This window comes from Clytia hemisphaerica, unplaced genomic scaffold, assembly GCF_902728285.1.
Source record: "Clytia hemisphaerica strain Z4C2 unplaced genomic scaffold, Clytia hemisphaerica genome assembly, whole genome shotgun sequence".
Classification (NCBI taxonomy): Eukaryota; Metazoa; Cnidaria; class Hydrozoa; order Leptothecata; family Clytiidae; genus Clytia; species Clytia hemisphaerica.
The window spans coordinates 1711337-1776480 of record NW_027104057.1 but is presented as its reverse complement, the minus strand read 5'-3'; the positions used below and the strand labels follow the sequence as shown (position 1 = coordinate 1776480).

At 35.5% G+C, this 65144-nt stretch overlaps 3 protein-coding genes across 5 annotated transcripts; 1 reads left to right on the top strand and 2 right to left on the bottom strand.

The window, feature by feature from the left end:
* The first annotated feature begins 2603 nt into the window (after positions 1 to 2603).
* LOC136812302 (ATP synthase subunit beta, mitochondrial-like) lies at positions 2604 to 7086 on the top strand. Its single transcript, XM_067068799.1, has 6 exons — positions 2604 to 2899; positions 4628 to 4924; positions 5101 to 5444; positions 5618 to 5953; positions 6162 to 6329; positions 6806 to 7086. Exons 1-6 carry the CDS (start codon positions 2638 to 2640, stop codon positions 6935 to 6937), a joined length of 1539 nt encoding a protein of 512 aa, XP_066924900.1. The 5' UTR covers positions 2604 to 2637; the 3' UTR covers positions 6938 to 7086.
* Positions 7087 to 19310: 12224 nt separating this feature from the next.
* LOC136812300 (uncharacterized) lies at positions 19311 to 26937 on the bottom strand. Of its 2 annotated transcripts, none has more exons than XM_067068795.1 (9): positions 26727 to 26937; positions 24856 to 25112; positions 24401 to 24453; positions 23985 to 24103; positions 22654 to 22729; positions 22439 to 22488; positions 21994 to 22164; positions 21440 to 21557; positions 19311 to 20503 (listed from the first exon to the last, which is right to left on the bottom strand). In XM_067068795.1, the coding sequence occupies exons 1-9, from the start codon at positions 26917 to 26919 to the stop codon at positions 19978 to 19980; spliced, it is 1563 nt and encodes a 520-aa protein (XP_066924896.1). In that variant the 5' UTR covers positions 26920 to 26937; the 3' UTR covers positions 19311 to 19977. The 2 variants fall into 2 exon arrangements, with proteins under 2 accessions (XP_066924896.1, XP_066924897.1); XM_067068796.1 differs by having other exon boundaries at positions 19349 to 20503; positions 26736 to 26937.
* A 396-nt stretch (positions 26938 to 27333) lies between these two features.
* LOC136812299 (capon-like protein) lies at positions 27334 to 64521 on the bottom strand. 2 transcript variants are annotated; one of them, XM_067068793.1, is made up of 10 exons: positions 64307 to 64521; positions 52297 to 52370; positions 51488 to 51559; positions 48779 to 48889; positions 48164 to 48301; positions 47562 to 47810; positions 34256 to 35326; positions 33483 to 33813; positions 30761 to 30840; positions 27334 to 29029 (listed from the first exon to the last, which is right to left on the bottom strand). In XM_067068793.1, the coding sequence occupies exons 1-10, from the start codon at positions 64386 to 64388 to the stop codon at positions 28925 to 28927; spliced, it is 2313 nt and encodes a 770-aa protein (XP_066924894.1). In that variant the 5' UTR covers positions 64389 to 64521; the 3' UTR covers positions 27334 to 28924. The 2 variants fall into 2 exon arrangements, with proteins under 2 accessions (XP_066924894.1, XP_066924895.1); XM_067068794.1 differs by lacking the exon at positions 64307 to 64521 and adding an exon at positions 55382 to 55463.
* Positions 64522 to 65144: the final 623 nt, after the last annotated feature.

The following is a 65144-nucleotide window of genomic DNA, read 5'->3' as shown; positions in this document are numbered from 1 at the left end:
CACATGGCATGGGTTGACCCGGGCAAAGGTTCATTCACTTGCCAAGTGAACCGGTGTGAGTGGAAATCGAACCTCGGTTGCCTGTGCAGCAACCCAGGTCAATGACCACTATATCACAGCGCCTTGTTGGAGGCGATTGTTTGAAATTATCCTTAAAAACCCACTCTCCCACAGTTTAAGCATAAATATCAAGGCTTTTAGAGGAAAGGTACATTTTGCATTTTTCAAGGTTTTTATAGGTTTGATATGAAATCCATTATTTCAAACTATCCTCCAATGTCAATTCTCACAATCCAAAATCAGGAGTGATATCATATTACAAACAAAATTGACTCCAACTTTAAGGAATTTCTGTTGATAATTATTATGATTCCAGAAAAAAAACATCAGTGGAACCTTTTGGGAAAGTTTTTAAAATGATATGTAAGATTGACTCATTTGTAAACATTGATTTTGAAACCAGGGGCTGAATCAGTTCAATACTAATTATTTTGAAAAAGGGCTTTAAGCTTCAAAAATAAAATATTTAGAATTTGAGGGTGCTGATTTAGAAATTAACCCTTTCAGTCCCACGCGACCGCACTGCAGTCCCTTTGGACCCGTCGTTTTTTCCCAGAGGACTGCATAGCGGTCCCTGATTTATTTTTTAAATTGTGATATTTTGGCGGGAAATAAAGAGATGTCTGTAAACAGCTTTCAAAGAAGATAGGATAGCGCGTCGTGTGCAAAAGACCGCGTAAAAAAAGCTTGTTCGAGTAAAAAGTTTTGTTTACAAAAGTATTTACAAAAATTTTTGCAAGCAAAATCTGTAAGGCCGAAAATGGGATCTTTTACAACTTTTATCAATCATTATAATTTTTCTATGAGGGCTTATGAAACAATTCTTTTTTCAGTTAGTAGATACTGTTGTGCTAAACATTTATAAGAAAAATGAATGGGTTGCCTTTCTCTGGTCACGTGACACGCAGATGATGTCATTTTGCAAATTTTTTTCTATCAAAATGATCCTCATACTATAAGTGAAAAAGGGTGAAAACTTGAGAAGACTAGGTTTAGTGATTCCACAGATATTGAAGCATGAGTAAATGCATTCAAAAACTCGTTTTACGGCTCTGGGAAAGTAGCTGTGAAAACTCTGGGACTGAAAGGGTTAAGAGCCATTTTTTAAAAAATCTTCAGAATAAAGAAAGTGTGATACCTCACCCTCTTAGATTTTATGAAATTTTGACCAAATAATCAATCTAGCAAAATTTCTAAGTCCAAGTGCCGTGATTAACTTTAGACTGTCCAATATTTCTTGTCCAGAAGATTTAAACATCGTTGTTTGCAGTATCTCATAAAATATCACCCTAATGTTGCTTAGTTATTTAAGAATCAACAAGTAAGACTGTTAGTGTACACAAATATAGAGATGTTGGACAGTCCAAAGTTAATCAGAAATTTTGCGGTAAAGCGCAAATTATTGTCAAAGTAGGATTTCTGAATGAGTCTAAAAAGTTTTTGAATAGGAATTAAGTACTGTTAAACCCATTTAGTTGAAGTAACCTGCTTATATTTAAGAATGATATTCACCAAAGGTTGAGGCTTTTCCTGAAAATATAGGCCCTGGAATGGTAGGAAAGGCTAGATGTCAGTCTCATTTTTTTACATATTCTATACTTAAAAATAAAGAAACAGTCATAAAATGTCATCTGTTGATGGAAATGACCTGAATTTTTTTACAGTTGTTCCCTTAATGCCAATGAGTAGTTGGCTAGAGAAGATCAACCAATATTTTGACAAAAATTTACCTTAAGAGCCCTTCAGTGGGCCTGATTTAGCATTTTAAGAGGGAAAAAACAAAGAAGTTAAGCAAATTTTCAATTGATCATATCTTTAAGAGACTTCAAACCCCCACTGAGATTTTTTGAGGTTATAAACTCGACCTACTAAGGAAGCATTACTGAAAGTTTCAAAAAAATTTGTTGTGCGTTCAAAAAGATACGCCATCTTGAATTTTGCTCCAGATCGGCCAAAATAGCAATTTTTTCGGCCATTTTTGACGGTTACGCAAAAATAGAAATCCTGAAAATGTTTTCTTTGTGGCCAAAACCCACCAGTAAACCACTCCAGGTCAAAAGTTTGCTTCAAAAAAGTCTCAAGGACCATCAGCAGACAGCTAAAAGTGCTTCCAAACCCAGATTACACAAAGTTTGAAGCCCTCTCCAGGAGGTGCTAGAGATTTTCGGGGGAAATTTTGGAGACTCGATTTGTTTTTTTCTGATTCCCTACAAAAAGTTCTTGAAATCCACTGTAAATCAGCTTTCTAATGTACTTGAATAAAAATTCATTGGCTTTCAAAATCTGCTCCCCACCAGAGTTCATGATTTTTAGCGGTCAATTTTTGCTTAGTAGCCTATCTTTGAGACGCTGTATCTTCAAAACTACTTGAGATATCAAGGTGAAATTTTCAGGGTCTTATTTATTTTCTTGTGTGATGGATCATTTGGTCAAAATTTCATCAAAATCCAAGAGGATGAGGTATCACACCCTGAAGACTCTTAAAAAAATGGCTCTTAAATGTTACCAGGCTTTGATAATAAGACCAGTCCAACCCATTCTGCACTATTCAATACTAACTCAGTTCTATCATTTTAAATGGTATTGATTACCACTATTTTTCTAATAGGTCAAAGATTTGTCAGCACAGATGTAACTAACAAACAAGCTGCTGCTGCAGCCAAAGACGCTGCCACACAAACTTCCACTCCTGCAGCTGCAGCTGCTGTCGGCCACATTGTTGCAGTCATTGGTGCTGTTGTAGATGTACAATTTGACAATGATTTACCTCCGATTCTCAATGCTCTTGAAGTTCATGGTCGTGACTCTAGACTTATCTTAGAAGTTGCTCAACATTTAGGTAAGCATTTTGTATAATGGGCCCCCCCCTCCCCACCTGAGCTTGAGGGGGGGCTAAGCCATTTTTGCTTGATTGGGGGCTGTATTTTTAAAAAATTCTGGGGCTAGCCTGGTATAGGGCTGTAAGTTGAGTAATAGAATTGGGGCGGTCCAGGCAGTCCAGAGCTGATAGGTTACACAAATATTTTAAATCGTGCTAAAAATCTATACTGGAGAAGTTTTTGACCCTAAAAAAAATGCCAGTGCCTCAAGAAATTTATTGAGAGTTTGCATGTAAAACTTCTTCAATACTTTGCTTAGAATTTAGCCAGGGTTTATTCTTTCACGTTTAAAAATAGAGCTATAGCCTTGAGATTTCACAAGTCACTTTTATTTAACTTCATTTTTCTAAAAGATTTTGATTAACCCTGCTTAATTTTAAATGACGTCAGAATTTGAAGGGAAAAAATCACCTCATCAATTGTAGGTAAGAGTCTTGCAGTCTTGGCAATTCGGTTATTAATGCCAAATTCAGTCATTATTGATGCAGCTAACTACTTTTTATCAATTTTCAGAAGCAAAACAGCATTAACTCAATCCAAAATAAATAAGCTTTTTGCTAGCAAAATTACCCTTTGTTATTTATGAGCAACAATATATGATTATCCTAGTGTTCAAGAGTTTTGGGAGCTTTCACCCTCTGAACACTCACAAGACTCCCGGGTTCATCAATGTACAGCTTTGCTGAGCAAGTTCCATTTCAGGCATATATTAGAATTTCAATCTGAGTTAACAAAAACAGTTCCTGCTCAAAGTGCTAAGAAAAATCCCTGTCCATTTGCGAAAGTTTATGCTCGTAAACAAAATTGTCAAACAGGCAACAAAATGTCGTAAATTTCAGATTATTTTACTTCGCAAAAGTTTTGACGCCTAAAGTATACGGATATATGTTAATATGAATATGTAATTCTTATTAAATGATATTTATCAAGAATTTACTGCTGCAAACAGAGTTGATAATTTTTTTGAAAAATGCAAACTGATATCTTTTGAACGGATTAAAGTATGGATTTGAAATTTCGACTAGAGGAAGTCATTACATACACAAATCTACAATGCCATAATAATTTTCAAAATAAAGCATCATTTTCAAAAAAGTTTTTACCATTTTGGCGTCCTATGTAGACCCATGATTTGGGGATGTTCTGGAGTTTTTATAAGATACTTGCTTCACTAATTGGTCATTAAAAGTAAAAGAGATGACGCGTTCTTTAGAAAAAGTAACAAAATTGTTTTATGACAGGTTAACGACCAACCAAATCAAAAAAGAGCTTGTAAAAACACCAGCTTGTCCCATGATTTGAAAATTAGGAAAATCTGATCAGTTATCTTGTCAATTTTCATGCTTTTGTAGATTTTATGGTAGGGGTGTTTTGGCAAGGCCTTTCCTTTTGTGGTTTTGGTTTAAGGCATCGCATATTATTTGATTTATGTAAATTCAGAAAAGCTACTCAACTACGATCATTGTGAAAGTTTAAAAAGTGAATTGTGCTTGTAGAAACATGAAAGCCACGTAATAGCCCCTTTTTTCCTTGTTTTAAAGAAGTAAATTAAAGTTTTCTGTCAAACAATTCTGGCATTTACAAATTTTCTGTAGCATAGAGCAGTGTTACTGTTAGCTGTTTTGGTTTGATATGTTATCCTAGGGAATATAACCATCGTATTCTTGTGCTCATTTTATCTTCCACAGGAGAAAATGTTGTCCGTACCATTGCTATGGACGGTACTGAAGGTCTTGTCCGTGGACAGAATGTTGTTGATACTGGCGATCCAATCAGTGTTCCTGTAGGCCCTGAAACATTGGGTAGAATTATGAACGTTATTGGTGAAGCCATTGACGAGAGGGGACCAATCGAAACAAAAATCAAATCACCCATTCACACTGAAGCTCCAGAATTTATCGAAATGAACGTCAACCAAGAAATTTTAGAAACTGGTATCAAAGTTGTAGATTTGTTGGCTCCATATGCTAAAGGAGGAAAAATTGGTTAGTCAAGTTTTCTTGCATTCATTTCTTGTTATAACTCAAAATTGAGCGTTCTCAACCGGCTTTGAGAATAAGTTCTTCAACTAGAGTAAATTTCTCAAGGTCAATTTCTCTCATTTGTCTCCAAATATTCAAGGGCGTGTAAACTTGTAAAATCATATGTATCTATCTTTAAGGTCTCTTTGGTGGTGCTGGTGTAGGCAAAACTGTCTTAATTATGGAACTTATTAACAACGTTGCTGTTGCCCATGGTGGTTACTCAATCTTCGCTGGTGTTGGTGAACGTACTCGTGAGGGTAACGATTTGTACCACGAATTTATGGAAACCGGTGTCATTAACTTAAAAGACAATTCATCCAAAGTAGCTCTTGTATACGGACAAATGAACGAACCCCCAGGTGCTCGTGCCCGTGTTGCTTTAACTGGATTAACAATTGCCGAATATTTCCGTGACGTGGAAGGACAAGATGTATTGCTTTTCATTGACAATATTTTCAGATTTACTCAAGCTGGTTCTGAGGTAAGCCAACACTTTAAAGTTCCCATTAGATAACAGCTGATAAAAATTGTTCATAAATTACGTTAACAAATCTTTGCACTGTAGCAAACAAGTTCGACCAGTCGAATCCCAAATCTTGACACTAAACACCCTTGTACTATGTTTAAAGAATATATAATTTTGTTCAAATATAGGTATCTGCTCTTTTGGGTCGTATCCCATCCGCTGTCGGTTACCAACCAACCCTTGCCACTGACATGGGTACTATGCAGGAACGTATTACCACCACTCGAAAGGGATCTATCACCTCTGTCCAAGCTATATATGTGCCTGCTGATGATTTGACCGATCCTGCTCCAGCCACCACTTTTGCTCATTTGGATGCCAACACTGTCTTATCTCGTGGTATTGCTGAATTGGGTATCTACCCAGCTGTCGATCCCCTTGACTCTAACTCGCGTATCCTTGATCCAAATATTGTTGGACAAGAACATTACGATGTTGCCCGTTCTGTTCAAAAGATCCTCCAAGTAAGTTAATTAATCCTTTCATCTCTGTCTTATTTTATTGTCTGATACCTCTTGATTGAGGATTCGGACCAACTTTAGCAAAGTCTGTAAGCACGATCACGCAAAAACTCTATGGTTAAAAATGTTTCCGACCTTTAGCTTTTAAAAAGAATTTCCACATCAGGTGTCAGAAAGTTTAACTCGCAAATCTTGATTTTTTTTTCACCAGGATCACAAATCATTACAAGATATTATTGCTATCCTTGGTATGGATGAATTGTCTGAAGAAGACAAGAACACCGTCGCCCGTGCCCGTAAAATCCAACGTTTCTTATCTCAACCTTTCCAAGTCGCCGAAATCTTCACTGGTCATATTGGCAAATTAGTTTCTCTTCAAGTGAGTAAAAGTGTTGATTGCAAATCAGAAGTTTGGCTTTGTTTGTTTTCTGGACCTACCTCGGTTGGAGGTCCTTTAATTTAACCTTCGTTCGTCTGTTACCAGCTTTCTCGGGATTGACTCTCAGTTTTGTCTGATTTTTTCATCAAGATAGAGGGCTACGGTCTAAAACCAAGGCCGTTTTTCCCGGGAAATTTTGTTTAGCCGTAAAAATCGGATTTTCTTATTTGGGGAAATTCCTTCAATTATTTTTAGGGAAAATGAGCATTTCTCGCGGCTGCCTTGGTGTTTTTTTTTATTTTTTCTTATGTTTCTTATGTATATCTGATCTGATTTTCAAAATAATTTTTTGGGCCAATTTGGGCGAAAAACCGTTTAAAAATGGTAAATTTGGGTCACATTTGCTTATAATTCTGTCGAAGTGTTTTTTGGTGTGACGTTTATACAGAAAATGAACATAATTGTTTCTTTTTCAGGATTCCATCAGTGGATTCAAGAAAATCTTAGAAGGAGAATTAGATCATCTTCCCGAAGTCGCTTTCTACATGGTTGGTGATATCAATGACGTCGTCGAAAAGGCTAACAGACTCGCTGAAGAAACATCTTAGTTCGTCAAATTTAAAAAACCCACACCAATAAAAATATCACAAATTTATACACTACTATCTTTTAAATGTGTACATTTACCGACCAGTAATACTTGCCTGTCTAGGGTGTTAATAAATTCGAAATAAATTTGTATAAATCTTTTGTCAAATTTCTTCACAAGTCCTTGTCTCTACGATTCCTTTTTCTGCATTTTAATATCTGGTCACCATGTTCCTATCATATACCTTTTTAAAAGCCATCCAATAGCAGAAATTTAGGACATGGCAACTCTGGGCCAAATTTGACAAAATTTAACCCTGTTAACCCCAACCTTTTTCGATTTTTGTATCCGAAGGGTAGGATCTACCACCCTTCATTATTTTTGATCTAGAAGAGCTATGGCCACGAAATGTGATACAGTTCTCCATTATGACACAAATTTCCAGGAAGAGAAAATAATTTGACGTCATTCAAAAACTGACGTCATGACAAAGTTTCTACCACTTGGAAGAAAGCCCAAACATGGTATTTACAAAATCGACTACACGTTCTTATTTTTTTTTAAAAAACTAGTTTTACCAAGCAGCCTCAAGCAGTTTCTTAAAAAATCGGCCTTTTGAGCCTTAAATGTTTCTAAAATTTATTTTCTCAGCCTCAAGCAGTTTCTTAAAAAATCGGCCTTTTGAGCCTTAAATGTTTCTAAAATTTATTTTCTCAGCCTCGAGCAGTTTCTTAAAAAATCGGCCTTTTGAGCCTTAAATGTTTCTAAAATTTATTTTCTCAGCTTCAGCATGTTTCTTAAAAAAAAAACGTGTATTGTATTACAGTCGAACAGATATTTAGATTTTGAAAGCCTCTGAAGATGAGTAAAGATTTTAAAATTTAATTTTATGACGTCATCGTTTGGAAAAACTTTTTTTTTAAATAAAAAGCCATTAGGGAGGTTAATAAGTATCAAAGATAAATCAGCGCGACGAACGGACGGGTATTGACTCGCAACCTGAGTAAACATGTGGACCTGCATTTTCTAGAATCCAGGCTAAAACAACTCAAGAACGAAAAACCGTGAAAATCTTCGTTGTTGAACAAAGAAGATATAACACCTACTTTGCTGCCCTTACCATCTTGCAGAGAAAAGGTCCGTTCGTCACGTAGATCTATCTTTGTTGATACTTAACCTCCCTATTAAAACCTAATCTGGACTAGGCTGCATGCATACCAAATTAGTTTTGATATAGGGGATGCGAATCGGGCTCTGATATCGCTTCCGAGAAAATTACCGAATAGCTATGTATTTTGCAGAATTTTGGCGACTTGTATTTTTCAAAACACTCGATATGTATTGTTCGAGTTATTTGATGACGTAAATAGAAATCAAATAAAAAGAACATATGGCTAGAAATCTCTCTTTCTCCTCTATTCCGTTTTGTTTATCGAAATTAATTGAATTAGCAAATAAAACTCTCAAGATAACAAAAGACGACAAACTGTCAATCAAAGTTCTCTATCATTCAACTCTTTTTTTGGTTAGCAGATTTTTTGCTAAGTTCGGAAACGTTTTGTGAGCCTGATTCGCATCCCCTATATCAAAACTTATCAGAGGGGATGTGTGCAGCCTAGATCTGGACGAGATATACACAAAAGAACTTCAGCGTGGTAGATTCTACTCCCCCCCCCCCCCTTGGGGCTAATAGGGTTAATATTACTCTCCTCAAAATGAGTTCTTGCCAGAATAAATTTTTCTTTGCATCTTGTCATAATCCCTATTTAGATTCATCAAAACTGCTCAAAATAGGTGTCACCCTCAAAAACCAGGGTCACATACCTCACTGATGCTAATATGCTGATGGGTGCATTGACGTGGGACACACGACTCAGAAGGATGGAGGATGGAGTTTTTATAAGATACTTTAATAATTGGTCATTTGAAGTAATAAAAATGACTTTAGAAAAAGTAACAAAACTGTTTTATTACTGGTTAACAACCAACCAAATCAAATAAGAGCTTGTAAAAACTCCATCTCGTCCCGGGGCATTTGAGTCGACGTATTTTTCCATTGAGTTTCAAGCCCGAAGGGCTAGAGGTCAATCTCTAACCTTTCTCAGGCAAGAAAAATTGAAGCATTAAAATATGCGCCGTATTTTTGATGACGGATTGAATCTAGCAATTCCTTTGTTTTCGAGTGATATATTTTTCGAAATTAAGCGGTAAATTTTAGTTTCAATCTGTCATTTGTGTAAAAACTAGGCGGGTCGCTTAAGGCCGCGCAACTTTGGTAGGATTTGTTGGCTTCAAATCCTACCAAAGAGATTGACTTCTAGCCCTTCGGGCTTATACTTCATTGTATTTTTCCTATGTACGGTCTTCGGCTCTCTTGCGTCGTAAATACGTGGGCCCCTGGGCTTGCCGAGGGTGAATATAGGTGTAACCTGTCATTCGTTAAATGCTTGTAATTTTGACGAGTAAGCAATCGATATCAATTAGTTTAAAACAAGTTCTTAATTCCTACATTATGTCCAGCATTGTAGCTGCAATAAAAGCCTAGTAAATTTCCTCATCTCCTTCCAAGCCTACGGAACTTAAATATAACTCAAGTTTTTGGTGTGCAAGTTTATAATAATTTGACTGTCCGCAAATTGATTGCTTAAGGCCAGGGCAAACCGATCCAACATTTCATCCAACATGCCTTTTTTCTGATGTTGGATGAAATGTTGGACCGGTTTGCGTCAATTCAGATTTTTGGAAAAAAACGAAAATTCAAAAAAAGAAGAAAAAAATCGTGTTGGACGGTGTTGGATGAAGTTTGATCGCTTTCATCCAACATGATTTTCCAATGTTTGATGGAAAAACTTGCGTTGGATGAAGCGAAAATCAAGGCCGGGGCAAACCACATTTCATCCGACATGACTTGGAGTTGGAAAAAAATGAAAATTCAAAAAATAAAGAAAAAAAGTACCACCAAACCAACACGAAAAATTACACAATTTAACGAGACTGAGAGAGCTTCTTTGATCTCGCCGCAAATGTTGGATGAAATGTTTGATGGCGATCAAACTCCATCCAACACGATTTATTTCTTCTTTTTTTGAATTTTCGTTTTTTTCCAAAAATCTGAATTGACGCAAACCGGTCCAACATTTCATCCAACATCAGAAAAAAGACATGTTGGATGAAATGTTGGATCGGTTTGCCCTGGCCTTTATTACTATTTCAATTGTTTTTTCTTCAAAAGTGTTAAAAACGGAGTAGCAACTGAAATAAAAAACCAGCATGCAGCATAAATGGGAATCGAAATGGTCTGTTCATCAAAAAAGTGCTTACGCGAGTTTGACTACTTATCCACAAATCAATGTACGACAAAAAACTTTTCCTCCGTAGAGGAAAATACAAAACGTCCGCTCGCATGCCAAAAGAAAAAAATACTGTTTTAAGCTATAAGCGCTATCATTTCCGGATAACAAATTTAACGGAACACTAATTTGACACCGGAAATCAAATTATAACAAACAATAGCAAACACAAGAAGTCGAGATTACAGTCTAATATCTTTGCGTGATGACGATGAGTGTCTCCTCACTCACTTCGTTGCGGCGAAGGCAAAATCGGGTAACGGGTAACCTTGATAATTCGAGATCCGTGATCTTTCGTTACAATGTTGATTTCTCTTATTTTTTCAAACAAAAAGCCCGTGGGGCGTGAAGGCCCAGCTACTTAAAATTATGAATGTGTAGGCAGACAAAGAGGCCAGCCTTGATGAGCTTGAAAACTAAAATCACCGAGGAAGTTAGACTGTTATAGAACGGTGTTGTTGTAAGAACTAATTACAGAAAGGTATATCACCGTCTATCGAGAGTTATTGATTTGATTCTTATAAAGTAAATGCTTATAAAAAAAATTAAATTGTATATATTGTACGCCATCCCTTGTTTACTTTGAAAGAAATAATTACCGAAAGGTATATCACCGTCTATCAAGAGTTATTGATTTGATTTTTATAAAGTAAATGCTTATAAGAAAAATAAATATGCTCATATTGTGCATTGTCCTTTGTTTACTTTGTAAGAACTAATTACCGAAAGGTATATCACTGTCTATCGAGAGTTATTGATTTGATTCTTAAAGTAAATGCTTATAAGAATAATGAATATGCTCATATTGTACGCCATTCCTTGTTTACTTTGTAAGAACTAATTACCGAAAGGTATATGGCCATCTATCAAGAGTTATTGATTTTGTTCTTATAAAGTAGATGCTTATAAGAAAAATGAATATGCTCATATTGTGCACCATCCATTGTTTACTTTGTAAGAACTAATTACCGAAAGGTATATCACCGTCTATCAAGAGTTATGAAATTGAAAAAAAAAACAAGGCACTGTTATCGCAAAAACTTTTGCCGAACGGAACCACAAACCACAGACACTTCTATTTGAAAGGCCCCTTTCGCTACGCTGGGCCAATAAAAGTTACAGATCAATGATGAATAAATTGGTCCTATTATGGCTATTTTCGGCCGTTTTTTCCTACGTTATATCCGATTTTTGCGGATGACACCCAAATCCGCGAAATTTAATCCCCACGTAAGTTTATCCCATTTAAGTACTATTGTTAAGAGAGGCTAGGGTGTTTACACACTTTGTTTTGAGATCGACATTAGGGGTCATATATTTTTATCAATATTTGCTTCGCGTATAAAAATTTGTTGAGATTCAGAAATAATGTTTTCACATTTCATGTTCTTTTGGTAACCATCCATTTTTAAATTTCATTCTTTCGGGAGATCAAAGGCTATTTTTATTACTTCAAATGCCAATGACTAGTTATTAAAGTATCTTATAAAATCTCCATTAATTTTTTGGTTAAAACTCCCAAAGGCGCGACAAATCGATTAACACTCCTTCGTTGATGTTGTCAACGTTTGGGTAGATTCGCTGGAGTTCGGTATTCGGGATTCGGTATTCGGGATTCAAAATCGGGATTCGAAAAACGTCAATAAAGATTTACTGACTAATGCTATTGACTTCAAATAAACTAGCAAGTAGCTTTCGCTATGATGCTCCCGATGACAGGCATTTGACAGTGATTGATCGAAATTCAGAAAAGGCGAAATGCCGTGTTTATTTTGATCAGAAATACAGTGATATTGCAAAGTATTCAATTTTTCTCAGCCATAGCTTGCACTAAACATGCCCCTTTAATAGATACCTTATAAAGCTTGAATTAAAAATCTTTTCATGTTTTATAGGCAGGGTCTTGGAATAATCTTCAGGAAATATTTAGAATGACTTTCTTCTCAAAAGCATTTTCTTTGAAACAACAATAACAAAAATAAAAATAACAAACATATCAAAACATGAATTTATAATTTCCAAGACTATATTTTGACAATGATATAATTTTCAGCTAAGTTGTTGTCTATATCGTAATGGTAATATTGTTTTTGTAAAGAATACAGTGGATCAGAAGTTTCCAAAACCAAAATGATTCAAAATAAACCAAACAACAGGAACATAACCTGAATATCCTTCAGGAATTTCTCCAACAAAAGGAGTGTTAATGTCAAGTTTGTGTATATACCGTCAACTGCTCTAAAATGGGATTACTTGAGATAACATGGGACATACTGCTTTCTGGTCAGCTTTTTCTCTCTATCATCACATCCTCTTCAACAACAAACAGATCCATGTTTCTTGGACAGTACAAAAAAGATGATTCTGTGGAGGTTCGGTCAAAATGGTTGCTGTTTTGGTGTCCCATTGCACAAACATTGCACAGCTCCATTAAAAACGCAGACAAATCATTCCAATTCTTGTTCAACATTTTGAAGTCAAAACTCTCTTGTCATTAAAATGTTGTGTTAAAATGAAGTTTGATGATTGGTTGAACAACTGCTATCTTTGTGCAAACTCAGCGTATTTGAAGCAGCGATTCAGACCTTGTAAAAACATATAATGTCAATCTGGCTTTAAAGCCAGTTGACGGTAACAATCCAACGTGTAAAAACTACTTTAATGGTTAATATGGTATTTGTCATGGTGAATGAACGAAGGCTGGAAGGCAAAACCATAAAGCTGAAATAGGAATAGAGAAGAAGAAACTGTCAATAGATAATTTGTAATAAATATCCAGGTGATGTCAATCTGACTGTTTGATTACCGTGAAAAAAGGTAATCACTGGAGGGAAACTGGTATCACCTCCAAATAGTAGAGCTTTCTGGTAATAAAATTGTAAAAATTCCAAAGTCAAAAACATTTAATTTACATTTTAGCTTAGACAAAATGCAGACCAAGAAAGGTCTGCAGTTTGGAGGCAATGTAAAGTTTCCCTCAAATGATGCAAATTACCCTTTTTCACGGGTACCAATCTAATCTAACATTATCAAACGATAGGTGCAACGATTACCGCAACCAAATCAAACAGTAACGAAACTAAAAGATTCTGGTAAAGTTGAATTATGTTCGAACGACCCTGCCGATTCCCCGGACTCCAGGGATTTTCTTGTTGCGTGTCCGAGGATTTTAACATTACTTTTTGAGACTTAACCCGGACTGAACGGGTGGTCTGCGAGACGTACTTAAACAATTGGGCGATCACACATGGGCGTCTTCACCATCCCTATTCTGCCCGCTTTCATGCGAACTTAATCGACTGTGCGTTAACTCGTGACAACAAGTTCACTTATCCAGCCGCGTGGTTTACTTATCTGGCAGTGTAATTTGTTTGTCTGGGGATAGAAATATTTCTTTCGTTCGACAGGGTTGTCTTCGATCAGGTTCAGTAACCAAACACCTATAGTTTGATTCTGTTTGATAAAATTCATTACGAAAATTTGGATCAATTGAATTCAATTGACATCGTCTGGAGATAAACAGAAGGTTCGTTAATGGTGGTATGCAAAGTTTTTTCCAATTTCTGATAATAATTATCCAAAAGTAACAGTAAAGTAACTGATGATGCCTGATTATACAACAAGGATATATACAAAGGAAAAAGAAATTCTTTAAAATAATTTTCAATCATACATCCTATCTGAAACATTACTTTTGATAAAATAGTATTATACTTACTATCAAAGTTGCAGAACAGTCTATGCTCTATGGGATTATACCTTCTACTTTCTGAAACCAACTGGTCACAAGTTGCTTCGTTGCTTTTTGTTGTATTCCAAGCTATGACTTTGGAGCGCTAAAGACGCTAAATTTCTGTTCACGCGGTGTTGTTGTATTCCAAGCAATGACTTTGGAGCGCCAAAAACGCAAAATATCTGTTCGCGCGGTCGAGCTAGCTTAAAAGCTCACCACACGGCAATCTTTTAGATGCGGTCACTAGGTTACATCGTCCCGTTTTTGAACAATTTTTCGCCAGCTCGATCCCCAGCACGGCCTCGTGAAGCAACATAGGCTCCCTTCGGGAGCAAAAACGAGACTCTATTATAAGAATTAAGAATATGGAGAAAAAAATTCAAAAAAATGGCGTGGTTATTTCGTTATTTAGGGAAATTCCCTATTTCGATATTCAGCAATTTTTCAACAGTGGAACTTTGAAATGCTCTCCAGGCTTGGGAAATTGCTCAATTAACTCCAAACCAAAACAGATGCAAGCTGACAGGTATAGAAACAATGTCCACCAACTAAGAAACTTCAAAAGGGCGTGGTTTTTTCGTGTTTTAGGGAAATTCCCCATTTCGGGATTCAAAATAGCTCATTTTTCAACTTTGGAGTGTTCTAGAAACTTGTGAAATGACTTTAAAGACCCCAAACCAAAAACAGATGCAAGCTTACATAAATGTAAACAATGCTGAATAAGTGGCATATGTAGAGAGGGCGTAGTCTTTGTGTGTTTTAGGGAAATTCCCTAAAATCTTGATTTTCACAGTTTAAACCATTTTCAGCAGGCAAACTTTGAAATGCTCTCAAGGCTCGGCAAATTGCTCAATTGACTCCAAACCAAAAACGGATGCAAGCTGACAGGTATAGAAACAATGCCCACCAATTAAGAAACTTGAAAATGGCGTGTTTTTTTCGTGTTTTAGGGAAATTCCCCATCTCTGGATTCAAAATAGCTCATTTTTCAACTTTGGAGTTTTCTAGAAACTTGGGAAATGACTTTAAAGACCCTAAACCAAAAACGGATGCAAGCTTACATGAATATAAACAATGCAGAATAAATAAAGTCTCTCATCCGTTTTTTATTTGAAGTCAATAGCATTAGTCAGTAAACTTTTATTGACGTTTTTCGAATCCCGATTTTGAATTCCGAATACCGAATCCCGAATACCGAACTCCAGTGAATCTACCCAACGTTTGGCTCGCTCTCCTACCAGAGCAATTCGATTTTTATTATCTTTTTATATAGAGATTTCTAAACAATATTTTCAAATATACTCAAATTTTTTCGACACGAAATAAGAAGGTATGTTGAGAAGACTTGACTTAGGACTAATTTTACAAAATGTCAGTCTGACTTTGTGACTTTACTTTTGCTTATTTGGACGCCAACATCGTCTGACTAAGTTAGTCATCGTGTCACAGTTTATTTGTTTCGGGATAGTTTGCTGACAATATTTTGTGGGTAATTATACATATTTTCTATGCTAGTTTTTCGACTATAGCTTGTGTTGTACATATTTTTTGACTTGTGTATTTTTAATGTAAATATGTCAAGTTACTTTGTATGTACAGAGGAATGTAAAGAGATGGAAAAACAGCTTTTCTGATTACTCAAAGTTCAACGATCACTTCTATTGAAAATTCTATTGTAAAAACGTTGATTATGTAGGTCATTAAATAAAAGTCCAGAAAAGGCGGCTCGTCATACAAATCGGACGGTTTCTACATGATTTGACGATAAAAATTAAAATTTGTTTTTCCTTTTTTGCCGATTACTAGTTCAATTTTTAAGAATAAGGAGCAATATTTTTACAAATGTATAGCAAAAGAAATTCTCAACGCAATGATATTAAATTGGTTCTTGTAAAACTGTCAGAAGTCGAGTAAAATCAAGATGAAGTTATAATTTTCTCGAGCCTCTAGCTTTCCATATTATGGCGTGGTCATGATGCGGTTATATCAGTAGAATTGCTAGGAAATTCTGAGCGAGAAGAAATAGGTACTTTTTCGTATGGGAGAGGTGTACCCAAAATATAAGCCCTAAAAGTTTGCGCATAATCAGGCTTGAAACAAAAGAATTTTGTCACAACACGCTAATTATGCAGATTTTTTTATAGCGACAGCAAAACAAACCTATTTACTCGACATAAACTCCCTTAAGGGCAAGAGACCTGGTATATGACGAGCCGTTTTTCCATTGTTTTCAAGAAGCTGTTTTCCCATCTCTTTACATTCCTCTGTTTGAAGCTAAATAGGAAAAGAAATCTAGAAAAGCACGATTCTTATGAAAAGAATAGAATGAAATCACTATACTAAAAAACAAATTATTTATAAGGAGTGTACGAAATCTTGAGTTGAAGGCGGCCGTTTTCTCTGACATGTATGTAACATGTATTCCCAAATTATCAGGACAATTTTACCATTTTAAATAGGCGAAGTGAGATACCCTGCAAAATTTACGAGGGAGTGCAGACTTTTATGACATATTCATTATCTTTTGATAAAACAAAGACAATAATTACAGTGTCGTAAAAACTGCTCTCATCCATAATTTTGCAAAGCTGCAAAATAAATTGATCTGTTTGTACATCGAAAGATGAAGAGTGAGAGATGGGAAGATATCGTGGAGAAACTTGAAAAAAATTGTTAAATTAAAATTTGGGAAATAAAGTAGAGATGTTAAAGTTTTGCATGCAGCAAAAATTTCTGTAAAACCTTTTTTCCTCTGGATTTGAGAGAAACTTTAGATTTGATCGATGTTTTGGGGGCCACATACTGTATGGTCATATTTGTAATAATCCTACTTTCCAATTTTCTTTACGATAAACTTAGTTTTTTTCTCACTTCAGCCTTGCTAGCACGCCATCTTCCCCCTCGACCCATTATATCATAGTAAAATTTAGAAAGTCTGGAAGAAGTTTCTATAAAGGTTGCATCTACAGTAGATCACTAAGCTTGAGTACCCCTGCGGATATGTCTAGCAGGGTAGTTGGGGATTTATTCTAACAGAAGCGTAGAGATCATTATTAGGCTATTTACTACTTTCTTTTTCAATTTTTAGCAACAAAACAATGGAATTCAGAAAGCTTCTGTTATTTTTTTTGGTGGTATCACCACTCCAAGTTTTCTCTAAATATTTCTATGCAAGACATTTCACTTTGGGCCCAAATTGCGAATTCAAAGGATATGCTCCCGGTGGTAATAAAATCATGGTTCAAAAGATAGAAGCGCCTGTAGCAACGATGCAAAAAGGACTATTCGCTGGTTTGGCTGGGAACATGAAAAAGGGAGCTGCTGGAGCTCAACACAGTGTAATGCTCTTGAAAGGCTTTGGTAAGCTAGCAAACATTGCCCCTAAGCTTGGTCCAGCGTTAGGTTTGTTTGGTGTTGCTTTCTCAATTGTTAAATCGTTCACTGATCCTTCTCCTCAAGATATTTTGGACCAAGCCAACAAAGCTATTGCTGAACTAACTGAAGAAGTGAATAATCGTTTAGACGAGATGAAAGGATATGTTGAAGAGAAAGTGATCAAACTGGAGAAAGATTTGATCGAACGTGAATATCAATCGTTGTTCCGAATATGGAGTAACTGTTTGAAAGAAACAACCAAAGAAAAAGTCGATGAGTGTCAAGAAGATGCCGCCAAAGACATCATGGGTGCTCGACCCAAGTTCGCCATTTTCTGGGATAGAGTGCAGTCTAATGAAATGTTTCCTGGCTATGATGTCAAGCGTTTGGAGGCTAATTTGCTGACCTTCCGTGATTACGTAATTCTGTGCTTTGCTAGCTTGTCAGCGTTAACGGCAAGTTTGGAAAATGAGCCAGGGAAAAAATTAGATTATCAACGCTATGCTAACGATTTAAACTATGAAATTGATTGGTCAGTCAAGTATGTCAAAAATGCTTTTGATATTATTCGGCGTATGCATATTGGAGGTAATAATTGCAAAGATACATTTAAATGCACCAGATTGAAAGAAGTTTGGGAAGGATGGCCTGGTGCTCATACGCAAGATTTTAGGCTTTGTTCTTGTGTTTTTGACAGAGCTGATGTCTCCACTATGAAATGTGAGGAAAAAATAATGATAAGAGTAGACGGCAAAACAAAACTCCCAACTTATCAATGGTACTATACCGGAAAAACCGACCGACAATCTGGCATTATGCAGAAATTGGAAAAATGTGGCTGCATGAACATAAAAGGCACTATATGAAAACACTGGATCAATCTTTGACAAATTATTGGCAAGGAGAAGTTCTTGACTTGTTGTCATCGTGGGAATCATTGAAGGTGAATGTAACAAGTGATCAAAAGGATGAAATGCTTGGATCGAATGCTTACCAATTGAGCATACGTAGTGGGGATTACATGCGCAGACGCAAATTTGTGGAATATGAAATGGCCGTTCAGATGGATATGCAGTATTCGAACGACGGTTACCATAACGACCGTTTGGTGTACCGGCGGGATAGTAGACATGGATACGAGCCTCATTCTGAATTTTACAACAACTACTGATTATTTTGAATAGTTTACTCACTCTTAAACTAAACTTAATGGTGATATTTTTTTAACAATATTTGATAGAATAACAAATGAACTTTTATTTCTTCGTTTCTTTCATGATATATGTAGTTCTTTAATAGTTAGGGTTAGGGTTTGTCGTTCTTTTTGTCGCTTTTTGATAGTTATTTGTCGTTCTTTTTAGATAGTCTAGAAACGTTAGATTAAAAGTCTCCGATTCTACCAAAGGGCTTTTCCAGAAAAAAACCGTGCACCCCCTGTTGAGGAGGTCCAACCTTTTGTGACCTACCCCCTTGGAATTCCAGGCAATTTTAGGATCATACCCCTCTGGAATTCCGAATTTTTACAAATTTTCAATCATTACCCCCTTGGAATTCCGCTTATTTTTGACGGATTTTCGTCTACCCTTATGGAATTCCACTGCATTTCAAACCTTACCCCCTTGGAACGGAAATGGACCTCCTCAACAGGGGGTGCACGATTTTTTTCTGGAAAAGCCCTACCGTAAAGTATTATTCATACTGTAATGATAGATATAATATTTATCATAAATACCAATATAGTAGATCTAGGGATGTTTACATATCTACAAATATAGTAGATTTAAGTAAAAGATTGGCCTGTAATAGGAGCTTAAAAAATTTAACAAACTTTTGGGTTAATCTAAAATGTTCTTAAGACGTGTTTGAATTAAGCATTTTGTGGTCATTGTGAAACTGTTATGTTCTAAACTGTTCAATGTCTTTGAATGCTCTTACATTGTTACTGTTTGTTTTATCTTCAATCGTTTTTTTATATACTTATCCTTAGTGTAATCATATAATCCAAGATTAATTATAATCATTTGTATCTATGGCGTGTTACAATATTTAGTAACTAATTTTATTGATGATGGGAAAAAAGTATTAAAAATGTTATTTAACAAGACTCTTTTAGTTCCTCATAGTCCGAACGTATATTTCGAAAGTATTCTAGCATTTGATAGCGAGTCTATGTATCGGAGGATATCGAGGGCGACGATAAGTGAAGTCGACTCAAAACAAAGTCGATAGTACGGCTCTATATCGCCTTTGTTCACCTAAACAGATGACGGTATGTTGGTGTTTTTACCGTCGTCGAGCAAAGTGGACGGCATTATGGCGACATGTCAACTTTGCTTTAAAATTCGATATTTTATCATTTATTGCTTTAAGTCTCTCCACTATTTTGCCTGGTTACCAACCCCTAACGCGTAATACTGTCCCAAGATTGTTTTGTACGGTAAAACTGAATTTTAACTTCTGGTTTGGTTATCCATTTTCCTGCTCAATCATCTATTCAAGCTTATATGAGCAAGCTTTAAGTTTGCGTAGTCGATAGATGTGAGCAACACGTTGAACCACCAAATTCCATTCACAATCCATAATAATTTTCATTCAGAATTGTTAAGAAACCAATGCTAGCTGATGTGGTGTAGGTCCACGATCAATAATCTTGCTTTGAATTTCCTCTTGTTTATGCAGTGCTGGAGAAAAGGAAGTTGGAACTTGTCTATCAGGTACTGCATATTCAGGTTCTAAATGATTGGCTGTGTCTATTGGAGTTTCGATTTTATCAGGTAGTTCAATTTCTTCCATTGTGATTCCATTGCGCGTTAGATTTGGAGCTTCATTGAGAAAGGCTTCCAACTGCTTTCTATATAAATCATCACTATCGTCATTCGCTTTGTGATATCCAAGGTTATCAAACCCATTCTTTTGTTGTAAACTCTGCGCAGGCGTACTAGAGACATCAAATTCTTTCATCGGTATTGCGTACTCATCCTCTCCAGCGAAACTAATTGATCTATTGGTTAAGTTTCCATCGTTGTTTTTACCAGTCCGACCACGTGACGATTTTCCAGGATTTCGAACAAGAATTGGAGTGACTGATACTATACTGGAATCATTATCTGCTGATGTTTTTCTTTTCCTGTGAAAGAAAAGAAGAGTTTCAATAGCGCTCCGCAACGCATACGTCGTAACTATTACTTTTTCACTTTTTTTGACATTTTGTACGAGTTGCAATCCCACAATTCAATGCGGCTTGATTAAAGATGCGTGCAAGTTGTTATATATCTTTTGTCGAATAATGCAATTAACGTGGAAATAAGAGATTAATGCAAACGTTGATGGGATTTGAACTCGTACAAACACATCGAGAGTAATGATTATGTCAAAAATAAAATCTATTTTTAGATTCAACGCGGTGCGCTAATTAAACCACCTCAGTTAAGTTTTTAGCAATTTCATTGGTCAATAGATGATACGAGCAATTTCATTGGTCAATAGATGTTTCTAGCAATTTCATTGGTCAATAGATGTTACGAGCAATTTCATTGGTCAATAGATGATACGTAGTAACCAGATATCCTTATTTACTTGGAAAAGCCTTGCCGAACACGTATTTTACTGGCCAGATATATCTCATAATCTACTACTCAAAGGCTGTGAAGAATATAAAGCCTTGATGTCCTCTAGTATATCAGGTTTTAAAAGTTCATTGTTTTTTGTCTCAGCTGAAGGATTCTGTATCCCTTGAAAATGTGCAACTCAACCTTTTTGAAAGGTATAATTTAGTAAGTTAATCCTCTATAAATCGAACGTTTTTCTTTACTCGAACAGGTCCCTATGGTAACAAACAAATTAAGAAATTCCAATTCCCCGAGTGTGTTTGTGTTATGGAGAATCTGTTGTAAAAAAGACACTAGGGCAAACTAAAGCAGTTCAAGAAAGGGAAAGAGAGTAAAAAAAATGGGTTCGGTTGTTTGTCCCGAAGTTAGAAGAAAATTTTTAAATTTTTTAATTTTAAACGCTAGTATTAATGAACGAAGGGAAAAGGGGTAAAAATATACGGGGTTCATCTTACGTTTGTTTGTCTCGATCACCAGCGATGTGTTTGAATGTGAAACAGAAGATGATGAGCAACAGGAGAACAATGATCAACACAATCACCAACACGTACGCCACCAATTCATGATCTTCATCTGCAATGTTAGAAGAAAAAGGTTTTCCACTGTTGAGTTTAAAATCCGAATGGCTAGAAAGCAATCTTCAACCTCTCTGAAGCAAGTAAAAGTAGCACCATCGAGTTTAAAGCTCAACAGCCTAGAGAGCAATCCTCAGCCTTTCTCGAGCAAGAAAAATGAATTCTTAATGATTTGCGCCGCTTTTGGAATGGCGGCGATTGAATCTATTGTTTTCTTTGTTTTCACGCAGCATATTTTTTCTAGTGTCGGATTTTACTTACAATCCGGTGTTTGTGTGAAACCACGTGGATCTTGCGTTTCCGATGAGAAATAAGTGCCTTTATTTCCCATTCAGATGCTTGATCTTGAACCTCTACGGGGCTTTAAAATCAATGTTGACACAATGTTGTCTTTCTATTTTACACATTATTTTGCCGTTAAGTTTTCTGCTTACCTCCATTATTCCTTGAGCATTTATCATAACACGTCCCCGTCTCGATTTGTGGATTCTTTCCCACAATGCATCTGCCACCATGTAGAGGTGCGGGAACGCAATATCTCATTCGCTTTTGTTGACATAGTCGACACATTGTCCAGTTTGACCAAGGACCATATGTAATTCCGTCTAAAATGAAAAGACAATGCTTCTATGTTTATCTGAGAGCATACAGAAATCACTACTGGTACTGACCCAAATTTGAGGTAAATTCAGTCAGTTTCCGGTTACTATTGCGATAAAATGTTGAATCCATAGTGAATCTGTCTTTCGTGAGCTTAAAAGGATTGCCAATAGTTTAGTAACTATTTTTCTATTCCATGACCGTAGAGAATCAATAAAAATCGGGTTTCTGACAAACAGAGATACGGACATATTTGGGAAAGAATCAATGATTTCTTACCAACCATATGAAGAGCCCCGCATCTTTCACCAACAAACCCCGTATGACAGCTAAAACAACATAATATGATATATAATTAAGTGCAATGCTACTCATTGAATGCTATTGGGCGCTAGTAGGTAAAAATGTGACTGTAGTCGGAGGTTACCCGATGGCACCTCCATAGATCCCAAAGACATTAAATAAGGCAAATATCTAAGAAAGAAGAAACTCACATGCATTTGAGCTGATTAGTATCTTGTTTGCATTTGTTATAAAATGAATCACCACAAGTTCCTATCCAACATCGCTCTGTTGAACAAAGAAGAAAAGTTAAAGGTCATTAATTGACATAGAAATCCCCTGGATAGCAAGGGGAAATATGTAACATAGTACACCTCTGTATCATAGCCCCGATGGAATTTCTATCGAAATCCCAATGGGGATATAAACTGTTCCCTTTATTTCCTGATAAAAAGCTAATGGGATATTTTCGGAGTGCCGTTTTTACCATTAAATTTCAAATGGGGATGGAATCAACGTCAATTTTTCAATAGAGCTGAAATCGCAGGTATTTTTCACCGAGGGATGAAATTTTCCAGTGGGCAGTGGTCCACCGAGTCTGTGACACAGAGGTGTCATATAAATTAGTAAGTATTGATTGTAGGAAAATACAGGTTTTGGTAGTGTGGTAGTGGTTTTTAGGAAATTTTAGGATATTTAACTGATATGGAAAGTGTGTCTCATATTTAGCGTGTACGTACGGTATTGGATTTTTTCTAAATCCTTTTTCATTGAAATCTAATCTATCAATATCAAGAATTTGAAATACGAAGTTTCCAAAATATTTGTCACAATGAGCCCCAAGTAGTCAAAGGGTGTATTCACACTGAAAATCTCAAGCTAATGGCATTAACGTGTCTAAATCATAAAAATGTTTTGTTAATAGACAGATAAGTCTAAAAAGAAAATAATTTTTACTGATGTATGTAAAATGTTCAAGCGAAAGTAATAATTGCCTTTGTTTCTTTGGCGTAGTTTCGAAGCAGCTTGACATGTTGTAACAATGAACTTAAATTACCCAACAGTTCAAAATACAAAGAATTCCCGTTGATACACACTTCAGAGGAGGGGGCTTCCGAGAATCCGGTATTTACCGGTATTCCGGTATTAGGCCTTTTTCCTTCTGATATTCCGGTATTTGGTAGAAAAATTATCGATATTCCGGTATTTAAGATGCCTGCCGGTACCGGTATTTACAGAAAAATCTACTGGTATTTCGGTAGAGGACAAGAAAATTACCGGTATTCTGGTATTTTGTACCCTCGGAAGCCCCCCCACACATTCCAAGGATTGCTTTCTCAGTGATAAAATTATTTCTTACCATCAACACAAAATCGTGCAGGTTTTAGCTTGAAGGCTGCTTGAAATACGATCACACTATCGTGCGAACTTAGATAATAAGAGGCAAAGGAAAGATCCTGCAATTCTTTGTTTCCATTTTTTCAAGCAACTTTCCATAGCAACAGTGTGAATACACAAAGAAAGTAATACAAATTGTTTATACCTCGCACAGAAATGATTCGAATTCCATCAACATCTCTCAATTTCTGTCGGACCCAGTCTTCTGAATTCTCATTGGACGCGTTAAAATAAATCTCTCCGTCAAAGTATCCACTGATGTTACTGAAAATAAATTAAATTCCAAATATTTTCAGCTAATTTTCAAATTTCACATTCAGAAAAGATTGAAGTTTTCCTGAAAAGTATTTTGATATAAGAATCAGTAAAGATGTTTTTATTTCTTGGGCATAATCGACATATTATATCTTGACGAATTTGAGCCTCGTCGTTCTAATAAAAACAGTGAAATTTATTCTTAAATTGTTCTAATATCTTGACGATTTTGAGCCTCATTGTTTAATTGTTCTTATAACAAAAAGTGTATTTTATTTTTGTAAGACTGGTAAGAATCTTTCTCACTTAAATTGTGTCAATTGTACATCTCCTTCATCTATGTTGAATGTTACTGAAAGCTGAAAAGACAAAAAAACTTAAATATTAAAAGGAGTTCTGACTAAAAGTAAAAGACTTCTTTAAAATTCTTGTCCATACAGATGTTGATTTGCAAGAGAACTCTTGAGACAATGTTCAGAATATCTCAGGTCATAATATAAAGCATCATAAAGTAATGAACTTAGCATGGTAAAAGATCAACTTCGTCCCCATTTGAAATATAACGGAAAAACATTGCACTCCAAACAATCCCACTGGGATTTTTTCAAATGGAAACAAAGTTTCTCTCATTGAGGTTTCGATAGAAATTTTCATCCCCTCTGTGGGAAAAACACCACCGGGGTTGTGAGACAGGGGTATTGTAATAGAGGAGTACCACTCTTACTTCAATACTTGGATAGTGAAAATAAAAATTAGTATACCAGCTCTTTGATGTCTTTGTTGGAAATGTTCGGTGATTGTGCACTTGTCCGTTCGTCTACGCCAGAAATTAAGAACTTCAATCGAGGGTGCCGGAAGAATAAGGGTGGGTTTGTACGTGAAATGATGGGCGGCGTGGTTTGTTGATTGATCGAAGTTGATCTGATTGAAAGTTTGAGAGATGCAGAGGTTGTTGGTGTGATTGAGGTTTGATTGTGATGCTGATTATTGTCGTTGTGAGACATCGTTGCAATGAAGTCTGGTTATAAAAACAAGAGCACCACTTTTAAAAGAATCCAACTCTAGCTTTTGAGAAGAACAGAAAGGCTGTTTATGTTACTGAGAATTGTTGTTGCAAAGACAAATGAAAGAATACGGCCAGTAGAATGTCATCAAGATGTGATCGAAAGAAATTATTACGATTTATATTTTTGTCCTTAATAGTAAAACCCAAACCTTTTCACCCTATTCATAACGTAATGTTTTTACGAAAACGGTAAAAAGTCTGTCTTCATATAGTTGATTTTCTTCTTCTTCACTTTTCATCTTCATTTTTCCATTTTTGAATTTTTTCTCTTTACTCTAGGGGCTGGGTTAGGTCTCGTATGCACATCGGCGTATAGTCATTTTTTCTTTTGATCATGAAAGTATAGTCCTTGAAGAGTCAGAAAACGTGTGTGGCGTTATTTGGATCAGGCACAAATTTCCATAATGGCGGATTTTAGATTTTCAACCCTTTTTAGGCCTCTTGCTTGAAAAAAATATTTTTTTGACTTTAAACATAGACATATTATATACCAATCGATCCCGAATTTTATGCTGATTAAGAAAAAGGTCAGAATCATGGTCTGAAAATTTCGGAGATATGAAGCACTTTCGATTTCGATTTTTTGAAATGACTACTTTTGGTTCCAGATTTGCGTGGCTGTAACATTTGATTGGCTTACTTAATTTACTTGAAATTTTCGGAGGGTCTTGCCTACCGTTCAAATAATAAAATTGACGAAAATTTATTTTTCTACATGAATTTCGAAATCCATAATGGCGGATTCAAAATTTTCTTTCGACACATGGGCTCTTAAGGTCTGCTAGCCTAAGAAAAATATTTTTTGAGCTTAAAACCCTGCATATTATACACCAATCGATCAGAAATTTTATGCTAATTGAGAAAAAGGTCAGAACCATGGTCTGAAAATTTTGTTATCAAGAGATACGAAGTACTTACGTTTTCTAAGTTTTGCTTCATAGCTCGAGAGCTTTTTTTCAAGCAAGAGGGCTAAAAAGGGTTGAAAATCTAAAATCCACCATTATGGAAATTTGTGCCTGATCCAAATAACGCCACACACGTTATCTGACTCTTCAAGGACTATACTTTCATGATCAAAAGAAAAAATGACTATACGCCGATGCGCATAAGGGACCTAACTCAGCCCCTAGAGTACTTTGATAGTATTCCACTCCTGTTTATATTTTCAAGAAGCACAATAAACCACTATCTAATTCAAATTCTATCAAAAGTTACACCCTTATGTCTCCACTTCAGATTATATTGAGATAGAATTTAGGATATGCTTACACGTTTTTTATAAGACAAACTATATAAGAACATAAGGAAGGCTTCGATGGCCAAAATGTTAAGAGCAAGTTAAGGATATTTTAAGGCTTTGAAGATTCTAAAATACCCAATTTCTTAAATAAAACGGACAAAAAAATGCTCTAAAAGCGGGGAAAATAAGAACATGTTAAGAATATTTTTAGGCTTAAAATTCAAAAAGTTAAGAACATTCCAAGGCTTCAAAAATTTTGGATTTTGAATTAATTTAGATTTTTGAAAAATGTTCTTATAAAAAAACGTGCACCTTAGCTGGATTACTAAACTTACTGGTCCCCATAATGACTGGTGCAGTTTGGTTGACATGATACTGGTGAATGGAAGTTTCATTGGTGACATTGTGAACGAGACTGGATGATGAAGGTGAGAGAATATCCATTGATGAAATCTGTCCTTGCACCATTCTCCATTGAACAAGTGTTGAAGATGTTAAGAATAATAACAATACCTCCATTTTTCTGCCTGCTTTATCTTGGCTGAAAAAAGACGAAAATACTTTTGACAAAAATTATGTCGTAATTTATCTCCATAGGTTTGCAAGGAAAAATTTCGCGTTCCGAGTATTAACCAAACCTTATCAAGGCCATATCGTGTTTTAAAATTACTGAAAATAAATTTCGAAAGAAATATATAGTAAGAACTTAATCACAATGTGTAATATACCAACAAATCAAAATACATTCGAAAACATACCATCAGATCTATGATAGAAAACTGTAGCATTCAATAATATACCTCTGTTCTGATTCACACTTGATTTGAAGAATTGATTTAGAGGTATTCAACAAAAAATTCTTTTCTTTTCAAATAAAAATCGTATTCTATCGAAATGCTTTATACACTTCGTTTTCATTCTAAAGAAAATTAATTTTTCATATCTTTTGATTTTATATTATATTTCAGCATTGTTAAGACTGTGTGTGAAGTAAAATTCAAGCTAAAACCTAGTCACGACTATTTTGAGATTAGTTTGAGCTCGAAGAAAATAATCTCAAAATTTGATTTAGAGGTATTTTGTCTCTTTAATACTTTTTCATATAAATTTGAAAAAAGAAAGCTAAGGAAAAACAATAAACAATAAATAAATTCTAATTAAAAAAAACAATAGAAAAATCACACAAAATCATTGATTGTAACAAAAAGATTGATTAAAAAATTGACGAATAAACTTTAAAAAATAACATCGACTAAGAACAGAATTAAGTGCAAAAATACGAGACGTTTACACGCTTTTTTATAACAAGTTTATGAGAAAATCAAGCTCAATTTTAGCAAAAACCTAACAACAAATCAATAACCATTTCAGGCCTCAAATTTCAGAAACGGCAAAGAAAGCGCTGATTTCAAACGCCTTTTAATTAAGTCAATAAGTGAATAAAGTAAACATATCAAGAACATTTAGCCAGTTAAGCCTAAAAATCACGATGAAGTCGGGGACATTCCCAAAAGACAATTTGTCGTAAGGCCTTAAGTAAGATTTTACGCAGATGTGAAAAAAGCTTAAAAAGGAAAGCGTGTACTGCAATTTTATTCCCACGATACAATACAATAGGAGCATATAATTATATACAAAACAATAACACTAAAAATACACCAAGGTAGAAACAAATACATTATACTTTAATTAGTTTAATTAATTTTCGTGAGATTTAATTTCGCGAGCCAAAAAAACAGCAAATCTTGTGTACTCATTTTTGCGATTCAGAGTGTTCAAATATAGTAAGTTGAATTTAATTTAGCGGTTTAGCAATCTCACACGATTTCGCGAGTCAGCAATCTCACACAGTTACGCAAGTTTTATTTCCGCAAAAAAAGGAAAAATTTGCGAATTTTAATCCGATTTAAGAAAAATACAATTAACAAAAATAAATAAAGATGCACCTTTGCACAAATAGACCTAAACAAACGAAAAAAAATAAAAAGACAAAAAGCTAGATTGGCGAGCTACAGGGACGTCGAGGAACTTTCCTAAATGATGTTCATCTAGAAGATAAAAAAGGGTTTTCGAGTGGTTTTATCTTTTAACCACGTTATTTTACTACTAAGGTCTTGAAAAAACCCAAAAATTGAAGAAAACCGAAAATGTGGTCTCAAAAAATAATAGAAAGGTTACTTAAAAATAAGTTTAAAATATTTGAAAACCAATATTCCGTTAGCGTGTATCTTAAATACTCTTTATACCATTATTATCTTGTTGTTTTACTATTAAAATTGTGTATATCAAATATATCCAAATAGTCCAAAGGTCAATCCAAAATTGACTCTCGACGGGGCTTTATCTCGTATTTCCATAACGAGACTTCACTCCAAAGCAAGGGGTGGCGCTAATGGTTTAGTATCTATAACTATATAATTCTCATTTTTGTGTAAATCCCGAGGATGAAAAATATGATCAAATTATCGTTTGACCATTCAGGGAACTGAACATTTTATTATCTACATACAACATTCCCATCTTTTCATAAACCATCGAAACTAGAATATGCACGCATCGGGTTTTGAAAGTTTTGTTGCTTGACGTTAGGTGAGTGAACTTCTTTGAAGAATTCCTGCTCTGGTGGTGTCTAAAGATAAAATAAAATACAAAAGGTTTACTAGAGCTTTGGCGTGTATTGGGCAGTTGGTGAATCTTTGATAAAAACAAATTTAACTACACGTTTTTTTTTTTATTAAAACACCTAAAATTTGGCTGAGCCTGGATGTGCTTATTTTTTTTAGCAATTTTCAACCTAAAATGTTCTTAAATGCGTTCTTAATTTTTCAGACCACTCTAAATCGACAATATGATACAAAATAAAGAGCACTTAAATTTGGCAAAATTTGGACATTTGACTCTCGACTTTTGAAGATCCACCCCTAAATTCGGTTAAAACTGCTTAAAAAGAGGAAAAAATTGTAGTTTCTTGTCATTTTTTTCCAAACTGAGGCTGGGCATGTTCTTAAGATGTTCTTAATTTTTCGACGAATTTCAGCCTATATGTTCTTATAAACTAGGTTCTAATAAAAAAAAAAACGTGTAATACTTTTGGTAAAATTCAAATTTATTACAAATCCAAATGTAGTTCTACTGTAGAATTTTAATAAGATTTCTTGTGTCTAAGTGTGCCATGTCATATTGGATTAAAACAAAAATTTAAAAATTCATGAAACAATATTTATTTATTTCGAAGCTGACCTGGTACACGTTTTTTTTTTTATTAGAACCTAGTTTATAAGAACATATAGGCTGAAATTCGTCGAAAAATTAAGAACATCTTAAGAACATGCCCAGCCTCAGTTTGGAAAAAAATGACAAGAAACTACAATTTTTTCCTCTTTTTAAGCAGTTTTAACCGAATTTAGGGGTGGATCTTCAAAAGTCGAGAGTCAAATGTCCAAATTTTGCCAAATTTAAGTGCTCTTTATTTTGTATCATATTGTCGATTTAGAGTGGTCTGAAAAATTAAGAACGCATTTAAGAACATTTTAGGTTGAAAATTGCTTAAAAAAAATAAGCACATCCAGGCTCAGCCAAATTTTAGGTGTTCTAATAAAAAAAAAAACGTGTACGCATATTTCATGATTTTATTACGTTTTTATTACATACATAGACAAACCAATTACTATATAGCCTTTTATTTGTTTTTAACTTGTACATTTTTAACTTACCGAATTTGTGAACTAGATCATTTTTATGAACCCAATGATGGTATGAACACCGAAAAAATTGTTACATGAATTTTAAAATTTTTGTTTTAATCGAATGTTAATGTTAACAACATTCAACACTATATGATCCATTAAGTGCCATCACTCGGTAAATTTACAAATATTTTCTGATTTGAAATGCGCATACACAATCCAATAAGAAAGAAAATGCAAAACTAGACTAGTTTTTCACTCGGGCGGGGTAAGAAGCAGGCCAGCATGGGAAATGAACAAAGAAACCAATGTAGATTTTTTGTCAAATTAATCAACCTTTAAAGAACCCTGTTGTAAAGGGCTACATACAAAACACAATATATGGTCAGGCAATATGTTGATGATATATTGCTGAATGTCGACAATATATTGAAAATGTGTCCGCAATGTATTGTCAGCTCGATTTGCAATATTCCAACAATAAAGGGGGATTGTTTACAATTCCTTTTTATAATAGAGTACCAGTTGTTTACTTCGTACATTACGGTCCGCAAACCATATTGTCGAATATTGTTCGTCAATATATTGTGTAGTCTAAGTATCTTGCGGACCATGTAAAAGAAAGTTAAGAATACAATATTGATCGATAAAAAACGATACACCGCTATAGATACCTGTGGAGGTGTGAGTGCATTTCGGTTGTTGGGAGGGAAAGTATTTTGATTGATCGGATGTTCATCTAATCCTACCAAGTCTGTCAAATGAAAAGAAGAAAGATAAAAAAAAAAAGTCCGTTGAATAGTCGAGCCAATAAATTAAAGTAATATGTGATAGTTATCGCACGGTACCTAGCGCAATATGGCATGGGATATATTTTTCGAGTTCAGATTTTTCGTCATATTTTCCGAGCCTTTAGGTGAGAGCTGTTTTTAACTGGCAGCCTGTCTACTATCCTTTTACACCCCACCCCCTTCTCATTGACCCGGTAGAATTTTTTCAACCAGGTGGGGTAAAAATAACGGACTGAAATTCGATGGGGATCGATATTCCCATGTTTTTTTATGACCGGGGATTTAAATTCTTTTGTTTTCAAGTCAGAAAATTCAGTGGGGATGGTAAAAATAACATATTTTGCAGTGAGGATTGGTTTATTTGATTTGGTTTGATTTGGTTTATTTGGCACTCAATTTCTAAGCGACGGTATGTGCCACGAAAGATTGGCTTTCAAAATCAGACCCTTACAGTGTAGTTTGATTTTATATCTAATTGCCCCCGCAGGAGCGTAGCGACGAGGAGGCACTCATAGTTTCACGCATAGATATTGGACTGGAATCTCGAAATTTTGTTGCGTTTGTTTGTTTTGTCGCCCAAGCATCCCCGTAGTTAGTCTCTTCCGTAAATGCTCGGTTTTCATATTACGTTATATGGTATTATTGTTATTACATATTACAATTTTAGTTTTGATTTAGCTTTGAAAAGCTGAAGCGAGTGTTATAAATGCAAATCAAAACAGTGTATGATATAACACGAATTACAATATTACTTGTGCAAATCAAAAAAAACAAAATGGCAGACTGGTTATGATGATGATGAGCTGATTCATTGACTAGAAAAAGTGTTTTGTATGTCAAATTTTGTTTCTTGTCTTTGAAACTGTAATTTAGTCAGAAGTTCACTTCAGCAATGATTTCAATTATTTTTCCAGAATCTTTAAAGAAATTTGCTTAAGTTTTCAAATGTACATTTGATATTTTTGTTCAAACTCTAATTTATTTTTGTCTGTCATTTTATTGATAACTACCTTTATTGTTTATAGGGCTTCTTGAGCTTTAAATACCATCATATGGTCGTAACTCGAGAAAGTCCTTCTTAACTTAGTAAAACAACCGGCAAAGTACAAAAAAGATGAATGTACGCATATGTAAAGTTGAATCCAAACGTGGTTGACTTTTTCTTTTGGTCTTCAAAATAATTTACCTCACTTAGAGTGTTTTTACGTCTTTTCAGTGTGGTAAATCTTTTTCAAAAACCTGAAAAAAGTTTGTTAACTCGTTAAACTTTACATGCGCACGTTAAGGCATTTAACGGTGGTTAGACTAGGTACACAGACAGTCATACAGAAACACCATAAAGGGAAAGTATATCACTAGCTATAAACTCAAAAAGTCTAGCTTCCTGAAGGCGCGTCTCTTCATTGTCTGCGCTGCGATCAGCTTGGAGAAAAGATTGCATCATGAAAAAGGACTATGCACTTGAAAAGAAATTTAGGCGCATTTTAACTTTTCTCGACTGTACGTCTGAATGAACCACAATGGCATTCCTTTACTTTTCTTTTGACCAACAACATAGAAGATTTTGCTTGAGAAGTGCAGTCACACAGCGTACGCTAGTGGACCCCGGGCCTTAACTAGGATAAGTGAGTTTCTATTTCATTCACACCCACTTAAGATGGCGCAGAACTTTTTGATAAATTTTATACGCAGTATCCTCTTGACTATTGTTTATTAGGCAAAGTAGCAACAGAGAAATGTTGAAATATAGCAGCCAATGAAAAAAAACAAGCTATTTCTGATTGGTTACCTTGTGGATTTATTCACTGCGTATGTCCATATATTTTGCCTACAATCTAAGATGTCTGCAACATTATTAGAAAAGGTCTATTTAGTGAATAGTAATCATGACATATATCGTTATAAGAAAGAAACTAGGAGAAAAAACAAACAAACAGGAGATGTAAAAATCAGTAAGATAATGGTACCATAAACTTTTTAAATATATTTTTGAGAGGCTTTTCCAGCTTTTCCTTAAATTTTATTAAGTTATCAAGCTGCATGAATTTTTCAAGTATGTATTTTTTTATAATGGAATATATTTTTTTTTTCAAGCAAACGCCTCAATCAATCAATAAATCAATCAATCAATCAACCAATCAATCAATAGTTAAATAAATCAATTATTCCTGATTATTTTTTAATGTTTAATCTTTAAAGCATTAAAGCTTTATAAGTGCATGACATGATCTTTATGTGGGGGCATTTAGTGAAAGCTATGACTAGTTTAGCTAAAGCCATCTGAAAATGAGCCTGAGCTGTCGACACAATTTGTAAAACAAACCAAAATGAGCGCGAGTTGAAACTATAAAGGTACATCAGTTTTTTTACTGTCGAAGACTTGCAATTTAGTAGTCCCTAAACACACCTTTACAGTATATCAGCTCAAAAAAGACCCTTGTAATGCACTCTATCAAAAGTAGACCCTTACGGTGCATTTGAGGGTATCAAAAAACCTACCCTTAGGGGCAGCACATGCCGTGGGTCGGACCATATGAGTGCCCCCCCCCCCGGGCATGGGCAGTAAAGAGCTATCACCCAAATGATTATTGACATGATTATATACCTTCTAAGCTTTTTGATGCATTCTTTATGGAGTCTCTAAGAGGTCGTTTTGTAGAAGTTTGTGAGCGTTGACGACTTCGTGACAGTCCCGCGTCTAAAGACACTTGTTGAGCGACTTTGACGTTAGGTAACATTCCTTTAGGTAAAGTTTGTGCTCTCTTGGGTGGTTGAATCATATTGGGCGTTGAAGTGGCGTTGACCTTCATCGAAGACCTCGTAGGTGGTGCAGTCGGCGTGATGGGCGAACTAGTGCTTTTAACATCTTGTTTGGTGGGTGGTGCTGGTATAGATTGACCGGGGCCACAAAGACCTGATGGTCGTGGGCGCGGCTTCTAAGAGAGGATTAGATGGGGAAAGATAACATTTTGTTTCTTACTTTCTTTTCCTTATTAGCTGATCATTTGTCGCACGTACCAGATTTATTATAAAATAATGATATCATCATGGATTTGGATATTGCAATTTAGTGGAAACATTCGTTCTGACGCTATTTTTTAACAAGCCATTTAGAACGGAGACACGAATTCAGAACGTCAGATCATCTGTGTGCACTCCGTCATTTGTTCGAGTTATGGAAATTTCGAATTACGAATTGGTTTATAAGGCACTCTTAACTGAAAGATCTAGAACACTTGATCGAGTTAAAGAGGCATTCCTATTATAGAGGTTCGAGTTATGAACACTCCACTGTATTCCTAAAACATCATATTCAGTAGTTTGTCAAATCTAAGTTCACAGAGTTGAATGTAAAATCGGGACCTGGACAGAACTTACAGGTGTGGGTTGGCTTTCTTCGACATTCATTTGTGAGAGTTTTTTATTTAATTCTCGGTCTTCTTCGTCTCCCACTGATTGAAAAGGATTTTCTTTTCTAGCTCCTGTCCCCACCTCTTTTGACGCAACTTTCGTAAGATAATCTGCAAAAATATCGTCTGTTTGAGATATGTCAGACGCTGACGCAAAGGGGTTGGAACTGAAAGAATTCGTTTGCTGATTGGCTGCCGTTGGCGTGGTCGCTGAGAAAGGATCCAATGAGCTTTCAGTTGAAAATAAATCTTGATGGTGATTGGTTGTTGGTTTACCAAAAGGATCGTCATTGGTCGAGCTCCCAAAAATGTTTGAATTTTGATTGGCAGACCCAAACGGATCTGAATTCTGATTGGTTGGTCCGAAGGGATCTGCGCTTTGATTGGCTGATCCACTAAAAGGGTCTGTGGAGCCAAACGGATCGAGATTATTATCATTATTAATAGAAGCAAAAGGATCTGCGTTAAAAGAGTTTTGACTTTTTTGTTGTTGGCTCATTGAGTTAAATAAATCTAAGTTCTGACTTGTAGTCAATTGTTTTGAGCCGACAGAGAAAGGATTATTTGGTGCCGAAGAAACCGAAGACACCTCTTCACTGGCTACACTCTCCCAGTCCGGTGTATCGGCAAACGGGTCTACTTTCGGTATAAAATTACCGGTGGTCGGGCTAGAACCGAACGTGTCAAAGTCATGATAATTGTTTTTGTCTTGTGTGGGTGATGTATTGAACGCACTACTAGTACCGAAAAGATCGACATTATTTTGTGACGACAAACTATTCAATCCGTTATCTCCTTGACTGACGTACGTCGTCGTTGCAGTGCTAAATGGATCGAACAAGTCTTCTTCGGTTGCCGTCGGTTTTGCTGAAGAAGAGTTTGGCGGGAAACTCGTTTCAAAGGATGCGTCAAAGAGATTTTCACTATTGTTGCGGGGACTGGGCATGGATGGCGAAAAGGGATTGGCTAATGAGTTGATGTCACGTGGTGTTGTGGGCGGTGTCTCTCCATCATCTCCATGGAAAAACATGGACGACGACTGAAAAAAAGACGAAATTGAAATAGTAATAACTTACTAGTTTTTTATAAGCATTGCACTTATAAGAATATCTAGGCTCGGATAAGGCAAAAATTTAAGTATATGCTAAGTACTACCTTGAGCCTACGTTTTCCGGTTTTAGTTGTTAAGATATAGGCATCCTTCAAGTATTTTTCAGCCTTATCAGGCGCTCGATCTAAGCATCTCCGAACAAGTTTTTGGATTATCATGAAGAAAAAAAACATATAGTTTTAATCTTTAGTTTCGTGAATCCTAGGGTTCAACCAATAAGGGAGGGTACCACAGCTTTGATATAAGACAATGGGGAAATATCCTTGGCTATCTGGGGTCTGGTATAAACACTTGTTTAATTTGGACATTCGAGAAAGTAAAAGCATCTTGTGTCGCGAACTGGCAAGCAAACAAATATTTCTCTACATCCTAAGGTGTAAATGCTGTCCAAGAATATGACCTACCTTATCAGGGAAAAATTTTGTCACCTAGAGGCACTTTGCCCCGACCGAAATTTCAAATTCGTCACTTCTCCCCGACGAGTCACTTTCACCCAAATAAATTCCAAATGAAATGGTTTCCTTCACTAGCTTGAAAAAAGATCTTGTTTCGACATTTAAAGCACTAATTTCGGTTAATAAAGGTGTAAGGTTTAATTTTGGTCGGGGTTTAAAAAATCGGGTAAAAGTTTTGGTCAGGGATAAAAAAATCGGGTAAAAGTTTTGGTCAGGTGATAAAATATCGGGGAAAAAATTCATCGGGGGAAAATTTCGTCACCCCCTCAAAATGTTCGTCACTTTCCCCCGACATTTTCTTCCCCAATAAGGTATTTAATTACGAAAAGCACATACAATAACAGACGAAATGCAATCAAAATGACACCAGGTTTCGAAAGCAGGACCATTATTCTTGAGGGAAATAGAAACCAAAAGGTAGTAAACCACACCCACTTTTTATAAAGAAATGTAATCGAACACAACCTACCATTTTTTGATAACTCATTTTTGGCTTTAATAGAAAACCCTCTCTCTGTTGTTAATAGATGCTATAAATTAATTTTCTGATTATGAAATGTATTAAGCTACATAACTGTATATAAAAAAGCATAAGAAAAAAATAATTTGATGCGATTTTTAAATTTGATAAATGTAAAACGTGTCAAATTAAGATTTTCTATAAACACGCAAGTGCGAGTCATAAATTCAATACGTAGACACACAAGAGCCTTGCATTTCCAATTTCAAAATTCAACACATAAGACTTAAAATGTCGACCTCTCAAAATTTATAGCATTTACTAAAGTAAGCTAAAACTTGTGTAAAAAAATATACACTCCCACTTTTTTTATCTCGTGTTATACTGTTTTGAAGTTTAAAACTTGTGTATGTTCTCAAATCTGTAAGATTACGAATGAAAGACTACTAAAACACCACGCATTTTTCAAATACCACAATTCCTTTTCTGTTGTTCAAGGTCAAGATGGTTTTCTTTCAACTTTCACACAATATCTTTAGCCTAAGCCCAATGGAAGGGGGGGGGGAGATTGGACCCTTACAGTGCAGAAAGGAATTACACTAAATTTGAGTAATTGTCGGAGAACAATCCTTTTTTTGTCCATTCTAAGTAGTCAGATTTTCCAAAATCTTGCCGAAAAAACACTGTTCTTCCCACTTTTTACATCATTACATTGCACTTCTTCTCATTTCAACCCTTGCAGTGCATTTTGAGAAGCGTGGAAAACGCACCATCAAGGGCCGCACCTACGGTAGGGTTAACCTTGAGTGCCCCCTCCACCGGGGCCTAAGCTAAAGGGACGATCCAATGGTCGGGGAATTTTGGCCTGTGCATATTTCATTCATTGCCCTGAGCTCAAAACTATTTAATTGTCTAACTGTTTTCAGACAAAGGAGCTCAAACCATTAAAAAGTTAACCCCTTTAAGCTGCTTGCATCCTCTAAAAATCGCGTGTCTTATAAATCTTACTATTTGCTGGTCTCACTAAAGAAAACATCGATCATCACTTTAAAATCTAAATAAGCTATTTTTCAATAACTTAAAGCCAAGAAAGTCTGAGAAATTATAAACATTGAAAATTGTAAATTATTAATGGAGAGTGCTGTGAAAAAAAATTATCTCCAAAAATCTGATCAGCTTCGTATCCCGGATAACGTCGTATTGAATTGACCATTAAATAGATGTCTTGGATGGTCAAAAAGTGTATATCGATGTTAAAGGAATGATAATTTTTCTGGACTAACACACTAAACAGAATAAACTTTTATGGGAATATCAAATTTGATTTCTGAAGAAGTAAAACAGTAGTCTGGAAATATAAGAACCCCCCCCCCCCCGAAAAAACAAAACAAAAAAAAACACAAATTCTTCTGAAATTCTCTGTTAGCTTAAATTAAAAAAAATTATAATAGATCTATCGCTTTTCATAAGTTTATTAATGGGAAAAACGGGAATTGATATGCTTGCAGCAGTGTGAACTAAATTTTCACATAGATATAGATAATCAAACTGCAAGCAATAGTATCGAACCAGTGAATATTTACTATCGCACAATATTTTGACACGTTTTGAGGAAGATGATAAAATTTCTAGACGAGAATAGATATTAAACTATGAAGAATATGCTTTCTCGAGTTATTTTTTTTTTAATTGTGAAAAAGCTATCATTCTTTTTAGATAGAACTCTTCATGTTTGGTCAGAGGAATGTAAAGAGATGGAAAAACAGCTTTCCCGATTACTCAAAGTTCAACGATCACTTCTATTGAAAATTCTATTGTAAAAACGTTGATTAGGTCATTAAATGAAAGTCCAGAAAAGACGGCTCGCCGTACAAATTGGACGGTTTCTACATGATTTGACGATAAAAATGAAAATCTGTTTTTCCTTTTTTGGCTATTACTAGTTCAATTTTTAAGAATAAGGAGCAATATTTTTCATACATGTCCAGTATAAGGGAATATGTCAAACTGAAATTAAATGAAAGTTCAAATTTTCCTTTTGACAATGAGGGTGTACAAGTGAGCTATCTACCCTTCCCCACTGTCTTGGTATTGTGGAGATAATTTGAAATCAATTTAACTAGCCCAAATTTATTTAAGAAAAAACAAAAAATGTGATTATCTCAAGACTTGGTTCTTATAAAAAAAGTGAAGGAAACCTTTGATCTTTGTTTGTCTCCACATGGACCCATGAGGCCATCGGGCCAAGAGATACGAGGGTCCCTGTGCCCATTTGTTAAATTTCAAAATTTGCTTCTATAAATTGGAAAGAAACCCCAGTTCTTTTTTTTTTCTTTTTGTCATTTTGGCTCAATGAGGCCGGGGGTCATAGGGCATAAGGCGTCCCTATACCCCAGTGGACATACCCCAAACCCGTGTCATTTGTTTCATTTGTTTCATTTTGAACTTTTATTCTTTTTGTCATTTTGGCTCAATAAGGCCGGGGGTCATAGGGCATAAGGCGTCCCTATAACCCAGTGGACATACCCCAAACCCGTGTCATTTGTTTCATTTGTTTCATTTTGACTTTGAGTCTCAAAAAAAGAGAGACCCCTTGTTCTTTTTATTCTTTTTGTCATTTTGGCTCAATAAGGACTTTGAGTCTCAAAAAAAGAGAGACCCCTTGTTCTTTTTATTCTTTTTGTCATTTTGGCTCATTTAGGCCGGGGGTCATAGGCAATAAGGTTTCCCTATACCCCAGTGGACATACCCCAAACCCGTGTCATTTGTTTCATTTGTTTCATTTTGACTTTAAGTCTCGAAAAAAAGGAGAGACCCCCGTTCTTTTTATTCTTTTTGTCATTTTGGCTCAATAAAGCCGGGGGTCATAGGGCATAAAGGGTCCCTATACCCCAGTGGACATACCCCAAACCCGTGTCATTTGTTTCATTTGTTTCATTTTGACTTTAAGTCTCGAAAAAAAAGGAGAGACCCCCGTTCTTTTTATTCTTTTTGTCATTTTGGCTCAATAAGGCCGGGGGTCATAGGACATAAGGGGTCCCTATACCCCAGTGGACATAACCCAAACCCGTGTCATATGTTTAATTTGTTTCATTTGTTTCATTCTGACTTTGAGTCTCAAAAAAGGAGAGACCCCCCGTTCTTTTTATTCTTTTTTTCATTTTGGCTCAATGAGGCCGGGGGTCATATGGCATAAGGGGTCCCTATACCCCAATTGACATATCCCCAAACCCATGTCATTTGTTTCATTTGTTTCATTTTGAACTTTTATTCTTTTTGTCATTTTGGCTCAATAAGGCTCAATAAACTTTCATGTCTCGAGAAATTGAGGGAGTATGTTTTATTCATATTTCATTTTAATTATTCAAAATTCTTTTTTTAAGTAAGGCATATAACTTTGTTTATTTTAGTTTTAATTAATCTTTGCAAAGTAAACAAATGGTAACATACTTTTGAGGACATTTTATTTCATTTATAAGGACCAACTTTATAAGAATCCAATCCATAACTATTTAACCATTTAAATTTATAATGTCTTGTAGCTGACTTTAAACGTATACGTCACAGTTAATCACGTATTTCGACGGCTTGTCACTGTGTCGGATGTATACTCGGCGCCTTAGGCCCTACAGGGTTGTTAGTAACGGCTCAAATTTCTATCATGTTATACCCGTCGAAGATAAAGATATATGAACTAATCATGTTTTAATAAAGCTTTGTTTTTCGATGTTTAATAGCTAAATAATGAAAGGCATGGGACGTAAAACAACGATTAATTACGTATTTCAAGGGCTTGTCACGGTTCCAGGTGTATACGTCAGTTGACGGCTTGTCACTGTGCCGGGTGTATACTCGGCGCCCTAGGCCCCGCAGGGTTGTTAGTAACGGCTCGAATTTCTATCAGGTTATACCCGTCGTATAGAAAAATATATGAACGAATCAGGTCTTAATAAAGCTTTGTTTTTTAATGTTTCATAGCTTAATAATGAAAGGCATGGAAGGTTATAGGACGATTAATTACGTATTTTGAGGGCTTGTCACTGTGCCGGGTGCATACGTCAGTTGAAGGCTTGTCACTGTGCCGGGTGTATACTCGGTGCCTTAGGCCCCGCAGGGTTGTTAGTAACGGCTCGAATTTCTATCAGGTTATACCTGTCGTATAGAAAAATATATGAACGAATCAGGTCTAAATAAAGTTTTTTTTTTTAATGTTTCATAGCTTAATAATGAAAGGCATGGAACGTAATACGACAATTAATTACGTATTTTGAGGGCTTGTCACTGTGCCGGGTGTATACGTCAGTTGACGGCTTGTAACTGTACCGGGTGTATACTTGGTTGCCTTAGGCCCCGCAGGGTTGTTAGTAACGGCTCGAATTTCTATCAGGTTATACCCGTCGTATAGAAAAATATATGAACGAGTCAGGTCTAAATAAAGTTTTGTTTTTTAATGTTTAATAGCTTAATAATGAAAGGCATGGAAGGTTATACCACGATTAATTACGTATTTTGAGGGCTTTTCACTGTGCCGGGTGTATACGTCAGTTGACGGCTTGTCACTGTGCCGGGTGTATACTCGGCGCCTTAGGCCCCGCAGGGTTGTTAGTAACGGCTCGAATTTCTATCAGGTTATACCCGTCGTATAGAAAAATACATGAACGAATCAGGTCTAAAAAAAGCTCTGTTTTTTCATGTTTCAAAGCTTAATAATGAAATGTTTGGAACGTAATAAGACGATTAACTACGTATTTTGAGGGATGTATATGTCGGTTGACGGCTTGTCACTGTGCCGGGTGTATACTCGGCTCCTTAGGCCCCGCAGGGTTGTTAGTAGCGGCTCGAATTTCTATCAGGTTATACCCGCCGTATAGAAAAATATATGAACGAATCAGGTCTTAATAAAGTTTTTCTTTTTTTTAATGTTTCATAGCTTAATAATGAAAGGCATGGAACGTAATACGACAATTAATTACGTATTTTAAGGGCTTGTCACTGTGCCGGGTGTATACTCGGCGCCTTAGGCCCCGCAGGGTTGTTAGTAACGGCTCGAATTTTTATCAGGCTATACCCGTCGTATAGAAAGATATAAAGATATATGAACGAATCAGGTCTTAATAAAGCTTTGTTTTTCATGTTTCAAAGCTTAATAATGAAATGCGTGGAACGTAATAAGACGATTAACTACGTATTTTGAGGGGTGTCGACCCATCTAAATCAAGAATCGACCGTCATCTTTTTGTCAATAATTTCGCTTTTTGCTTCATGTATGGAGCACTCATTTGTGCACGTCAAGCGTGGCTTTGACGAAGAAGTCGTGCTTTGGATATTAATTAGCCAGGGAACAGGTATCTTATCTTATTATACTAAATGAATTCCATATTTTTTTCTGTCACGCTAAAATGGTAGTCCTGCTCCGTTTTAGAATGGTTTGTCACGGGGTTGATTTGAGTTTGAAAGCATGCGACTATGCACACTCTTGGGGTTAAAATCTATATAGGAAATATTTGTTAAAACGGTAAAATTTCTTCTCCTTCTTCTTCTCCTCCAAGTCTAACGCTCGGTTTTGGTCAATTGAGTTTGTACATGAGTCTCTTTTTAAATCAAGCTCCGGCGGTAAAAACAGTATGATGTTCTTTTTTCGAGGCGGAAGACGTCATTCTTCGAGAAACGTCTGTGGTAAATATCGGTACGGCCCTCTATTCTCCTTGTCGATCGGGCAACGTCGGCCGTTTCAGAAGCGTATTGCCGATCGTACCATACTGCTCTGTTTCTAACTGTCAAAAAAAAGATGGCAGAAAATAGACAACAACTTTTGCTCTTTCGCGGTTGGTTCGAAACGCAGGAGACAGGACGCAGGAGACAGGACACAGGACGCAGGTCATACAAACTACAGACCGGAAAATTGTAACACACTCGTCGTAACATATGATGTATAAAATGTTTCTAAAAACATTATACGCAATGGTAAATTATATATTATACAAAATACGCTATTTAAAAGATTTTTAAATGACAAGCCATCAATCCTAAATATTGACAAAATGACATTTAAATTATGTAAATGATGACGCTAGCACAAAATACAAGGTGTGTACATCAGTTTACAACAAAATGTTTTTTCATGCTCAATAGGATGCTGATGGTGCAAGTAGATATAGATTTATATATTTTGAAAACATTAAATGCTCCAAGAGAGCTGTTTTAGAGATATGAAAATAGTGACGTCATTTTCATCAAAAATACGAGATAGGGAATGAAAATATTGATATATTAATAAAATACAAACCTTTGACGCTATTTTAGTCAATTTTTGTTATCATACCCAAGGTGATGCAGGAAATATAATGAGATATGATATAGCGATTGTGAAATAGCTATTTTCCTGTTGGGGCTGTTTAAAGATGAGATAAATATTTTTAACACATGTATTTTGTGTATAACATATATATCACATGTCAATGACATTGAAAAGATAACTGCTACTATACATGCGTGATTTATGTGTAATATATAATACAAGTATTACAGGTCCGTGTTATACACGGCACTAAATGCAAAAGCACGTGGCAAGCATGTGGATAGATTTTGACCTTTAAAAAGGTTCTAGACCAATAAAATACCTTCAGAATGATATTTCTAACGATTTCAAGTGTTTTTCAAACATTTTCTTTGTCTTTTACAGCAATTAAAGCTGACCTGTCAGCACTGACCTGCGTCCTGTGTCCTGCCTCCTGGGTCCTGTGTCCTGCCTCCTGGGTCCTGTGTCCTGCGTTTCGAACCAACCGGCTCTTTCGCTACTTTTCTTTGCTTGAATTGGATCATGATTTTTGTACGATTGTCACAAGGAATGGTCGATAGTGAACTTTTCTTAATATTCCTTTCTGGATTTGATGTTTCGTTTACATTCTGTTGGTTTTTGGCTGGAATGAGCTGGAATGAGAGATGATACAATCTCTTTGGTCTTGGCTGGAAAAACAGGACATTTTATCAACTTTCACAACAAACTAACTTCAATTTTGTTTGTATATTTACATAAATCGTACGAAGGCAAGTGACTTTGAATAAATCTGACCATGTTATGCCTGAAAAATTACTACTTGCAATAAAAAGTTTGCACCCAACGAATGCAATGCCAACAATGCAACAATGGGAATGGTTGATGAACTGATTTTAGCTAAAAACATGGAGCAAAATTGACTGGTTAATGATTGAATTTCCCTTGGTTTTTTTATCTACAACAATGAATTAACTGCTGGGGTTAGTGACAGTTAGTGAAAACTCGTTGCGGTTATAAATTTCAAATTTTAAAGCTGATAACCGGATCCGGAACACACAAGGCCCCAATATGAAGAATGTTATGTTACTATACTTGTTCAAAAGTTTTATTACATTGAATATGGATGTAAATAATTTGAAATCACCTCACATCACACATGTATATAAAATTAAAATTTTTCTTGAACTTGGAGATTCTCTTCCCCGCGTGCATTTTAAAACGTGGAAAACTTTAGTTGTGAATTTAGAGATCTTTTGCAACTTGTGTTTTAAACGTGGAAACTTTTGTCGTGAATTTGGAGATTTTCGTACTGTCAACTGCTCCAACTTGGGACTATCTGACAAAACATGGGACGGCAATTTGGCCACCATTTCACCGAACCTCCAAAGTCATTTGATTTGAGTTTTTAATGAACGGCGTATTAAAAAATGGCAAAACTCGCGCGGCAAGTTACACACGCGTTATTTGTTAATCCCATCGGGCGATAGGCGGTTAGGCAGCCGACGTTCTCTAATTCTCCAATCGGCGCTATCAGTGAAAGTTATCGTGACATGTTATGAAAGGAAGTATGATTGATAAACTTGGTGGAGTTATCAAAACAAATTTGTTGTCAAAGAGATTTAACAAGTTAGTGAAAATACAGACCAGATATCAAACAGTCCCATGTTTCGACCAATCGTCCCAAGTTAAAGCAGTTGACGGTATGTACATTTAAAACGTGGAAATTTTTGTGATAAATTTGGAGATTTTCTTACACGTGCATTTAAAACGTGGAAATTTTTGTGATAAATTTGGAGATTTTCTTCCACATGCATTTAAAAAATGAAGAAAACTCAAGTGATTTCCTGGCATGACAAATTATTTTCTTTTCTGACATTTTTTTGGAAATTTTGATTGTTTCCAAGTATGTGACATTTTTTGCTGTTGCAGCATGCTTTTGGAAATCATAAAATGGCTTCTGTTAGGGGAATTTTTTCCTATCAACATTCTTTCAGATTATGAAATGTTTCCCACTATATAAAAATGAGATTTTTTTTTTTTTGCATTCTGTCGTAAAATATGAAATTGTTTCCCTGTTTTGAAAGATTTTTACTTTTTAGCACGTACATTATTTCAAAAAACTCCAAAACTTACTTTAAATTTTTACATTTTTTACAATATTATATATATGAAAGTATAATGCAAAATATTTCATCTCATTTTGAAAATATATAAAATTTTCTTTGGTTTTCTTACTGTGAAATATTCTCCTTTTTGTCATTCTTTCATTTTACATATTTGCCCTTTTTGGCTATATAATATTTCTGGAAATCAGCGCTTAAAATAATAATTATATAATCAGGTCTTTTGATGTGTTCAACGCAACACTCTACTTGGCGGTGCGACGCCGGGTGACCGCTAGTATAATACTAAAATCCATTTAAAGTCCACCTAACGAAAATTAAAGTTCCAGCCAATTTGAAACTGCATTGTTGTTCTCAGTCGGGTTCAGCTCGGATATATTCCGTGATCCGTAGCTTTGAACCTACAGTCATCTTATGAATAATCCTGTAAATACTGTCAATAACATAAATGGAATTTTGAAATTCTTAGGGACTTGTGTTGCTTTATGTTATCTGAGATTTAAAGCACTTTGAAATCTTTTGAGGGCATTAATTATTATTTTAATATTTGTAAAGGAAATAGTTATCTGCATCTTTGTGGCTCTTGTTTTCTTTCGAAAAAGAAGTGCATATACGTCATTTTTAAAAAATGTTTGTAATTTTTTTACCATGCATTATTCAGCGAGAAAATTAACACTATCTCCCGATAAAAACCCCCGTCCAAAAAATTTTGGCGTTCTAATTGAAGAAGTCCCTGCAGTGAGTTTCTAACGAAAATAATTTTGACGTCAACTTTTCAAAATGTGTGATGTCGTAAATTTTCGAATTTAAGATAGCGTGGCACTTTCTAAAAATACAAAGTCAAAATGAAACAAATGAAACAAATGACACGGGTTTGGGGTATGTCCCCTGGGGTATAGGGACCCTTTATGCCCTATGACCCCCGGCCTTATTGAGCCAAAATGACAAAAATAATAAAAAGAACGGGGGTCTCTCCTTTTTTTCGAGACTTAAAGTCAAAATGAAACAAATGAAACAAATGACACGGGTTTGGGGTATGTCCCCTGGGGTATAGGGACCCTTTATGCCCTATGACCCCGGCCTTATTGAGCCAAAATGACAAAAATAATAAAAAGAACGGGGGTCTCTCCTTTTTTTTGAGACTTAAAGTCAAAATGAAACAAATGAAACAAATGACACGGGTTTGGGGTATGTCCACTGGGGTATAGGGACCCTTTATGCCCTATGACCCCCGGCTTTATTGAGCCAAAATGACAAAAAGAATAAAAAGAACGGGGGTCTCTCCTTTTTTTCGAGACTTAAAGTCAAAATGAAACAAATGAAACAAATGACACGGGTTTGGGGTATGTCCCCTGGGGTATAGGGACCCTTTATGCCCTATGACCCCCGGCCTTATTGAGCCAAAATGACAAAAATAATAAAAAGAACGGGGGTCTCTCCTTTTTTTCGAGACTTAAAGTCAAAATGAAACAAATGAAACAAATGACACGGGTTTGGGGTATGTCCACTGGGGTATAGGGACCCTTTATGCCCTATGACCCCCGGCCTTATTGAGCGGGGGTCTCTCCTTTTTTTCGAGACTTAAAGTCAAAATGACTTAAAGTCAAAATGAAACAAATGAAACAAATGACACGGGTTTGGGGTATGTCCACGGGGATATAGGGACCCCATGTCCTATGTCGTTATTATCTCCCTTATATTAAATCATTTGATATATAGATACGTAGGCTATATGTGCGCAAGGATAGTATGTTTCATTTAGGGGTTCTATTTGATGTCAATTTGACATTTTCCTTCTAGCTGGACATACGTCATATTTTTACCAATATAGCAAAAGAAATTTTTAACGCACTGATATTAAATTGGTTCTTGTAAAACTGTCAGAAGTCGAGTAAAATCAAGATGAAGTTATAATTTTCTCGAGCTCTAGCTTTCCATATTATGGTGCGGTCATGATGCGGTTATATCAGTAGAATCGCTAGGAAATTCTGAGCAAGAAGATATAGGGATCTTTTCGTATAGGAGAGGTGTACCCAAAATATAAGCCCTAAAGGTCTGCGCATTATCAGGCTTGAAACAAAAGAATTTTGTCACAACATGCTAATTATGCAGATTTTTAATAGCGACAACAAAAGAAACCTATTTACTCGTCATAAACTCCCTTAAGGGCAAGAGACCTGGTATATGACGAGCCGTTTTTCCATTGTTTTCAAGAAGCTGTTTTTCCATCTCTTCACATTCCTCTGGTTTGGTACAGCACAAAATAACTACATGTTTGGTACAACGGAATATTCTGAATATAAAATAACTGCTACGAGACAACTTTTTCAATACACTCTTTTTTAATAAGAACAAAGAGGCTCAAAATTGTCAAAAATAAGAGCGATGTAAGACACATAAGTAAAATAAGGGTATTCAGCTTACAAATTATCCCCAGAAATAAAAACAGGGTGAGAACAATTTCAGGCTCAAAGTGAAAAAAATAAGAACAGCCGAGCCTCATCAAAAGTTTACTGGTTCAAATAAAAAAGAGTGTACTGGACTGTGAAAAACTAATTAACTCGCTAAAAGCCAAGATTCGAGCTTTGATCAAAGAAAGGGCAAACGTTTTTCAAAATAATTTCTGGGTTTGAAAGATTGGATACATCACCATAGTAACTTTTCTTTTTTCCCAAACATATCTGTGATTCAGAGCATGTTCGCACGAAATGAAGCCATTTTATTGGTTACATTCAATGTTTACGTCACTTTTAACCAATAGAATGGCTTCATTTCGTTTCGGAGCGAAACGGAATCGTTACGTGCGAACATGGTCTCAAAGGTATATGGTCGCGAGGATTGTACTTACATCTGGATTCCCATTGGTTCCTCCGTTTGTCGTCACCAGTTCCCCACCATCTTTAGGTTGTTCCTCATGACTTTTCTCATGTTCGGCCAGTTTCTCTCTCAAATGAACATTCTCAGTTTTCATGATTTCGATTTCTTTACCGATACTGATCATTTCCTTGTTCTTTTTTATCTCGCCTTTCTCATTCTCGCAATATCTGCGGTAAGCCATCTGGAAAGCCTGGCCAAGTGTCATTGTAAGGTCTGCAGCCTATGCGGGAAGTAAGAGGATATAAAGTTGACTTTCTGTCTAATTCAATTTTCAAATGGCATAGAGTCTTCTTCAAATTACAGGAACCATTGTATACCGCTTTCAAGCTGAAAAGACCGATGTTTTTGGGCTTTTCAGAAGCAAAATGAATGAATCGCATCAAGGAGTTGTATTAAAAAATAAGGTTGCTTATGTAGATATCCAGGGGGCATTCGACAAAAGCTCGTGAATATCCAGGGGGTCATGTAGTTTGGAAAAATCCAAATTATGAGGAAACATCGAACATTTTCAAATTGTATCCACTCTTGAGGATGAAAAAAGAAAGCAGAGTGGGTATATGAAAAATGGCATACCAATTTGTCACAGATGAAAACGAAACAGGAATGTTGTTTCGTTTCTTGATCTTTAGCGATGAAAGCGAACAACTTTTTCTCCGAATGATCGTCCGCACAATACGAAACACGGTGTAGTGGTCGACCGCATATCATTTGCTGTAGGAAAGATAATAAGACAAAGCATAACTAAAATCCTTACATATTATGGCTTTTCGATTGGGTTCATTCCCAGAAAACGTCAAAAGTTATGGAGATCTATGTCTAACTGAATCACTTCCACGAGTGCTAGCAAATGCGTACATGGGTCGCGGCGCTCCTATCTCCCTAATGGATAGCACCAAGCAAAATATGAGTGTGACGTAAAGTACTCCTTCCTCTTGAATGACCGCATACCTATTGACCGGGTTTTTTTTAAAGTTCGAGCAACCTTCAGGGAACTACTTTTAGCGGGAATTAATTTTTGCAGTCGAAAAATGTTCAAAAATCGCATTTCACGGGTATTAGTTTTCGCGTTTTTTTTACACATTTCTTACATTTTTCTAGGGATTTTTAAATTTTCTTGATGAAAAATGTAGACCAGATTTGTAATTCACGGGTTCTAATTTTCGAAATGAAGTTTGTAATGTCTCTTACCCTGGTCCTTGAGTCAATGACTTTTAGGCTATCGATGGAGATATTGATTTCGACACGAGGCAGCTTGCTCCCTTTGTTTCCAGCTTCTGCTTTCTTTAATTGCCATTTTACCTGAAAGGATGATTATGATATAGATTGAAAACTATGTGGTGTAGTCGACTTGATCCCTTGACTCAGATGACTAGAGGATGAGCTGGTAATCGCTAGTTGATAGACCAGTAATTTAACCACACCAAAGCGTGGTAGTGCAGTGGGTTTCAATCTTGACATTCGTTTAAGAGGTCAGGGTTCGATTCACATTCGATTCCTTCAATGTGAATGTACCTTCATCCCGGCCAACCTATGCGATTCAGTCGATTCGGGTAGACAGAAATACAAGAAGCCTGTCGATGAATGTGCCTGGTATCTACATCTATCACACCGTAAATAAGGTAAGATTGTTCATGCCTTGTTCCCTAGTGGTTCACGCTCTGTTAACGCACTCAAAACGGTGTTTTTTCTTTCTCAAGTAGTCAACGCTAAATAGAGGGTTCTAATGAGTTAACTCCCAGATTATAACAGGACTTCCTCTGTAAAAGAGAAGTCCGATCACATTTACATTGTGGAATGTCAGCCGTATGAATGGAGAGGGTCTGACAGCCGGTTGAATCGGTTTGAACGGGTGCTTTTAAAGTAACGGAAGAATCCGATAACGTATTAGTTTTGTAATGAATCGTTTAAAGCCCTTTTGACATGTTTGAGCCTTTACTTCCGCTAATATTACATTTTACAGCTCGTAATAATTGATAACGATGTAATGATGATATAATTAATGATCATTAAATTCAAATTAATCCAGCACAAACAATGAATATTGAAAGTTTTACAATGATGTAATGCCATCATCATCCTCAACTTCATATCAGAGTCTGAGAAAACTTAAAATGCCTCATCTTAACTATGTACATTCTTTTTAAAAGGAATAACTAATCTTGGTGAGGCTTGGCTGTTCTTAAAGACTAAATTTTATTTCTTAAGCAAACTGAGTTGTTTTTGTTTTAATACCCTGTTTTTACTAACTTGCTTAAATTCAATGATTTCAGGCTTACCATCGTTCTAAAAAATTTCCTTATAATTTGAAATTTCTGAATCTGCTCTCATCGTCTGAAAATCTTATCGTTCTTATAGAAGACAGGCAGAATTTAAATTTAATGATGTGAGATGGAATTAGGTCGAGTTTACCATATATCTAGGGATGAGTTAATTGGATGAGTAATTATTCGAAGTCATTAATCCGTAAAATGAAACCAATTTCTCATGCAACTTTGCTTAAAAGTGTTGATAACCATATTTACTGAATGCTCAATAACTTTAAACTCTGCCCTGTTTTCTATAAGAACAATAAGACTTTCAGACGATGAGAGCAGATTCGGAAATTCCAAATTATAAGAAACACTTTCTAATGCAACATTGCTTAAAATTTTTGATAGATGTATACATATATGACAGGATCCTAATTTAAAAGAAGAAAAGCAACGAAAAGCATCCCTTTCCATTTCTTGAAGAATTTTTCACACGGGTAAGCGAAATATAGATTGAACATTTGGTTGACAGGTGAGTTAACAAAGTACAATGACAACAAAGCCATGACAAGTAACATTGAAAAGGAAATTACATAAATGTTTTTCATCAAGCTATTAAAGTTAAGAGAAATTGAAAAGTGTGGATTATGTAATATCACATCCTTCCTGCCTTGTTACTTGTGTCATGAGCAGGAGAGAAACAGTTTCGACTTGTGATAAAGCATAAATTGGATGGCTATTTTTGGTGTGAATAAACTGAAATTTTCCCCAATCGTCTAGCGAAGAATTAACTGATTGAAAAACATAATCTAAAATCCTTACATAACTAATTATACATAACTTTTTAACTTTTCATTTCTACTGTACTTGCAGATCCGGCGAATTTACCAGTAGCACCTTAAACTATAACATTATTTTCTAATTCCGTCAAATCTCCAAATAATATAAATGTCAGATAGAATAAATATTTCAGCACTGTTGATTAAAGGTTTTGTTTATAAATAAGAGAGGTATCGTTTGTTTACTCATCAATTTTAATTCACAAGCTTTTAAATATTGGATTGACGCGGATGTGGAGCAAGATTGGTCATAAAGAGGAAAAGAAAAACATTTTTTTGTTTATATCAGCACAATATAACAATAGGAAGAAACTGTCCTGATATGAAATACGTGTCTGATATGAAACGGGAACACTTAACGGGAAAACCTTTAAAACAATCAAAAATTTATATTCATCCTGGACAGGTATTTATATTTCAATCTAAAAGTACGAAGACATAAATAGAACTTGATTGTAACGACATTGCTTCAATGGTTAGAGAAATGAAAGAACAGACAGTAAAGGCATATTGGCCTGTGAGTACTGGACAAGTGTGAGTCATAGCTCATAACTGTTAAGGCTTTGTAATTGATGCGAGGAGAAGAGTGGTGGATCTGGAGAGGGTTCTAACATTTACTACGGGGAATTTCCATTCCTTATAATTAGGCTGACTAAAAGAAACTCTTTTCGTCAATTATTTTGAGCTCCTCTCAGATCTGTCATTGGATAGGACGGGCAGGACTAAAGCCCCCACCCCCGGATTCGTCTGGAAATGACAGGCAGGAAAAAACCTTTGTATAGGAAGAACAAAACAAGCATTGCACTCACCTTCAGTTTTTTGATAGCTTCTTTGACCACTTCTGTCCCCTTCGCTTTCTGAACCTCTGTGGTGCCAAGATACTAAGAAAAATGAAAAACGCATTAAAAATCCAAATTGATCGAACCTAATCTTAAAAATTCTACCATCTGCCAAATCAAATGATTATACAAATGTTTGCCAACCACAAAGATTTATTGGCACATGCCAATAAATTTATACACTTTTTTACGTTGAGTCTAATAGCCAGTATTTCTACACTTTCAACCGAATCTCCAGCCAGTCATTGCATCTACAGTGTTGTTATGGTTAGGTGAAACTCTTCTCTTCAGTCAGCATTAGAGAAGAATATAACCCGGGAACATAGAGCTATAATCTGGGGATAAAATGCCTTTACCAACATCGGTTTTTATGTACCCAATAGAAATGTCAATGATCGGAATTGATTACCAAAAAGGGAAAGCTATATATTTAAAGTGTTAAAAGCATTTAGAAGATACAGTTGATAGGCTCTCTAATTCGAAACTCGATACAGTCCCTTATTCAATGCGAGTACGATTTCCCTTGAAAATCGAATTACAGAACCAGAAAGTCAACTGCAGTACCAAAAATGGCGTCAGCAACAAACAAAAAATAAAAACTGCATTTTTTGGGTCACCGATAAACCATTTTTCAGACATTTGCTAGTACAATATAGAAATATTTCACCCGTTCCGGATTTTCCTTATATTGTACTGAATAATCTCAGAACTCGTAAAATATTTCTCATATTGTACTCGCAACTGTCCGATAACTATTACTTATTCAAGTTTAAACTTACCTTCGCTTGGTATACGACATGACCCTCTTTGATGTCCTTTGCTGCATGGATCCATTTTTGTGGCGAACTCGGATCTATAAGAGTGTTAATCAAGTCTTTTACCAATCGCATGTTGGTTGTGCGAAACAATTCAAAACAAGCACTTTTCTATAGTAAATTATCTCCACTAGTAAGTCCAGAAAGAGATTCTTCGCAAGAATTGAAGCACTTTGACTTTGTCTTTGCTAGACAACAAAATTGTCTAATGTTTCAAAAAAATTATGATAAGATAAAAAATGAGCAATTAAAACGATGAAAAGAAATCGTAACAAATTACTTTAATCACTTTGCTATTGTTTTTTTTTGTTGTTTTTGAGAAGATAATCAGGTCGTCAAAAATAAAATGATTGTAGTTACTACAGGTTACGTAAGCATTCGTCACTCAGTGACGCCTAAGTCGAAATGAGGAAAGTCTTGGTGTAGAAAATATAATGTCACGAAAGCGTGACTGGCAAATAAATAGTTGAAAACCAAAAGTTTTATGTAACACAAGACTTTAAAATAATATAAAATTTTTTCACAAGAGCAAACTATATATGAACATTAGGCTTCAATGGCCAAAATCTTAAGAACAAGTTAAGAACATTTTAAGGTTTTGCGGACTCTAAAACACCCAATTTCTTAGGAAAATGGACCGAAATACTCACAAAATTGCGAAATTAAGAACATGTTAAGAACATTTTTAGGCTTAAAACTCAAAAAGTTAAGGACATCCAAAGGCTTCAAAAATTTTGATGTTCTTATAAACAAACGTGCAATGCCACAAAAGCCAGTCACCAAATATAGTTGAAAACCAAAAGTTTTATATAACACGAAGTATCGGTTAGGACTTTAAAGAAAACACATACTAAGGGCAACCAGATTGATAAAAAAAAAATTTTTTGTGCAAAGAAAAATATATGAAGAATTTTATTTTTCGGTAATGTTAAAACTCCCAGAAGTAAGTTAGATCACTTGATTTGTGGTTTCTAAAGCTTTGCAAGGAATTCCCTTTTTCTCAAAACATGACTTTTGATTGTAATAGCACGAAAATAAAGACAAAGCCAAGCGAGTATGTCCGATTAACCTGGTATCAAATTATTTTCTTTCGTGATACACGTAAACATTTATGTCGGTATTTTTACACTTTTGGCGAAAACGTTAAATTTTCTAAAAAACGGTTTTTCTTGAATAATATAAGTTTCAACAAGGATTTTGGGGTGAAATCTTCCAAAAAGGTGGAGCATACGAGCTTAGAGCTTTGGTTTTGGTCCCAGGAGCGAAGAAGGATTCAATATTCCAAAATATTAGATTTTATGAACTTTGGAATTATGAGAGTTACGTGGCTCTTGGATTTATTCTGATGGTCTCAACATGTCACACGATCTCCATATTTTATGAAACAATGACGAAGAGCACTTTTGGATCCGAAATTCCATCCGGAAAACATCTCTGAACTTGAACAATTATAAAAGATACATTTCATCGTTAAAATGGGCTAATTACAATCTAAAATCAATCAAAAGTCAATTTACGTTAAAACATTATCAGATACCAAAAAGTGCGGTTTCACGAGCGTTTTAGGATTAAAAACTCCAATTTAAAGCGATTGAAGTGGTGCACCCAACCCCAGCCCCAACTTTTCGCAAAATGGAACTATTTTAAAATCCTTTGGGGCTCTATCTGAGCTTATTTTAAGGCATAGACGTAACGACAAATCATGTATAACGTAAAAGATCAGTTTAGAGCCTTGTAGGATATTTCATTCCAGACTAATACGCTCATCCATTTTCATTATGGAACCGTTTAATCCTAACGTGCTCCTAACTTTCAAAGGTTATAAGTACTAGCTTAGTTTCTCTAGAAGGCTCGGGAAAAAAGGAATGGAATCTTCAATCCTTTGCCGATCCCCTGATATCCAATTAAGAAAAGGTGCACTTTGTATTTATTTTTAAAACGTGTTTTAAAAAACTTCACGTTTTCGCCAAAAGTGTAAAAAACACCGACTTATGAAGATATTGAATCATTACTACTTGGAAGATTCAATTTTTCAGCACGAAATGGCATAGCAGCTTTGGATAAGGCTAAGCTGCTTGTTTAGAAGAATTTCAAATCCTGAATTGTTGATGTTCAAAAGCTGGCCTCCTTCATCAAACCGACCAGCTTCTACAAACATAATCTTTTGAGCTTTTTGTATAAACAGAATTTTTCCAACTATTTGGAGTCCTAATTGTATATAGTGATTCTGAGTGAAATTTTCCTCAAGCGATAATCAATAATACCTCATGTGTTTACCTAAGGAAAAAGTGTGCAGATTTCATCAAAATTCTGCCAGTTTTCAAGTCCCCAGGCTACCCTAAAGTTTTAGTCTAGACAAAAAAACTAGTCCCAAGTAAAAGAGCCACAGGATAAAAGATTCTAAACTTCGACCGAACCCAACCATTTTTAAATTAAGGCCCTTGGGCCGTCTTATCAAAGTACTATGGGCATTGACACGAACAGACAAACATTCTTAGATTTCATAGCTGAAGTTGGGAGCTAGACAATTTCAGTCGAGAGGCTTGACCAGGGTCTTTGCTTTGTTTTTGATAGGCTGACAAGACCAGTCTGTACACTGTCTATAATCACTATCTATCACTGGTGAAAATACCAAGTCAAAAGCTTCAGTAATTTAGGCAGGGGGCTGTTGATGTGTATTATAAATACTGATCAGCAAAACACCAAATACGGATTGTTTGATAAATGAACCTTCAAGAATTGAAGTTGAAATGCCAGTCAAATCAAGTTCCTTGGTCAAATCGAACGAGTGAATCGGTCAATACGTGATTGCATTTAAATGAAGCAAATTCTTAAGTTTGTTTTAGAATCATTTCTTGATGTGTGTTATTGCCACAGCTTGCCTTGTCTTGATAAGGATACAGGAGCCATTCTCATGTTGTTTAGAAAACAAAAACGGGAAAATTATTTAGAGTAAAACTCATTGTAACTAATTTCAAATTTTCGAATTCTAACTTCTAAGTTAGAAAAGAAAGGGAAAGTAAGAAGCCAAAAAAATAAAAATCGTTACGTTTTTTGTAGGAGAAGTTGGCCAAGTGCAAAACCATCCTGCTCAAACACCTTCTTCTTTAAAAAGTGATTCAAAAAGTAATATATAAAATATCAAAAAAATTGGAACTATTATTTTTTCGTAGGATATTAAAAATATCACCTGAATGAGAAAAAAATCGAAAACTAAAAATTATTTCTCATTAATTTTTAAAACGTTTTTTGTCCAAAGTTATAATTGGATGTCTGCTTTTAAAATTGAAGATCTTAAAACTCGAAGGGGAAGCATCCAACTGTGTTCAAAGTGGAGCTAGACAAGGAAATAACCTTTAAAGCAGTCAATAATTCTTTCTGCATGCTTATTAAATAATCAAAATATCAAACTTGATAAAGACAGTCATAATTCCATTGGAGAGCTGCCATTGAAATTTTCTCATCTTCATCAGACCTGTTAACATGTAATGCAATGATTAGACCAAAACCAACCCATGTGTCTAGTATATTCAAGGAGTACTTTAACCAAACTTAACTTCCATAATCTTGGAAACTACCAAGTTTTCCAGAAAAAAGTCCCCCTCTTTGAAGTGAATTTTCTCGAGTTCTATAAACTGTTAAAGAATCAATCCTTTTGCATAAATTTTGAGGGGTTGTTTGTCAAATTTGGTAACCTAAATCAAAAGTTATTGCAAATTTGTGAGTTGCTCCCAGATTTCTTGTTTCGTGTACCTCCACAAAAAGAAATCACACACTGTAAGATCAGGCGAACTAAGGGGCCAACATCTCCTTACTCCTATCAGGGAATATAAACAAAACAAATTTTAAGAGCCATCAGAGCTTCCACAAAACAGCTTAGTACTCCCAATGAACAGGTAACCCCTTAGAACTGCAAAATTTTAGTCCCTAACCCCTAACCTGGTCTGGGTGTCCTTCATGATCTTTTTGCTGGGGGTAATGACACCATGTAATAGCCTTAGGCTAAAGGAAGCAAACATTTCAAAAAATGATATCGCTAAATTCCCAAAATTATGTCATAACTGGGGATAACACGGTTTTTTCCCAACTCGGTTTTTTCCCAACTCGGTTTTTTAACTCCGAAAAAATAACTCAGGAAATCCATGTTCGGGCCAGGTTTTGGGAGGAAAAAATCTCAAATTTTGTGGCCCATACATTGACGTTAGGGCCAAAAGAATGTTTTGCTATTTTCTTTCTTGAATTGTCATACTTCAGATGAAAATGTTTTTAATCATTTATGTACGTTCAGATTTTCTATTTTTTTCATACTATGGATCGTTTCTTTTCGGTGTCCTTGGCTATTCAGTGCCTTGCAGATTAGGTGGCTGGGAAATGTCACCCTATAAAACGTCTCCTTTATTTGTTTCAATCCCTGATCTTAAAGTGTAGGCTTTTTCTCATCTGAAAAAGGAGGAATTTTATGGGAGAGTTAGATTGTCAACAAAGTGCTGTAAAAAGTCGTTGAATAGAAGAAAAATTATTCTATTCATTTTAATTTAATTATATTAATTTTAAATAATTGGTGCGAAAAAGTGGAAATGTTTCATTTATTGCAATTATTGGTTTCGGAGAGCCATCCAAATTCAAACTTGCCTTGAAAAACGTTGATTGGACATTACTCTCACCCCTTTCCATTAACGTTGCTGTGGTAATAATTCTTAATCTCAAGATATTCAACTCTTCCTTGCTGTAAATTTTCCATCGCTGTTTCATCAGCCAATTAGGAACATTTGGCCAGGTTCTGTATGTGGCTGTAATCAAAAAACTAATGACAGCACTCTTTTTTACCGTTTTTTTGCCTAGACGATAATAGCAAACCATAGTAGTATAGACAAGTATAAGCAGATTGTGCCTTTAATTAGCTGTAAAAAATTTCTGCAATGGTAGAATTTACCTATTCAAACAAAATTAACCTATTTTAAATAAACAAAATTAACCAGCACATTTTTTATTTTTCATCTCTTTCATCTTCAATGAAGCACTCGCAAAGTCTAATAAAGTTAAGAGTCAGTTTTTATTTTTTAAGAATGGGGCAGTTTGGGGCCAGTTCCAAAAGTTTGAAATTTAGATTTTTTTCATTTTCAGATACGTTTTTAAGTACAATGAACTGAGTAAAATCCCAAAATATTTTGGTCTGATATTTTGGTCTCCATTATGGCGGATTTATACCAATTTGAAGTTTTTGACATTTTTGGGCATTGCGCTTGAATTGCTATAGAACCACACTTTCTCAAATCAAAATGAGGAATTGGTTTTTGGTAATTCTGAAACTATGGCAAAATTTTCAAAATGGTAACTGGGGTTATGACGTCACAAAAACACTACAAATTTGATTTTAGGGATATTTTAGAGATAAGTCAATTAGGTTTTAAAAAAAAGTACCAACTTTAGTCTAATTTTCCTAGAAATCCCAACATTCTCCGGCCTCCAACTCTTCTGTTCCTGAAAGACAACTGCCTTGTCTCTCAGGACCAAAAGAAAAACCTATGTGACCTCCTGCCCTTAATTTTTAATCTTGATTTAAAAATTTTCTTAACATTGCTTGAAAAATGACTAAAATTTGGGATCATAGTGCGGAAAGGGGTCTGATCATCCCCCTTCTTGGCATCCCCCAACCTTAAAAAATGCTTATCCCCAAGGATTTTGAACAAAAATTGCTAACAAATATATGTGAAATATCTTTAGAGAGAGAAAGAAAATAATGAACTTCTTTCTTCTTTTTGACTCAGACTACTCTAACAGAAAATTCCTTTCATGAAGACAAGATTTCATAACAGTACTTGAAAATGATCTACAATATATATGTAAGCCCCCTTTTTAAACTACCCCCCTTCCTTGCTATCCCCTATTGGCAAACTTCAAAGGGGTCTAGGTCACTGATTTTGTTTCAATATGAGGGCTATGATGAATCTTTCATATCAAAACCATGAAACTAGGTGGAAAAAGTTGTGAAAGGTGCTTCTTTGGGCCCGAGGTAATTCTATTGCACCCAGTCATTAGCAGTAAGAGAATTAATTTGATCTGAAACTAACGATTCCTCATCACATTCCAGAAAGGTTTCTAGGTTTCTCATCAACTATGGTACTCTTTGATAAGTTATAGAGGCAGAAATTCCACTCAAAGGTGGCCCTGACCCCCTTATTTTTTTTAAATTGATTCAAAAGTACATTTTTGGATGAAATCTTTGCCCATTCATACTAGATTCTAGCTTTGTGGAAGCTTCCTGTAGATAGTGCAAAAATTTATCAGAGGATGGACCCCTTTTCCTTTCTTTCAAAGATGCCTAGCTCAAAGTCCCTCTTAACTCTAAAATCCTGAAAATCTTGACAATGTTGCTCAAAGCAAAGATTGTTGCTCAAGATTGAACACAAAATGAGTCCTCTAAGACAATGGAATCTTGGCTTATGGAAGGTTTCATGGGGATAGTACAAACTTTTATAAAGAATTTGACCTCCTGTTCTACCCTTTAAAAAAAGATCAAATCTGTCGAAATGTGCTTTTAATAAACTCTCACCTTCAAAGATGAACCTTGCCATCCTCTAAAAACAATTTTGTGATGCAACCGCGTAGTCTCTCAGGATCAAAAGAAAAATCTATGTGACCTCTTACCATTAATTTTTAATCTTGATTTAAAATTTTCTTAACATTGCTTGAAAAATGAAACTGAAGTGATCAAATAAAATAGGACCAAAGCAAAAGTAGCATTTGGCATGGAATGAAATTCTCTAAAATGGATATTCTGGTGAAAGTTTCTTTGCTATAAGTCCGGGGGGAGGGGGTATGTCCAGGGGTATGTCCGCTGGCTACATTGCTCAGAATTTGTAAACAGCGGAGAGTGATGGTGATGGTGGTTCAAGCAGCACCAGATTGACTTTCCAACCCTCCGACTCATCAGTCAGGTGACAGGAATGAACCAAGCTATTTTTTACAAATCACCCTGTATAGACCTTTTGGCCTTCTATCTGCCATCTTCAATTGTATGCAAAAATACAGGAACGAAAAAGGTGCATTAGTGGATGGAAAGGCAAAAAGGTCTATTAATCGAAACCATTGTCAATTAGAACATTTCTAATAGGTGATTTTGCAGTGAGGCTGGAAATTCGATTTTTGGGGATTACAATTTTACCAGCTTTTTAGTGATTTTTCCTCACTAACCCAAATCTCGCAACCTATTTTCCTTAAGGAAGATCGAAATTAAAGTTTTTCAGCGTTCCGAAAAAAACACATTGCAGAAATTTTTTCATCTTAACACAGGATTGATTCTCAACAACAAAATACATATTTTGGTCTTTGGGTTTGTTTCTGACGTTTTTCCATCAAAGAATATCAATCACTTTTCTTTTCCCCTTGAGCATGCAAGAAAAAATGATTAGCTCGCGTTCTCACAAAGGCAAATAAAGATAAGGCAACAATCTTTGCACTGAGGTTTCCACCTTATTTTGCGCCCACGATAAAATGGTCCAAATACAGGGGTATTCCAAACTATGTTGTTCTGTAAGTGTTTATTTTCTGAGAAAAATAGTATATTGAATATTATTAACTTATTCATTTAAGTATTTTTAATATATGGTTAAATGAAAAACAAATGATAGCAGTTCTGTTTTTTCCTCAAACCCCCAGGAAAAGATTTTTGCCGACTTAGCTATTTTACAAATCTTGGAAAAGAACTCCCATAGGAATTCCTATACATAACCCGCTTGGTTAATTTCGGAACGGCTTCAAGAAAGTCATGATGGCAGATAATTTTAAAAGTTTCTGAGGAAATGTGTGAATTTTATCGATATGTTGATGGCTTGTTGATATTCTTTAAAGAAAAAAGATAACAGGTATAGCTTTCTCTAATCCTGGAATATAGAGGTTCCAGCTGCACTGTTTTGGGGCCTCTATAGAATATCTTTCGCTTTGCGAACACAAGACCTATATTCTCTCTCCGGTGAGTCTTAGATATTCTCTCTATGCGTACTGTCAACTGCTCTAACTCGGGACTATCTGAGAAAACATGGGCAGCAATTCAGCCACCATTTTAACAAAACTCCAAAGTCATTTGATTTGAGTTAATGAACGGCGTATCAGGGTTCGAATTATAGCTTTGCACTTCGCAAAATGCGAAGTGAATTCTAGATTTAGCGACCCAAAAAGATTTCTTAACTCAAAAATGCGTAGTTAAAAAATTATAAGAAAACACCTATTTTGTTACTTTCTTTCATTTGTTTATTTATTATTACTTTATCAACTTGCTACCTAGGTAATTTATTCACTTCTTTATCAGTTTATCTATTCCTTTATCAACTCACCACTTCGCTATTTTACTCATTTGTTTATCTATTGCTTTATCAACTCACTACTTTCTTCATTCGTTGTTCTATTGCTTTATCAACTCACTAACACTACTTTTTCATTTGTTTATCTATTGCTTTATCAACTCGCCACTTCGCTACTCCACACATTTGTTTATCTATTGCTTTATAAAATTGCTACCTTGCAACTTTCTTCATTCGTTTATCTATTGCTTTTTAAACTTGCTACCTCGCTAATTTATTCACTTGTTTATCTATTGCTTTATCAACTCGCCACTTCACTATTTTACTCATTCGTTTATCTATTGCTTTATCAACTCACTACTTTCTTCATTCGTTTATCTATTGCTTTATCAACTCACTACTTTGTTCATTCGTTTATCTATTGCTTTATCAACTCACTACTTTCTTCATTCGTTTATCTATTGCTTTATCAACTCGCAACTTTGTTCACTCCTTTATCTATTGCTTTATCTACTTGTTACTTCAAAACTTCACTATACATTGCTTTGTCTTTTTAATCTCTTATACTTCAAGTCTTACTTCGCTTTTCTAGAGAAATGAATTGATAATACTTTCGCATTTTGTTCCAAACAACCTCGCAAAACGCTAAAAAAGTTTTGCAAACAGTTAAAAAATTTCACCTGCGGCGTTCCTTTTTTACCTTGCTGCGCTCTAAAAAATTGTGAAGCTCTTAGAATTTATAGTTCGAACCCTGCATATTAAAACATACACGATTTTGTCTTTCGCAACGAGTAGCCTTTTAAATCGAAATATGAAAAAACCGTACTGGAACACATGCAATTGTCAGGAACGAAGAAGACCAAATTAGTGGCAAAATGATGGAGCGTTTGACGTCACTTGCGCCACAAGTTAAACACTCGTTATTTGTTAATCCCATCAGGCGATAGGCAGGTGGGCGTTCTCTAATTCTCCAATTGGCTTCAGGTTGTTTTGAAGGAAAACAAAAAAGTTAAAAAGGGCGTGCGATCAGTGAAAGTTATTGTGACATGTTATGACAGAAAGTATGATTGATAAACTTGGTGGAGTTATCAAAACAAATTTGTAGTCAAAGAGATTTAACAGTAATTGAAAATACAGGCCAGATATCAACAGTTCCCATGTTTTGACCAATTGTTGTTGACGGTAGTAACCCCTTTTAAAAATTGAGGTGACTAATGGGCCATTCCAGAAAATTTTTGTCATCCCCCCCTCGGACGATGTTTTCTTCTCTCGCCTCGGAAATTTTGAATTTTGGTGAAAACTTTTGCCCTCAGAAATCCTGTGTCGTCGGCCCCCCTGTTAAAGACAAATAGTTCTGGAATGGCCCAATACACCGTTTAGGAGTCTCACTATCTCCATCGAGTTCCACCGTAAAAACTGTAGGTCATAGTGGGGAAGGGGGTCTAATCCCCCCTTGTTAAATGATCCCCCCTTCTTGGCATCCCCCAACCTTTAAAAATGCCTATCCCCCAAGGATTTTGGGCTAAATTTTCAAAAATATATAGTGTATAGTGCAATCCCATAATCCCCTTCTCGCAAACTTCTTTCTTGCGTCTTGTTGATTGACTCAGACTACTCAAACAAAAAAACTTCCTTTCAGGCAGACCATAATTTCATAAGTGCTGGAAAATAATCTACAATATATTTAAGGCCCCCCCTTGCTACCCCCATCTTTTTAATGAAAATTTCTTCTTCACTTTTTTGGAAAGTGTCATCCCCCCTTGAACTATTATTTTGTAGATTCAGCGATTCTGGTGTGGTAGCAATATGCAAAATAATCAAACTTTGACTTGCACGCTTGATAATTTTTGTCGCCTGAACAAACCTATGCTCAGATTGCATTTTTCCAATGATTTTAGCACCGCCTGACTGCCAATATTCAGAGCTCATTTTTCGGTCGCTAAAATCAAAACAATAGAAAATTGTTTGGACCCGTGCGCAATCAACACTAGGGCCAAATTGAAAAGTCCCGTTTCTGTCACGGAAGGAAATCAGAGCCTTTTTTGGTCTATTTTTGAAAAATGGTAAACTTAATGAAAATAGTATTAGTCCTGAATTAAAGCCTCCATAGTACTACTACTTCCAAACCAAAATAAATTTCATAAAAGTTTTTCCTCGTTGAATAATTGAACTTTGAAGGTTCTGTCACGGAAGGAACGCAGCAAAGACATTAAAAAAGACAAAAGTATGCTGATTCAGATTCCTGTGAATTTAAAGAGAATTTTAAAACCAAAATACCACTAGAAGAAACTATCTATCTGCTTGTCATTGAAAAAAGAACTGAGTCAAAAAAATTAATTTCAATGGCTACAGGCTTTTGCAACTGAGAAAGGTCAGTGTCACGGAAGGACACCGTCACGGAAGGAAAAAATTCCTATTTTTCAAAATCAGCAATAGCGTAAGAAATGTTGACTGAAACTAGTGAAGTGACACATCATATCATGAATCATAGCCATTTTTACTATTCAGTTCATTTCAAAACCTTGGAACTGTATTTTTATTGTTCAACCATAATGGTGATAATAATTAGGAAATTTTACAGGAAAGATTATATTTTTTAAGCAAAAAAACTTAAAAACGCGACCTTGCAAGCCAGCAAGCTACTTCCAAAGGCTCTAATTAGCATATTTCCATGGTGCTGAAGCGATTTAGAGGATTTAGAACCAGCTAGGAACAGTAGTTTTGCCAGAAAACCGGTTTTTAGGCCTCCAGAGCAGCCTGGGCTTTACGCTGTAAGCTTACAGCGCTGTACTGGAGCCTTAGTTCTAAGCTTATTCTGAGCTCCATACAGGGTTGAGCTGGTTCCCAATGGTTCTAAACCTCGTAGGACACTCTCCTGCAATAAATTAGATCCATTGAAGTCCAAGATTTCTAAAAATAACAAGATATTTTTAATCCGTCACGGAAGGACAAGGTGAAAGTGTCACGGAAGGACAATAATTTCAGACCTTGTAAGTGAATATGAAGGAGGTTGCTTTGGAATGTAATTTCATTTTTTGTTAGGGGGTACCAATAGTTAGAACTTGCAATAATATCAAGAATAGTGTACTTGCACAAAACTGGTGAAAAAACTTTTTGTCTTGAAATTGTCACGGAAGGAATTCGATATTTGAAAAAAGTTTCTGCTTGCAGTACTTTTTTGTTGTTTGACTTATTTCAAAATGAACAAACCTATTAAACTAACTAGTGTATGTACTTGTTTTAAAACAACATTTCATTTTTGATTAATCATTTATTTTTGAAAAGAAGGTCCATTATATTTTAACACTTGTCCTTCCGTGACAAACCTCACTAGTTGTGTTTCGATATAATCACCTGATTACAGAGACTAAAAGTGCGACTCAGTTGATTTAAAAGTTGAAATTGGAAAATTTAAGGGTTATTTAAAAAAAAAATCACAGTTACTTATTTTGTTTGTAAGATTTTTGATTTTGTGTTTTGGTTGACCACTTTTCAATTTGGCCCACTACTAAAGACCGTGTATTGACAGACTGAATGTCAGGCAAGAAAATCCATTTAGCCTTAACATTGAATTGACCCTGTAGCAGAAAAGTATAAATGTTGACCCTAAGCTTCTTTCACTTTCTTTTGAGATTTGAAAAAAAAAACTGAAAAGAAACAATTTCTTTCTATACCTGGATTGAACTGTGGTCTTTTTGATGAGCCAATACCAAATTTAGTGAGGACAGTTGACTTCTTTACTTTCATTGATGACATCTTCAAATATCATCTTCTATATGAAACTGAAAGATTTAGCTACTGTAGGTTTATCATATCAAAAACTATGAACAAATTGAAGTAAAAACGCTCCTTTTCGGCAGCCATCTTGAATAGAATGTTTTGAATTGTCGCTAGCCGGGACCACCGGGATCTGATCAAAACGCCCAGCCTAGATGAGGGCGGCTAGGCAGAGGGCGGCGGGCGCAAATTGCAAAAATGGTAGATTTGCTACGAACTTGTGCAGTCGGGTCCTACTTGTAATTACATAGTCAAATTCAAACATCCGGAAATGCTCAAGCGGAGCCCGACTGTGGATGGTTTTCAGTAGATATTTGTCAGTCAAGGACACCTTCAAATTAGCCTATCATAGGCTGATTAGCCTATCATAGGCTATTTAGACTATTTTATATAGGCTATTTAGCCGAAAATTGATAAAAACCTCGATTTCTGACGAAATATAAATAGTCGCGTCTTCTCTAAGGAATACATGGTTTCTCATTGTCAGAGAAATGCTCATGACAAATTTTGACTTTGGATCAATTTTGGTTTAGGATATATTCCACTTTTTGGTACTGCATGCACAGGGTAAGAAAATCGGGCTTTTTAGAGAAAACAAGAATCGCAAAATTGCGACTAAATATTTCCTTAAAAATGAAGGTCATTATTGACATATATAAAAAGGGATAATTAGCCTTAGTAAAAGAAAGCAAGGTGAGAGTTACAAGTTACAATTCCAAGTCTTAAGTTGTTCAA

Excerpts from the sequence above, each read along its gene's own strand:
- LOC136812302 (XM_067068799.1), top strand. The coding sequence starts at position 2,638 with ATGGTATTGATTACCACTATTTTTCTAATAGGTCAAAGATTTGTCAGC. Across the intron at positions 2,900-4,627 it reads AGAAGTTGCTCAACATTTAG|GAGAAAATGTTGTCCGTACC; the intron begins GTAAGCATTTTG and ends TATCTTCCACAG. Across the intron at positions 5,445-5,617 it reads TTACTCAAGCTGGTTCTGAG|GTATCTGCTCTTTTGGGTCG; the intron begins GTAAGCCAACAC and ends GTTCAAATATAG.
- LOC136812300 (XM_067068795.1), bottom strand. The coding sequence starts at position 26,919 with ATGGAGGTATTGTTATTATTCTTAACATCTTCAACACTTGTTCAATGG. Across the intron at positions 22,489-22,653 it reads ACTAATCAGCTCAAATGCAT|CTGTCATACGGGGTTTGTTG; the intron begins GTGAGTTTCTTC and ends ATGTTGTTTTAG. Across the intron at positions 21,558-21,993 it reads ATGCTCAAGGAATAATGGAG|ATGAAGATCATGAATTGGTG; the intron begins GTAAGCAGAAAA and ends CTAACATTGCAG.
- LOC136812299 (XM_067068793.1), bottom strand. The coding sequence starts at position 64,388 with ATGTCATCAATGAAAGTAAAGAAGTCAACTGTCCTCACTAAATTTGGT. Across the intron at positions 51,560-52,296 it reads ATGTCGTATACCAAGCGAAG|TATCTTGGCACCACAGAGGT; the intron begins GTAAGTTTAAAC and ends CATTTTTCTTAG. Across the intron at positions 30,841-33,482 it reads TGCATCAAAAAGCTTAGAAG|ACTTGGTAGGATTAGATGAA; the intron begins GTATATAATCAT and ends TTCATTTGACAG.